Source organism: Ornithodoros turicata, unplaced genomic scaffold (genome assembly GCF_037126465.1).
Source record: "Ornithodoros turicata isolate Travis unplaced genomic scaffold, ASM3712646v1 Chromosome33, whole genome shotgun sequence".
Classification (NCBI taxonomy): domain Eukaryota; kingdom Metazoa; phylum Arthropoda; class Arachnida; order Ixodida; family Argasidae; genus Ornithodoros; species Ornithodoros turicata.
Window position 1 is genome coordinate 376565 of NW_026999359.1, and position 72089 is coordinate 448653.

Genomic DNA, 72089 nt, shown 5'->3' on the forward strand with positions numbered 1-72089 from the left:
GGCCTACAGACTACAGAAGTGGCCACAGACTTTTGGCGTATACTGTCAGACATTTTGTTTCGGGTTTGGGGGGGGGGGGGTTAAGATTGTCAAAGTAACTTGAAGAAAGTTCAAAGTTCCTTTTGTTCGATTCTGGTCTACAAACAGCGCAGGCTGAGTCCTCCCCCCATGACTTGAGATGGGGGGAGGGAATAGGACCGCGTTAAAACGCGGTCCTATTTCGCGTGCGTAGTGTCGGAGTTGGGCTGACCGCACCACACGATGGAGACCTCCTGCGATGCGCCCCTCCTTTGGGCAAGGTTGTTTGGCTTTCGCCTTACCTCACTATTCGTCGGCAAACTTTTGACTTCCTGCTATACAAAGAAACCACCCCTGGGAGTACGTTGCTGTGTAGGTGTCCTTCAAGTTCAAGAGGATTAAGTATCCAACGAAAAATACATGAAAGCTGTATTCTAACGACTAAATGGTCAGCAAATGTAAAAATTCTCTCTCGCAAGCTGCATACACGGTGACGTGCATACTGTACAAAGAAATTTCGAGTTAGGAGCTGCTTTTTCAGGGAGCTCCCACAAGTTCCTACGGGGCTTTCTATACTTCATTTTACAATAGGTTTAAGTTATGCAAAGGGCTTTCAGCTCAAAACGCGTGTTCTGTGCTGACCACAAGAGGAGGCATAAAAATATTAGATATATTTTTAGAAGTATTATAAATATTAGGCATATTATTATAAGTAGATTTTTCTGAACCAGCGACAATGGAGAAAGGTGGGCGACCTGAATATCGGGGCTCTTAAAGGGTTCTGTCTGGCTGTCAATCAAGCATCGCTGGTGTGTGAAAACGACTATCTTTGTCATCACTGTTTCAAGTTCTGTGATGCTTCCATCGTTCGAACTCTATCTCAACAATCTTCCTCTTCGTAGTGTCCGAGTCAGGCGACAACATCAGGCGATCAACATCCGTTGATCAACCGCGTCTAATCCAGCTTGATGCAACTGATGACGTAAACTGTAGTCTTGTTGCCGCAAATATTGATGTTACGCCTTTGAAGACCATTGGTGCAGTGAAGCAAAAACTACGAAAATCGTACGTCAGAAGAAACAAGACGGAGATCCAACAGGAGATGTCACAGAGAGTTAAAGCAGCCTATGACGTTGAGACATCTGAGCAGGTCGAGTGCAACGTCTGCTCCCAGTGGGTGGAGGGCTTCCGTAGAGCCCTTCAGAAATGCACTTCGTATCAAGATCCGTGCCGACTGTACACGCTGCTTTCTAGTTCCCTCAGCAAGGAAGATATTCAGCGCTTGGTCCCAGAATCCACGAAGCATATGATTGGAAAAGCGCGCAAGCTGAAGGATAAGGCAGGAATCTGGGCTGTTCCGGACACTTACGAGCGAAAAAAAAGGCTAGAAAGGAAGATGTGGACGTTGCCTTGAAATACTACACAGACGACGACTATACATGCTCTGTGCAAAGCCCGAACATGAAGGACGTGCTCACGGTGGTGATCAACGACGAAAAGGTCCAAGTTGTCAGGCGTTACACGACGTGAACAGTGCGCGAAGCGTACCAATTTTTCAAAGGTGATCACCCAGGTACAGGTGTGGGCCTCACGAAATTTTACAGCCTACGTCCGAAGTAGGTGAAAATAGATACTCGACAGGACGTTTGTTCTTCCATTTACTGCGCAAACTTCCGAGTTATATATGTGTGTACCGTACAAAATTGTGGTCGTTCTACAATAACAGCCCAGGAAATCAAGTCATATATGATGTGCGAAGTGAATACTGCATCTTGTTTTCTTAGGCTTTGTCAGTGTTGTCCAGGAGAAGATGGTTTATCTCTTGATAAAGTCGGCATTGACATGGACGATGACGTGAAAGTTACCTTGTGGGAATCCCTAACTCTAGTCAAAAAAGAAGTCCCGGCTGTACATTTACCCTCAGAGATAAGGAAGTGGGCGGGTTCCCACATTTGCCATAATTACGTCAGAAACGTTCAGAGCAAAGCCATAAGGGAGAAAAAGACTAATCCACCTACCAAGGGGCACATAATGCACTTTGACTTTGCTGAAAACTGGACAGTAGCTCTGCCTGGTGAAATACATGCATACCACTGGGGAAAAAACAGATTTCCATATGCGTGGTTACAGCTGGCACGGAAAATTATAGTTTTGGTGTGATGAGCGAAGACTTCTGTCACGATTCAGTACACTCGCTGTTGGCTTCCATCACTATGGAAGAGTGGCTTGACGAGAACTTTCCTCTTGCAGCTAATATGATTTATGTGATGTGAGGTTCCCAAAACGTACCATATTTTACAAATGAGGCAAATTTTCGATTTTTTATTTTTATTTTTATTTTGATTTAGGATCTTCACAACTTAGGATTCAATGCTACCCACCCCAGACAATACGTGAAAAAAAAAGAAAAAAAGAAAAAAAAAGAAAAGTGATAAGCTGAGTATGTCAAATAGTTAGAAGATGCGTGGCGTCAAGCTGCGTAGGAAGCTCACATCTGAATGATAATTCATTAAAAATACCCACCAATTATTTTTCAACTACATTCAGCACCCATATGTCTCCTAGGGCCAAGGCTTTAATATGTGTTTGAAACAATAAAAAAAATTGAAGAGGTTGACCGGACCACCCTGCCTGCTCCGGCGTGGAATCACCCTATATATTATTAGTTTATGACCTGTCTGCTATGGATTTCATTTCGTATATGTCTCATATTCTGTGTACCTCGATGCCTCATCCTGTGATATAACGCTCATTAGATGTTTTTCCATTATAAACGTAATTTAATCCAATTACTAGCTCATATAGCTAGTCTACAAGTTATATTTTGTTGTGTTGAAGTGTTGTGAACATGCACAAATGTCATTTCATAATTCTCTAAAATATTGCAGGTGTTTGTAATCTGTTGGTTTATGGCTAGTATGCTGTTCTCATTTTTTTAATGTTTGGTCATGTGCACCTTAAGACACACCATTTTCATGCCATAGGTGCAATATTCTATAAACACATGCATGTATCTATTATTCTGGGCTCTTTCCTGCAATAAAGTTGAATTATTTGGCGATTTTTTGTTGCATTACGGTTTAAATGCGTGCTACTAACGCTGTGGGGAATACATCCATGTATTCAGATGTTCTGATTTAAATTAGATAGCGGCGTACGCGGGCTATAGTGAGACGATGAACCCGGTTCAAGTGATGCACTCGTGCTTCTTATTTTTCTTGTGACTGTCGCGAGAACTCTTGTATATTGCTTGCCTTGCGCAAGAACGTGCCTTTTATATCTGTTATTCACGTGATGGATGGGTTTGTCTGTGTCATACGATTTTGCAGTGCAGTGGGCCTATTGTGGCGCACTGTCAATTGCCAAATCTTTTGGATGAGCAACAAGCTATGCCTATACCATGGATATCTTTTAAGCGATAGCATATAAAAGTGAACGGGCTTCCGTCCGTATACATGCTTCGTGCACCTATGTGGTACTGCTGACGAGTCTCGGATGATACCAATTGTTTTTTCATGCCCTGTAAGATTCGTATCATCGAGATCCTGTAGTAGCAGCTGTTCTTTTTTTCCTATGAAACAATTTCGCATGGTATGCCGTCTTTGCACAGGGAATTGCACCCCCAGAATGCCTCACAGTACGCATCATATAGGGGAACCTTAGGCGCCGCGTGATGTCAGCGTCCGTTGGGCAGGCAATAGCTGCAACGCAAAATTGACAGGCTATCCGATTTTCCGTCTACTGCTCTGGAAACTTCTTTCTGATGCTTTTGGCAATCGGAAACCACATACCCTTTTCCAGAACAACCGCCGGAAAACCGCATTGCGGGTCATTTCAGAATTGCAGCCGTTGCCTGTATAAGGACCGTGAGGTCACGTGACGTCTACGGTGCTCAGGTTTGACGCATACTATGCGGTATCTTTAGGTGCAGTAAGCGGTATCACAAGGGTAGCCAAGCAGCCCATGGAATAACCGGCATCGAACACCGCTTAAAATAGGGGTAAAAAATTTGACGATTTTTTTACGCATACTATCCGTCATACTTTTATGCGTAAGGCGTTGACCCTTAGAATATGGGTCAAAAATTTTACGATTTTTGACCCTTACTCTCCGGTTTCTTTCTGAGAGTGTAGGATCATAAGATATGATAACATGCTTGCCAAAATACCTAAAGCGCGTCCATTTCCTGCATCTACGCGCTGAGGGCCTGATTTCTGGGCTACCTGGTCAACCTGGGACACAAGGTTCGCATATGTGGCAAAGCAAGACACGGACTGAAAGGAGACGGACAGGACGGAAACTGGAAGCCGAGAATCATTTATATCTCGTACCGTGGACAGTGAATGCAGGAAAGTGACATTTTCACAGAAAATCAGTGAAACAGTTTCATTTGTCACTGCCATTGTGAAATGCTGCTTCTGATTTCGCAGTCTTGTAAAAAGGTGTATTTAAATTACCACTTTTGATTAGACAATGTTGTTCATTTCCTTCTGCGACATCGACAGAGCGCCGACACCCCGCGGTACCGCTAGCCCCACTCCGATGCTACGTGCGCAGAGTACGGCCATGCTTTAACGCGCTAATCGCCAGTGCACACCTTTTGAAGCTGATTTTTTTTATATCAGCTGAAAGAAGATTGTGCCATGTCCTGGCACAAAATAAATGAAATCAAAAGGGGCCTTTTTGAGAAACTGACGCGCAAAATCCTTGGTTTCTCGCAATATGCTTAAACGTTTGTCGATTTCAGTAGATGCCGGTAGAGGGTACAACTGCGGTAGATATATCAAATAAAAGAGCATTAAAAGCTGAGTAAACTGATACCAAGTACGGTAATGAGGGACATCTGCAGCCAGGGAAATCACGCGTCGAAGTTGGAAGAAAACTGCGCTCTAGAGCATGTTCACCATTTTTTATATGACAGAGCGTTGCACCTGCGCGCGAAAATTTGCGCACGGGCTGTTGGTTAGTGGGCATGGTTAAGCGTAAAAAAAAACTGCAGAACAGTCCCTTTTAAAACTCAGGAGATATACGCGTGCAAAAACGGCAAAAACGAAATACTCGAATTCAGGTCCACATTTTGTCGATTTTTTTTTTCACAAAAACTACTCGGTAGAAATAATTCATTTTGCCGCTTTTCATCATCATGTGCGCTCAGCTTCTAAATATAAAAAATAATGGAAATCCAGGAGGTCGATGGGACCTCCCTGCCTGAACTGACGTGAAATCGGCCAGTTTTAAGATATTCATCGTGCGCATCTAGACACTGCTTCCATCGCTGTGGCAACACCTTGATGCCTTTGGCGTAGACGTGGGCTGCTGTCGTAGCCACTGCAGGGCAACTTCGCCTGTGGGCTTGAAGGAGGGCTTCATCTGTGCGGAGCGCATTTCCTCCAAGGTGCTCTTTATGGTACTCAAACAAATCGTAATCGCATAGGGCTCCGTCTGGGCTGTAGGAGGCATGGGGCAAAATTTCCCAGCGCATTTTGGCTAGGGCAGCTACCGTCAAATTCTCCGTGTCAGGCTTTGCATTGTTATGACTACGAATGACCGTTCAGCACAACATCCCAGGTCGGTTCTTGCGAATTGCGCTTAATTAATCGCAAACCCTTGCTGCACGAAGTGCATATGAATTCTACCCCGCATGTTGCAGAATGCAGTTCGAATTGACTTCCCAGCAGACCGCTGCATCTTGCTTTTCTTTTGCGGAGGCGAGTGTGATGTCCCAATTTTATGCTCACTCGTTTTGTTTATGTGTTGAAATGATTCATCCAGCTTTCATGACATCTAATGATTCACAGAAAAAATTGTCGCCGGCACTGAAGTCGATTCAGCAGCTGCGCATGCTGCCGTGCACGATACCTTCTGGTAAGAAGTGAGGTGATAGGCAGTCCACCTGACATGGACTTCGCACAGCAGTAACTACACATGAATGATTGTACACACACTCAAAACTAACATTACGCTGGGCTGCAGTGTCCAGAACTATTACTGGACAGTTCGCGGGGATGGCTTGCACAACGCCTGCAGTGATCACACGCATTCGCTGACCCGCAGTCGGATGAAGTCCATATCATTCATTTGTCACCGTATCCCGTCCTTCACGAAAAATGTCTGCACCACTCGTACAGTCCTCTCGCTTCACATGTTTTGTTCCCATAATCTGCCTGAGATCTTTGCAAAACCACGGCTGGTGTGAAGTTCTCATTCCAAAGGAATTTCATTATTCATTGCTGCTCTACAGCTGCAGACACACTACTCACCGGCATGACAGCTGCCACTAATCCGTCCTCGTTCGTCGTCCTTCGACATACAGTAGTTTTATTCAATTACATTTACTCACTGATTTTTCACGAGCAAACGTCTTTTTCAACATTGAAGGCTCTTCTACAGTCTAGAATGCGTTAGAAGATATCGAACCTGCCACCTACTTCAAAGTTACGCCCCAGAGTGCTCGATAGGTACCTTTTACATGCTACATTAGCGCACAACACAACATTCCATCGCGAAGGTACAGTTCTACTGATACAGAAGCTGCTGTTCAACCTTACGGCCGATGGAAATTACGTTGTTGCCGAAACTGTTCGAAATATTTCCGCGTCGCTGGTTTATCGATATCAGATGTCTACACAGTGTCTGGCGCGACAAAATATTCCTGGAAACAAAATTAACGGCCACACTGTCAAGAGATTATGCATGCCAGTTAGCCCTTCAACTAAGGTACTCATTTTAAAATGCCTTGAGGAGCGAAGAGGAGTCGAAGAAGAAACGAGTCCATACATTGAAATATATTTGAAATTACGTTACGTCATCCCTTACCTGGCCCGCAAAGCGTAAATTCTTCCTCAGCGTAGAATTTGTGTTCGGCATCTGTTTGACACTTTGCTTGTCGAAGGAAATATCTCGCTTTGCCACATGAAGCTTGACAAGCGTCATCATGGTCAAGAAATCCCTGTGGTGGAAATTTCTCTCCAGGACATCACAGAGCGTCTGAATGAAGACTGATCCGTAATCTTTGTCTCTGTACGCGGGCACACCTGCAACATAGCAGACAACATGTCGAACATCAAATCATTCCGTAGGGAGAGCAAAATTTTTACGATCGGCGGAGTGTGAAAGGAGCACGAAAGCAACACTTTTGTGTGGGTAGAAGTTAGTATGTTCCCTAGAAACAAGTCGAGCGATCCTCCCCACGACAACAGGATTGGTCTGCTTTTCAAGGTCTCCCTTTACTGCAACGTAAATATCATAAATGGTACTTGATGTAATGCAATCCACTCCATGAGTGCTTACACGCTAATAAACCTTAGTGTCAGTGCGTTTACCTCTTCGTGGCATCCGTAAACAACATCGCAGGACGCAAAACGATGAATGCTTTATAGGGGAAAAAGTTAAAGCTCGGCATAATCGTACATGCATGCGTATATTTCCGTTACATAAAAATTCGCGTGGCTATGTATGTATGTGGGGAGCTTAATGGCGAGTTAAAGGAGCATGAAAGTGGCACTTGACATGACTCGAAACCCTGCTTCATCTGTCGAGCTGCCTACCAGGAGTCACCATGAAAGATATTTTCGCCGTGCGGTGTATTGTCATTGCGCAATAAAATTTAGAAAACATTGTGGGAGGAAGCAGCCGCGGGCGAGAGACACGAGCCCCGCGTGACCTAGAAACTGCTCAGTGCCTTTTTTTCGTTGTTTTTCCTCTCAGCTCACGAGCCGCTGATACATGATTCACATGTGCTGTTGGGCGTCTCTGGTCACGTGCCTGAGTCCGTCATACGTCACGGCGTCTTCTCGTTCACCGATGCGCTCTTTGCATGTGGAGAGAGTTTTTAGAGGTGCGCGGAACAGAGCCATGCGCGCGCTCTGTACGTCACCTGCGCTCATCGTTCTTTCGCAGGAGCTCATTGTATTCGTTGCAGAAGAAGGCAATAGCGAAAAAAAAATTAAAAAAAGGACATGAGGTCACTTCCACGGCCCTTTAAGTTTAACGTGTGCGGTGTTATGGTATAGAAGAAGGAACGGGTGTCTACGACACCTGTAGTTCCATACAGCTGATAATGTTGCTCATGAGGTGGTGCGCTGAGAGGCGTTCTACAAAAGCTGTAGTCTCGCTGCGAGGTGTAAGAAACAGATGATTACCCTCAGTCTCCCTTAGTCTCTTTTATAGCTGATTCCGAGTAATAGATGAGCAGCTGATTGACATCGTATAATTTTTCCATACTTGAAATAAATACAGTTACGATACCTGGGCTTGAGGCGTAGAAGACAAAGAAATCAGCATATTTGGGAAGCGTTCTTTTGAAGCTCCACGCTGCAGTATGAGTTGGACCGTCATGTAGGAACCCAGTGTCCTTCTCATCACCGCGGCAAGCCTGGAAAGAAAGCCGAATTCCACATTAGTGAGACGGACCTCACATAAGTCAACCTCGATACGGTCAAGTTGTCAGTTTCCAATGTTTTTCACATTTCGGGGTATACTAAATGGTCCCTTAGTAGAAAGCCGATAAATAATGCAAAATGTAATCCACATGTAAAAATGCATGCGCTATATCGCTTAGTTTCTGTAAAATCAAGCGTTAAACACAGGAGTTAATTGGGCCACTACCACACCAAGCATCAAACGGAGGAACCTATGCACATATAGAAATGTCGCATGGGCACATGTACTGCGTGACGCCAAACGCTGAGCCAATACCAGTGCAAAGTGCCTTCTGGAAGTATCACGTTGTTATGCAACACATCGTCAATTATATGCATGGAACGAAATTTCCACGTTGGTATTACAACATGTAAAACAAGCTTTCTTTTCCAGGCATGTAAAACGCTGCCTTTATATATATGCCTTTGTATAACTTTGTATTTCTAGAAACCATGAGGCGTACGCCTTTTCGAGATATTTAACGTAGCTGCAGAAGTGTCGAAAAAACCTAGCGCCTTCAGCAAATCAACATTGATAACGGTATCATCTTGTGCAATGGTTGACCTCTAGCGTGCAATGTGGTGATGTTCTGTTATTAGTGTGTATTGTTGAACGGTGCCACACAGCAACCGCCGCCTATGCTGTTCCACCTAATGCCAAGCGCCGAACCGCGATATCAGGCATAGGTATTAAGAATTAGAAGGGCAAATACGCTTCGGCAGCAATGTATGGAAGCCCACATTTGTCAGATGCATTCCAAGGGAATACAGTACGCGTGGGATTCGGTTGTAGTAATTCGGATGGGTTTCAGTACCAGTAATCCCCGCCAACAGTCAGCTGTAAATTCGTTAGATAACCCCTCGTCATGCGCTGCGTCCAGAAATGATGAGGTTAGTATGTATTCGCCTCAATTTGTTCTCTCTTTTTTTCAGTATCCGAGTTTGCCTAATTGCCATGCATATGTGTGAATATGGTCGCATTATGCTACGACGAAATATATTTTCACAGTGTATCTGAGATTTTAGGAGTTGTATCTTAGCGATTCACTTTAATGCAAACCAGTTGCAAACCAGTCTATAAGCATCACATTCGCAAGTTTTGGAAGCAATTCATAGGCATGCTGCATGACAACCGAAACCTGGGAAGAGACGCATCTATTGGTCCTTGACGAAAGGATTTTGCCAGAGACATGTGACGCCCGACAGACAACGCGCCGCTGCTTGCTCTCAGACTATCATACTGACGGATGATATCAAGAGAATACGAAACGGGCGAAATCCATCGAGAGAAGACCTCCAACCGAAGCTTTCCTTGCTTACGGCTAAAGCGACAGTCCTGACAGAGATGGACCATGAATTTGCAGATACCGTAGAGGATGAGGAGATCGACCGCGAAGCACAGAGCTGGGACCAGTATCTGGAAATCATCACTCAGGCTAAGCTAAGTGCTAACCGTTATCGGTCTATGCCTGCCCCATCCTCCAATCCTAATGGCGATACAAGAGATTCCAGAACCCGATCGTCAGCTCCGCACGTTAACACTGCAAAGCTTCCTGAAATTCAAACTGAGCCCTTTATAGGAGAGTTATCTTGTTGGCAATCATTCTGGGACCAGTTTGAATCGGTGATACGTAACAACCGAACACTTTCCGTCACTGCGAAGTTATATCTCCGATCTCTCAGCAAGGGCAAAGCGGAACCAGCCATCAAAGGGTTGATCCTTACGGTTGACGACTATCAAACCGCAAACATCATCCTACAGCAACAGTTTGGCAACAGAGGGTGTCTCATATCTGGACACATGGGTAACGTTCTAGAATTGCCCACCATTCGTTCCTCTCATGATGTGGTAAAGCTGCGCAAGTTATATGAAAGCTTAACCGTAAGGATGAGTAATCTAAAACGTCTACAGGTTCCTGACAGTGCCTACTGTATTGTAGTCCTCACAGCATTACTGAAAAAGCTCCCGCCCGACCTCGAGCTTAAATGTCACTGTCAGGAACGTCGTAATGACGACAGCTCATCAGCACGGTCACCCTCACCACTTTTCGCCAAAGACCCGTCGCCCCAGCGGGGTTCGACTGGTTCGACTGATCTCATGTCACGTCTGGCTTTCCTACGGAAGGAGAGTGAATACCGGGAACTAATGATAGGTCGCAAGAAGGAAACTGTATCACAATACGGTTCTTCTCCGGCACCTTCTTCCCGACTTCCTTCGGCCTCTGCCTTGGCGACCCCCATGGATCCTCAAATTCTCAAGTGAGTACTTTGTGGATCCACACAGCATTCGGTTCAGGAATGCAAGACCCCACTCACCTCCGAAGAAAAGCTCTCAAAGTTGCGGCAGACCCTGTGTTCTTTTAAATACGCCAAACGACGACATATGACTAAGAAACGCACGTCTGCGGCAGGGTTACCATGTACACACTGCAAGGGCCGGCATCTCACGTCTTTTTGTTGCAAAAACGTGCAGACCGCGAGTACTTTCTCCGTCGACTCAATCGAGAACATCGGTTCTGGTGAAGTGATAACCCCGCCGCAAACAGGCCATTCAAGGACGCTATGCCAAAGTAACATTTCATTGTAGTCAACGTCTCTACTGTTCATGATACTTCAGACATCCCCCAGTAACCGCTGGCTCCTCGGTACAGATTCCGAAACGGGCCAGTGTGAAACACCGAAGGTATGGGTGATTCGATCAAGAAGCCAGTGCTCGGACCTGTAAAATGGTTCAACTTGAAGACCGGCTATGGACTCATTAACCGGAACGATACCCACGAGGATGCCTCCGTTCATCAGACAACGATCACTCGCAACAACCCACAAAGACCAATGCGCAGGTTAGGCGATGGGTAGGTGGTCAAGCTTGACGTCGTTCTTGCAGAGAAAGGTCGCGATGGGGCCAACGTGACTGTGCCCGATGTAGGAGCCGTTCCAGGAGATCCGTATGATGCGGGCCGCTGTCGTTCACATGGCTGGTTCCCCAGGGCCACCGCCATAGGAAACGTAAGACTCGATGAAAGATGAAAGTCGCTGAAAAGGTTAGCCAGCTGTAGGACTCAAACCCACATCTTCTGGATTACCAGTCCAGGGCTCTACCAATTGAGCTAAGCTAACACGCCTCCCCAGCGTCCCTTGTTTTGTCCCTTCTATGTTGTTCCAGCCTCAGAACATCAGTTTTCGCATGTTCAAACGTAAGACTCATACTCAGATCATTTAACCAATGGTTCTACCGTCGCCCTAGAGGTCTATACCCTGTAACACACTTCATGATGAACTTCGCAGTGCGTATGAGTACGAAGAGCATGACAACACTAGAGACTAGCAAGAGTAAGACCACAAGGAAGGTATTCTGACATGTATTTTAAACGTCATTGCAGACAATCAAGGAGCGAGCGTGACGACGTAGAGACCCGTAGGGATAACGAACCGCGGCTATGCCATAGGACGGTTACGCTGCTATTTACTCCATGTCCGCGTCTCATCAGATCCTAGTCATCGAGACAAATCATCGAGACAGTCGAGGTTAAAGAGGCTACACGCAAGACACAACTCGATAGGATTAGGAGTAATCCAGAAACGAAGTGGTAGCGTTACCACATTGTGAGGTTTCTTTCATTTTACCGTTTGCAGCACATAGTCAGCACAACCGATCTAGCACTAGGTGGTGGTGCTGCAACCCTCATCCGATTTTCACGCACCTCTCGGCAGACCACCTCTCGCTCGCGGGTTTCCGACGAGCACCCAGGTCACGACGGAGCTACGGGAAAGATAGAGTTCACAAGCTGAACAATCATTCATCGGCCCATCCAGCACTTACGAACACTTCATACTTCAATTTCTGCATAAGCAGCAGCTGTAATATCGTCAACATCACGTCACCATTTTGGGCATTACGTGCATCGATCCTACCATCTTCATTTCGCCAATGGGGAGTACAAGAAACAGGAGAAAAAGAGGGCGGAGGATCACGGGCAGCACCTGCGCGAGTTTTCTGTTTTGTTTTCCTACACCGCGCATTTCAGTTTTCTGTTTGCATCAAACGTTCCTGTCGTACAGATCGGGAAATCATCATTTTCCTACATATGTCTTCCACTTTTACATCAAAATGAGCATTCGTGACACACGCAACATAAAACATTCACTGCCGGGGAGCATTGGAAGATGAAAATACCGAAAGGAAGAGGACACCTTATTGCTTGCTCTGCAACACAGAGGTGATGTAACACCATATTTCTAGGCTTTCAAACTATACTGAGTCACTGCAACCACACCACCAGCAACGGGGTAGAGTATCGCCTCTGGCGATGAACCTCCCTACTCTAGAAAGTCAAAATAAATTTGTTGTTGGTCAGTCACTGCAGAAATGAAAGAATAGCTAAAATTTGTGTCTGTTTTGTGGTTTCCTTGTCCCGATAATGTTACAGTTTTACAGTGTTGTTCCGACACCGCATATATTGCCTCGCCGCCTTCATTCCAACATCACTTGTGGACAAGTAACCCCAAATGCAATCCCGCTATTAAGCAACAATTCTTGTACTTGGTATCCAAGAGCAGCTCTAATGTTTTAACTTGAAAGATCTTGACGTCACCGTTAATGCAATGACACATTTCTTTTGACTATTACATATGAAGGTTACAATGTATAACAACATCTTAATTGTAAGATAATGATGAGACCCATCACCAGGAGTGATACTCTACCCCATTAGTGATGTGGGGAATGAAATATCGAGCCCCTTCACAATAACGATCGAAGCCCGGTTGTGACCAGGCAGGTTAAAAAGAGCTTTGAGCATAGCGTTGGTGGGTTGAATTTGTCCAGGGACCAAGCAATAAAAGGAATTCTGATAAGGAGAAGCGACGAGAGTCCAGCGGACTCCAAAATACCAAGAGAGTCCAAGGGACCCGGAGAGAGCGGTTCGGAAATGTTTGTATTGCGGGCAATGAAGAAGAATATGCTCCAGATCCTCTAGAGCACCGCAGTGACAACTGAGAGCGTCAACTTGTCTCCAGCTGAGCTGTAAAAGCCACATCGAGTCGCATTCGATGAATTAATGCAGCATCTTGACGATGGGTGTTTCGTGGCATGCGGAGAGCGAGCGTTGGATCAACTCTGGTCGGCATAGAGGAGGGGGGGAAGAATGACGGTTGTCAACTAGCGGGGAGTCAGGGGTGTCATAAGGTATCGCAGGATAGAGCGACGGTTTCATCGCAGCAGTGCAATGCTGGTCCGCTTCCGATACGAGATAGCTGCTTCGGTGCCGCTGCCGCCTGCTCATTCCCCAGGACACCACGATGGGCGGGAACCCACTGGAGACCCAGCGTGTGCCCTGCTGCGTACATATTCGGTAAGTCATTCACACATCCGAGAGTAGGGATACGGGAGAGTAGGGGAGATGATCCTCGTATGCCAGCATTTTCAATACCTTGCATTGCAGATCTCCAGTCAGTGGAGACATCCCTATCCCGGAGGGTAAAATCAATAATGTCCTACAGAAAGAAAACGATGGCATAGAGTTCTGCAGCTGTTGATGAGGTTACATGTGAAAGACTCGCATCTGTACTACGCGTGCTGATGGTATGGCGAATGCCGAGCAGGAGTTGGCGTTTCTGGACGAGCCATCTGTATGTGCTGCTGTAGACATAGATAACTTCTAGTCCACCAGAGATAGAAACGAGCTCGAAGGAGTAGAGGGGAACCTGATATCTTCTTTCCAGTAGGTTGGGAAGGCATACGAAGGCCGGTAGTACTGGCAGAGACCAGGGCTGGGCATATATTACAATACTTTGCATTATGATATTATTACTGTAGTATTACTGTAATAACGTCAAGCGGCAATCCACTGGCTTGTGGGGGACGTTATCGCCGGTACGTGGATATGACACACGCTGTGGGACTTATCTTGCTTATCTTGTTTACCTGTGGTGGCAAAGTGCGCCACCGGTTCCTATCGGAGGTGTGGCCAACGGTGAACTGAATAAAAGCGGAGGGATCCATTTTGCCGGAGCTGTTTTGCCGTGGGGGCTCAGGCTGAGTGGTTGGTGTGGCATTCGGTGAGATGTAATAAAGCTTGCTGTCTTCTGGTAAGATGGGCTTTGTTGAGTGTCTCCCTCGTACACTGGACAGAGGGACTACGACTCCGAGTGTGGGATGGCGATCATTATTCCCACAAGTGGCGCCCAACCGGCTCGTATGTCTGGTTGCGAGGGAGACCCAGTGGGTTTCCAAAAAGTTGAAAACGGTATTTCTGGTGGTCTCCCTTGATTTTTGGATTGGCATGACGGGGTGGTTGCATAGCGGCAGCGCTGCGGAATTCCAGCCCGCTTCCTTTCCCCTTTTCGCAAATTGCTGCATGTTAATAACGGGTCGTACCTTTTGTCCTGTTCTTATTTTGAATGTTCTTTACGCTGATTGGATGGGCGCAGAGGGTTGGTGTTGGGTAGCAGTTATACCGCGGGTTTCCGGTGTACTTCCTTTTTTGCCCTCATCCGTTCTTTCCTTGCATGTTTTGCGTCCAATAGCCGGCCTTGAGAGCGTGGCCGTGGGTAGGTTTTCTTTTTTTGACGCTTTCATTTTCTACTAAATTGGGTTGCGGTGTTCTCTGTTTCCTAGTTCCCGCCACGGACCTGATCACCCGCTTCAACCCCCAATCTCCGTCCCCCCAGAGCAGGGGAGATACACTGCTGAGCGTGTACTTCATGTGGTGCAGTGCCGTTGACGCCCAGCAGGTGTACGGCTCAGCCTCGTGAAAAGTAGAGCTGAGTGCGCACTTGCAGTGCCGCGATCTGCTACCACCGTATGACAAAGCGCTTGTCAAGCGTGACGTCGCCAGGGGGAAAGTGCCTTGACGTGGGTTTGGCATCGCCGCTGCAAACGCAGGCGCCACTGCGACATTACGTGCATGTGCCTTTGCAAGCACTTTATAAGAATTGATCGCAGCCTTGCTTGATCAGCAGCCTGCCTTATCAGGCGGCAACGGAAATATCACACGAGATTACAATCAGGTGCGCCGTGCCGGTGCTTTCGTTTGATTTCGCAAGTTGCGTGCTTCCGCTGTATCATGCAGATTTGCACAAGTTCCAATTTCGAACCAGGTTGCATACGCTGTGTCTCACGCCCTTGCAGGCGTAGCCAGCCGCCGGCTCTAAAGCGAAACGCACCGCCTCCAAAATAATGTCGCCACCGGCGCGCGTACGCTATCGATCTCTGATTGGCTGCGCAATATATGTATAAATATTTGGATGCTCATTGGTCTAAAAAACTGGCGTCAATTTCCTTTGCGCTGATTGGGCGAGAGTCGCGACTGAGGAGCGAGCATCCGAACGCGCGAACCGCTCAACGGAAGCAGTCGAACGGAGGAGAATCACGTCTGTTGGGCCACGCGTGTTCTCTCGGACTGCAACCGTTGTGCACGCAGACGCTAGGGGTAGTTTGAGGGTTTTTAATGCTTTAGATTTAGATTGTGGCGAACTGCTAATGTGAGAACGGAATGGCACATCCACCTCATCATCACAACAGCGGGAAGACGAACATGTGATGGAATCCCTGCACCTCCAAAGGACGCTGAAATCGTCAGAGAGGAAGTCTGCACTCTTTCCGACGTACTGCAGGTAAACGGTAAGACAAGTTTGATTACTTTTTTGTGACTGAAGGAAGTAATGCAGGTTTATCACGTTAAGTGCATTACGTACAACATTTACGAGTCACTCGGTACGTTAGCGGCGTTTCATTGTGCAGTGCATTGCCGTAACTTGTACGTTTCTGATATGCCGTTAATCAAATTATGTGTGGTTATGCTAGTTGCCACTCATGCGCGTCGCAGCCGTTCATTCACTGTGATCTACGAACATTCGTGACAAATGCCTTGGTGTTCAAATACGAAATCAAGATCGATTGCCTATCATAGCAGTGATTTTCGTGCAGAGTTACGGATCATCAATATATTTTTTGTTTTGTTTTAGTTCTCCCGCAGCCATCGGCAACAACGACGCACATAGCCCAGCATTGGCTTTTGAACTGCCCTTCGATGTCGAAGCACCTAAAGCTCCAGTGAAGCCTGTTACAAGACGTAAAAAGATATGTACTGTAGCTTTTTCAAGGCAGTTTCCGAGGACAAATAAAGTTGATTTGTCATACACCATCGCTTTTTGATTGTCTGCTTTGGGACAGCATGATCGTTGCTCTACAGCAAGACAGCAAGCGCCGAAGACAAACGGACGAGGCTGGGGGGATAAGGGGGACGAGAGGAGAGACGAAAAACCCGAGGAGAGAAGGGGAAGGAGGTTGGGAAAGGAGGTCGGTCTGCGCATGCGCACTGGGCCCCAGCTTTTTTCCCGCGCTGGCCAGCGGAGACGCTGTGAGTGGCTCCTGGGGATCACGTGGTTTGGGCGCCCGCCATTTTCCCTGGACCATTGCGTAAACGGCAGCTTCCGGCGGATGGCGTAGCTAAGTGGCATTGACTATCTCGGTCCTTAGTACGTACTGCATCCGACTTAGTCTTTTCCGTGCGTTTCCCGTCTTCACGGTTTCTCACGATGCATTCGAGGTTTAGTCAGACCCTAGCCGCAAGGAGGTTCCTTCTGACCATTTGTACTGTTTCACTGTTTTTAAAAGGAATGACACCGAGGCACCAAGCAGTGGAGCGCAGCTCCTCCCACCGCCAACTTCGTGGAAGGCGTAATCAGTTTTGAGGCAGGCAACGCGGAGGGAGAAGAAAGGACTACCGCAGCCTGCGAAGGTTTGGAAACAACTGAAGGTTTATTGTCGCTCATCGCGCTCGCCTTAGCTGAGTGCTCGTCGTCATCTTTAGATAGCTGCGCTATAGAGTTCCCCCCTAGACACTGGTGCGTTTCCAGTAGAGAGCGCCAGGAGACAGCGTTTTGTCGAGGACGGTTAGGCGGACGGCCCTTGTGTCGTGTCGGCAGAACGGAGAGCTGCGCCGGATAGGTGATAGCTTCGACATATGCGGGTTTGAGCCGGTCAAGGGAAACAGTTGTACGATGGCCGTTGATGTCGACCGTGAGTGTCTTGTCGTCGCGGGAGAGGACCTGATACGGGCCTGTGTATACCGGTGTAACATGTGGCTTCACGTGGTCCGCACGGATGAACACGTGGGAAGACTTGTTCAGGTCGGGGTGCACGAATATCTTTCTGTGCAAAGGTTGTCGAGGCGGAGCCGGTTGGATGGTGTTTAAGTGATCCTGGAGTTGTCTGACGAAGTCATCACCTGCGGGAGGGCGCCTGGAAGGAGCTCCAAGAAATCGCCAGGTAACCGTAATGGAAAGCCGAAGACTAAATCAGCGGAGCTGCACTTAAGGTCCTGCTTGAGGGAGGACCTGAGGTCAAGGAGGACCCAAGGGAGGTGGTTGACCATGTTGGTGGGGTCGGGGCGCGCGCAGATGGCGGCTTTCAGTTGCCTGTGTAGCCGCTCAACCATCCCATTTGCCGCAGGGTGGTAAGCGGTGGTCTTCGAGATGTCGGACGGGTGCACAGGGACCTGGTGATAAGCCGTAACCAAATCCAGGGTGGTAAATACTGAGCATCCCGCAATATCAGCCGTGAACTCGTGAATATGGGGAAGCGGGTACCTGTCCGGTATTGTCTTGGTGTTAAGGGCTCTGTAATCCCCGCACGGCCTCCCAGTCTCCCTCCCAAGACCGGTCTCCTCCCAAGACGGCCTCCCAAGACCCAGTGACCTGGGTCTTTCTTCGGTATCATGTGCAATGGTGATGCCCAACTACTGGAGGACGGGCGGATGATGCCCAGGTCCAACATATGCTCAAACTCTCGTTTGGCTATGGCGAGACGATTACCGTGGAGCCGGCGGTAGCGAGAGGAGACGGGAGGGCCGGTGGTAGCGATGTGGTGTGTCACGTTGTGTTTGACTTGGGCTTTAAGGGTACAGGGCTTCGTAATGTCCGGGAACTCCTCCAGGAGCGCGACGTATGGGGAAGGAGGACGAAGCGTGCGGATACCGGTCGGAGCTTGCGGAGACGAGGTACCTGTCACCTGAAGCGTAGTGGTGCTGTCACATGATGGCGGTGATGGCGAACATTAACGGCAAGGTTGAGGAATACCAAGAAATCGGCGCCTAGTATGGGTTGCGTGACGTCGGTGATAACGAACACCCAGCGGAAAGTTCGCCTCAGTCCAAGGTCGAGAGTTAAAGAGCGTAGCCCATACGTCTTGATCGCTGTGCCGTTTGCGGCTTGAAGGTGAAGTGGGAACGGCGACGATCAGCAGCACACACTGGAATTACGCTGAACTCAGCGCCAGTGTCGACCAGAAGACGATAGCCCGCGATGCAGTCGCGTATAGTGAAGAGGCGGCTGGAAATGGGGCCGGGACCGCCTGCCGCCATCAGTGATCGGTCCGTTGGTTTTCCTGCAAAGCGCAGGGTGGTACTTAACGTTGAGCTCTGTGCCGAAAACGATGATGGTACCAGCAAAGCTGGTTAGCGGCCTGGGGTTCTTGAGAAGGAGTCGGAGCGGAGGCGGGATCGGTGAGCCGAACGGCTACGGCGTCGAGGACCGGCAGCCGTGAGAGATTGCTAGGCATCAGTGAGCTGTTGGAGCTGGAGCACAATGCGGTCCAAGCGCTCGGACTGTTCCGAGGTGGCTGCGGCCATGATGGACGGCCTAGGGGGCTCTGAGTAATCCGCAATCCGGTCAGCCAACGTGGCCAGTCGGTCGAGGGATAAATCTTCCGACCCTGCCAAAACCGCACGCATCGCTTGCGGCAGTCTTTGAAAGAACACGTCTCTAAAGATGGGTTGCTGTGCTTCGGTACCTGAATCGCCGATGAGTTGTTTCATGCGATGGCTTTCGGTCGCCCAAGTCTTCGTCAGACAGTGGCTGCTGGAGTTTAGCGCGTGCGGAAACATCCATTCTGTCCAAGATGGCGGTCTTCAGAACGTCGTATGCCTGATCGAGCTGAACTGCGGCCAGGACGTCGTCCAGTTCTGCCGCAACTTCCGGAGGAAGACCAGCCAGAACGTGAAAATACTTTGACTGTTGGGACTGGATATGTCGAAGCTGAAATTGGGCCCCGACCTGTCTGAACCAAGACCGCGGGTTCTGGCGTTAAAAAGGGGGCAACCGCAGCGTAGTGGTCGTCGAAATAGGCGGATCATCTGCGCTGGAGGAATGATTGTCTGAGGGTGATGCCATCGACTCAGGCAAAGGCCGCGTATGTTCGATGCTGGTCACCAAATGAGGCAGGGACCGCGGAGGGAGAAGAAAGGACTACCGCAGCCTGCGAAGGTTTGGAAACAACTGAAGGTTTATTGTCGCTCCTCGCGCTCGCTTTAGCTGAGAGCTCGTCGTCATCGTTAGAGAGCTGCGCTACAGTTTTCTGCTCCTCATGTCAACACGGCTGCCCGACGAGGATCGCATTCCGTGGCCACGTGGAGTCGTGGAAAGCCGCCGACCTGTGTCGTGGGCGTCCACATCCCGTTGGAGTTCCCAACCTAGAGCGTTGAGGGGAATGGACCCGAACCAGATCCCGTCGCCCTTCTGAGGCCTGACCCTCGAGGTTCGTCACTCCGCCGACCCTCTTCTGCCCATGACGGACGAGGAAAGGCGTATGCTATGCGCTTTGTGTGGCGATCCTGAGCTTCACCGTGCTGCCCACCGTCAGGAAAATCTTCACCATGCTCTCGCGAAGGCCCAGAGGTCCGCTTCGAGTTCAGTGGGGTCAAACGTTGCTGCTGCCTTGGCTCTGCTCCGACGTCATTGCCCCAACCTCCTGAGAGGACCTGTCCCACCTACACTCGACCGACCTGGTGAAGTTCCGGTTCCCGAAGACCCGGAAGATGTCATGCTGTATGCTCCTGCTGTGAGATCGAGGAGAGGGGAGTGTGGGAGACGTTATCGCCGGCACATGAATATGACACCCGCTGTGGGACTTATCTTGCTACCTTGTTTACCTGTGGTGGCAAGGTGTGCCACTATTGGAGGTGCGGCCTCCGGTGAACTTAATAAGAGCGGAGGGATTCATTTTGCAAGAGCTGTTTTGCCGTGGGCGCTCAAGATGACCGGTTGGTTTGGCAGTCGGTAAGATGTAATAAACCTTACTGTCTTCTGGTAAGCTGGTTTTGTTGTCTGTCTCCCTCGTACACTGGACAGAGGGACTACGACCCCGAGTGTGGGATGGCGATCATTATTCCCACAGGCTTCAGCCAGGACCTCGCCGTCTGTGACAGGGTATCAACAACATTATTAAATACCCTTCCGACCCTCTTTGCTCGAAGCATTCTTCGATGCCTTGGAATTCCAAGAATGGCAATGTATTGAGCTTACTAAGGTAGATATACGGGTTAGTTGGTAAGTCATACTTAAGGTTTTTACGTAGCAGAGAGACAAGGACAAAAAAAACGCAGCCTTCCTGTCTGGTTCTTCTGCCCTTGTCTGTCTGCTGCGTAAAAAGCTTAAACATTCAGTTTAACCAGTTAGTGATTGGTTTAAGCATTATTACTAAGACTGTGCCCCACCGTTGCAGACCTCATTCCGTGACTTCAAAATAATCGAGTATTAAAGCTGACCATGATATATCCCTCCATGTCTACTTTCTGCAGCTCACAAGCAACCCTAAGCATGAAACAGCCATCAGAATGCAAGTGCTCCACAATGCACAGGAGCAGTAGTGCATGCACAGGGTGGCCCAGTTAGAAATCTGGAGTCGGACCGGTTCAACGTGGATCATCATACAGGAACCACTTTGACTGTGGAACTATTTAGTGACTGGGAATAGTTGAAAGTGGAACCAGTTTCATGATGGTTCCACTTCAAGTGGAAAATGTGTTATTGATCCTGTGGTCCCCTCTGCTCAGTGCTCCCGGATCTGACCACATTGCAGTGGGACCGCTGAACGCATCACCGATAATAATGCGTAGAAATGCATATATTGATAAAGTAAAATTGTGTTTATTACGCTAAAAGCATACGCTTTCCAGAAAAAATAACCAATACATCTCTATGTACGTGCTACGTAGTATACATGTGATCACTAACGACTCAAGGTCTAGACTAGACATATATGACTATGTGCTGACTCACAGACCCCCGGGAGCGTGACGGGAGCATGACGGTTTGTTTGATCACCTCACATCTTGTATCTTCTCAGAGAAGGTGACATTCTTCTTCACCATGTAAGTACGAGTCGCGACATGTGCCACCTTTCTCTACTACACGTTTCGTTTGGAATCTGACTCTTTGCGTCTCGTTTCTCTTCAACTACCCCCTAAATTTCGAAACTGAAGCTGATTAACAGTAATCCACGCGGCACGATCAGCAATCATACCTGCTATCATCAAGACAAACACCATGTGCAGTCCGTTTGGCGCTTAATCGTCCGGTTCCTTCCCTACCCATTGTACGTCCTCTCAACGTCGAACACTCTTCCAGGATATCGACAATGTGTTTCACTGCGATTGTTGTCATTGGATTGTCTTACAAAGCATAACAAAACATTTGCAAAAACAAAGGTAACCAAGTATATCGCAGAGGAGATTCATGATATCTGCCACGGCAACCCAAGACAAGACCAACTTACTGCAACGCTGTCTCCTGTTCCAGCTGTCACTGCCTATCAGGGTTGCCAGGTCACATAGACAGAAATTGAGGAATTCGGCATCAGAAAATTCAGAAGAATTCAGTAGATGTGCTAAAAACGAGGTCTAAACGCTCCACGACGACCAAACTGGCCGATATGATGAATAAACACTAAGTATCACGGTATGAGAGAACTGAAGTTCTGAGGCTGTAACAACATAGAAAGGATTGGTAATCCAGAAGATGTGAGTTCGAGTACTACACCTGGCTAACCTTTTCAGTGACTTCCATCTTTCATCGTTTATCAGGATATGTAGGTATAGGCGATGGAATAAGTAAAATGTACTTTTTATACGGTGTACACAACAAAGAGGCACTTGTACACTGTCATTCGATCACGTACTCTCGCTCATATATACACGTTCAGTTTCTACTACGCCACAGTCAAGTTACAGCAGTTCTTGTCTCCTATCATTCGCTCCGTGTGCAGCATCCGGTGATTGCTTCTGTCGAAAGCTGTTTCGTTTTCATGAGGTTGACCTCAGAAAATATCCGTTCCACGCACGCGCTCGAATGCGGCAAGCAGGGGAGGTTAACAACGAAACTTCCTACCGATCGAAGCTCGTCGGAACTTGTCATGTTTGTTATGTTACCGGGTGTCCTGTGGAATACGCATACTTCTGCAATGTCTTCGCTATTAATTTGTTTACTTGGGCAGCCGCTCGCTTTTTTAAAGGTGACAGTTTGCAGATGCCATATAACGCGCAAACCCCTCACTATGTCAAAACGGCACGGATTTTCTCGGTCGTCGAGGCTACAAATAGGGGTGTGCGCCGCGCCGTAGTCGGCGGGCAAATTTTGCTCGCCGCCGCTGGTCCGCGCGCGCCGCTCTCGGTGAACGAAATTTTAATTTTTTCTTCTGCGGATTTTACAAGTCAACAGAGTGAAAACATGAGTTCCTGGGAATAATATTGTGACTGTCCTATCCACCGTCCAGTTATTATGGCCAACTGGAGCTTCAGCATCAACAGCAATGAAACAGCAATTGTATTGGCGCCGCCAGCAAAATATGATAGCAACTTCGAGGAGAGTATTGGCAGACACGGAGTAAAGGTTGGGAGAAAGAAGACAAACATGCTAGTGTGAAGTCTCCCTCACAAATGCCCATAGCACGTTCGCGATTTCGCGTGACACTTTAGGCTAGGTTGGGTTGGGTTAGCCAAACCAAATTTGAAGCTGAACTCACACAGGTTCCAACGGTGCCGGAAGAAAAGAAAAGAAAAAAAAACTCCTTACATCACAGAATGAACATCGCAATCATCATATTCGTACGAGGACGTTCCCACCATCTGAGTCAGTCACGCGCTACAGGGAGAAACTACAATGGCCGATTTCAGGTACACATCGCATTCAATAAGGTGTTACAAGAAAATGTAGTTTCTAATTCAGATAGCCTAATAAAAAATGTACGGGTTTAGGAAGCAGACAGTTCGTGGGCGGTAGGCCGGAATAACCACCTAAAACGACTGTATCAAGAAATAATGCTACACCAGGTTGATTTTTGCATTTCTGAATTGGTTTATACACGAGTCGGCTGTGGACCTAAGGGGAGGGGGCATGGCTTGATCCCCATAAATTTATGTCCATAAATAGCGCTTCAATTGGCTTTACGTAGAGCATGTGTACAGCATGTTGTCCACGGTCGGAGCCCTATACTACCGAGGAAAAATCCTTTATCCTCTACCGCACAGGATACACGTAAATGACAAATCGAAAGAGAATATGGGTTTCACCGAATAAAGTGAGCCATGAATCTCATGGCGACGATAAGCATAGCCCCAGCTGTCAGTCGGGGTGCATGGGATTCCGTGTCATGCGGCTTCTTTGATTCTTTCTTTCATTTTTTTTTATTGTTCATCCGCACGAAGCATACGATTTGTCGGATATCCTTCATAGCCTCCATCTTGACTGACAGCAGGGTAGACTTCTCGGAAGAGGTAAATGTGTAATTTGACTAAAGCCCAGAGTACAAAATGCACTTCTATGTGCGTTGAGATTAAGAGGCCATACCAATCAGGGAGCAACTGCGATTCACAATTTTCCCGATTCTAGATGGCGCCATGCTCGCCGTCCTTATCACGCCGTTCACGTCCGACTCTCGAAATAATCCGCATTGTGCATGGTTGACCTCGCGAGTTTAAAGGGACGGTCTCGTACAGCCAGGGCGATTCCGAAACTTAGCTAAAACTAGCTTCACGAGTACTGTACACATACAACCGTCTGTTTCATTTTTCATGTTTCAAGTTTCATTCGGAATAACCAAGTCGTTTCCGGGGAATTTGTCGAAACGTGCCGTAATAGCAGACGACGAAACGTGCGCTTCTCTCATGCATAAGTCACGTATGACGTCGGCCTGCGGGTACGTCGTCGTTGTCATGGTAATTGTAACTTGCAGAAACACCTTGGGCTGAGTCATCCCCTTTGCTCTCGAAATGGGGACACTCAGGCATATACCTCCGCGAGCGGAGAATGTAGTGCGAGCATTGACGGTGGGGTCTCGATAATGTGGCGCATAATCGGATACGTGGAAGCTAAGCCACGTGTTTTCTTTCCGCGAGTATTTAATGCGATTTTAAATAAACACGCACTCCTTCCCCACGTCGTTAGCGACACTTCATTTCGAAGCATGATCAGTGTGCAACGGGGAGTGCAATGCAAGCGCGCGTAATATATTTTTTGTCGGAGCTGTAATGCGACCGCACCGGCCGATGGCCGGCGCCTTCAGATTTGTGATTGTGGGTGGGGTTGTCCTGCGACTTTTAACTTGTCTCTGACGATTAACATAGTCGTTCTAAACCACCATGCTTGCCACTTCTTAGAATGTGCATTTTCACATGAGAACTGAAAGAAAATGTGCGAGACTTGCCGCGGTGCCATGAACTTCTGTAACTCTTCTGCTCACGCCGATGCACTAGCGTGCGCAAAAGCAGACGATTTCTGTGTCCTATCACGGACTTTCCCGCAGGGCGACGTGGCTCTTCTTACTGTTGACAACACGGATCGCGGCATGCTCTGCAATCTTGCAATGAATTTAATTCGGTTATTTGATAACTGTGGCGTGTCTTGTCGTGTAAATTCGCAGTATTGCATTTTCAACAAAGGGCAACCGAGTGGTACACTTTATGAGAGGGGCAGGGGATACGAGACCGTCCCTTTAAGGCGGTCCGCGCCCTCTGCGCTGTTGTCGAGAGGTAAAGTGTCGGACTTTGCCACGACAGGTCCGCAGTTCGATTCGAGACATTCATGTCTTATTGCTTGTCTCCTATTGCTATATGAGTTCTTTATTTTTATTTTGTTGTTATATATTTATGCTACAATTATTGTTTTCACAAGTCACTTGGGCCTGTCCTGACTGATTATGGAATTTTTAGTTGCTCTTTGTATTGTTTTACTAGTGCATACTTACAGTATGCCGACGTACAAGTGTTACCGAATAGTACGGATACCGGTATCTCGGAGGCTCTCAACTGGATCTACCAGCGGCTGTAAATTAGGCTATAAACATTGCCTACACACAGCGCTTACAATGCCAGTCTGGAAAATCTAGTGCTAGAAACAGTATTCCTTTTTTTTTTTTTTTTGCAGCACTCGCTTACATGCAATTTACCTTAATAATAACTATTATTCATGTAAAAATGACATTTTCATGTGTAATTTTCCGGTAAGTAAGCATTATCAAATATCTGAATTCATTTACAAGGCGTTGGTGCAAAAGACTTTGCAAAATTTCCGTCGTAGAACAGACATTATTATTACCCGGAACCTTCACTAACATATTTGAAAGCCACATCACTCCCCCCCCTCAGACGCGGAGCGGTGCATGCGGTTGAGGTCCGCGTCGATACCATGAAGAGGAGAATGAGGACGACTCGTGGATGGTGGACGATTGGAGCTACGGCTTGCGATTGTGGCTGTTGATGCAGCAGCGGGATGGCGGGAACAAGGGCGCTGGATCCGGGCGGGTTCCAGAGATGAGTTGTGAGTGCTGAGTGGTTGGGTGCTTGAGTGCGTTGTGTGGCGTTGAGTTGCTGCGTTGCTTGTTGCTGAGGGAGTGTGTTGAGTGATCGTTGTTGAGAGCTGCTTGTTGCTGATTGTGTTGAGTTGCTGAGTGGGCGACAGTACCGCGACCGGAACGACAGCGTGAAGGCCGGTTGCCGCCAGAGAAGTGCCGGGGAGGACCATAGCGAAGCAAGTGGAGGCCGTAGACTGAGCTTGCTGTGGTCTCCCTGCGGGTCCCCGGTGGAACAGTGGTCCCGGTGCGCCTTGCCTGCTAGAGGGTGGTTCGCTGCTGGTGTGCCGACGAAAAATTTAGGATGTTGAGTGGCCGAATTACGCCGAACATGGTGTTCGTTGTTCGGATCACCAAATGTAGAGGAGGTGGTGTCCCTGTACATGAGTCCTGACCGGCGATGATGGAATGTCCCAGCGGGCAGATGGACGTGGCCTCACACTAGGACGGTGCCAGTAGAACTGCCGTGCCAGCGCCGTAGCGCGTGGCAGCAGAGGCGCGTCGTCATCGTCTTCCACGGGCCGCCACATCTCCTTTGCCCCATGTTCTCCCTTCTTTTTCTTTCACCTAATACCCGCTCAGAAAAAATGATGTCACTCCACATCCCCAGTGACAGGGGACTCCGTTTCTTCTGGTGTGCCAGTTTGCAAAACAGTACAAAGGAGGTGAAGAGCGATAGAGGCTTGGGGCCCCTCCCTCGTCGCTGTTGTTGGTTGTCGTTGGTTTTCCTTGGTTTCGCTAACGTGAATTTGGCAATGAAAAAAATGGCTAGGAAGCAAGCGAGCTGGTGAAGATGATGCATAATGTAAAACTCCGATATTAGGGAACACGAAAGGACAGACACAACACTGAATTTGGGTTCCGGAAAAGACTGTTGCTCATTGCGTGGGCGGAAATAATTGTGCAGCGGCCGCTTAGCAAGGATTGTCGGAAGATGGAAAATCCAGGCAACTGGTATCGAAAAAATTGGCCGTATCCCCAAATAGCGTGATCGAAGTCTCCGTTGAAAAATAAACTACTGTAAATAAATGTTATCTGGCTATATCTGCGCGGAAACTGCCAAAGCCCACTTAGACTAACCTGAACATAAAAATGCGAACACCGAACTTTTACTAACCTAATAATTAACAAACGTGCTGTTCCGTCGCGTCCGTTTCATTTATCTATTATTTCTTAATTTTATTTATTTCTGACGTATTTCCGGAATAGCAAGCCGAAGTCCCGTTTGGCTGACCTTTAGCCAGTTTCTTTTTTTTTTTTTTCGTCTGATAAATGTATCCCCCCTCCCTCGTCGCTGTCGTTGGTTGTCGTTGGTTTTCCTTGCTTCGGGAACGTGAATTTGGGTTCCGGAAAAGACGGTTGCTCATTGCGTGGGCGGAAATAATTGTGCAACGGCCGCTTGATCGATTTTTCTTATTTGTTCACGTGGAGCGTTCATGAAAAATAATAATAATAAAGATATAAATAGCAATAAATCCATCAATAAAAGAAAGTAAGATAAACAACAAATAAAGCTGCAGTTCTAAGTGCCGTTCTCCTGAGAAACATTTATCTGTCTGTAATCCACTTGCTGGCTGCTTCAACATTACGAACATTACAGGGCAGTCCTGTTGAACGTTACTGGAATGTTTGTGAAGTCGGCCTTCCACTAACCGTAAATACGAGAGATTCTCGTTAGCTTTGTGATACAGTTGACTGAGTGAGCACAAACCCGAAACGGCTGTGCTGTTCGTGAATGACAAAGGTCTGCATATAACCAGTGGTCTCCCCTCTTTAGCTGAAAAAAAAAGCAAGAAACAAGTAAACAAACAAAAATGAGAGAACACTGATTGCCTCATGCTCCATATGCGCGAGTCAAAAGTTGCAAAATCGAGCAAATTAACGTTTCATGTGAAGCTAGTAAACTCATCTCACATCTCTATAAGCGAACCGAAAAAAGAAGAGGTTTAGGGGTCTGTGTGGTATCCTACACGGGCCGCGACAATGCTGGCTGACGATAATCCCTTTACGAGCAGCTAAGTAAGTTTTTGTTATGGACTCCAAGGCCATGCCCTAACTCTGCTGTTTATGAAAGTAAAGAGGAGAGCGGGAGCACTACGGTGCGCGTACGCTCCGCATGGTCGGCGGATGGATACGGTTAAAATGTTCCGCGTGGTTTTTCCTGTGCTACGTCTAGAGGCCGACACAGAATGACGCTGTTTACGGGGGTTTGAGACGGTATTTATCGGTACTCACATTTCATGTTTTTTTTTATAAAAACGGAAAGTGGTAGACATATAAATGTGATGTCTATCGATCCCTGAAATATCTGCAGAGAAAGTAAATGGAAAGCTTTTTTTTTAAATTACTATAGAAGTTTAATAAAAACCTGTTCAAAGAGGGAGGAGAAAAATTGTGTATTCTTGTGTATTTTTGTGACGTCGCTGTAAAATACATACGACATGTATGAGAAATCTAGTAGCATAATTATCTTAAGGCGGTGCATCACCACCAACGCTCTATGGGAATCCCCATACATTTTTCAACTACCGTAGCGCCGCGAAAATTTGGTTGATCTCCGTGCAACTGCTTTTAAATGGAAGAGGATGCGTAGATCTAGTGCGTGACCGAAGCAGATTTCAGAATCAGAAATTTTTATATTGTCGTCGAAAGGTGTGGGAAAAGCTTCGAGATTCGGCTCGCTTACAAAATAGAGCCGCCCAAAATCGAAAATCTGGCTCGATCAGGCACTAGAACAACATATGAAGAACCAATACCAACAAAAAGATTTCATCTATGTTAAGCCGTTGACTCGGCACACGAATTTTCGTCAGGTATGGTCATCCGTGGAGTAGGCCGCTTCAGAATGGGCAGCGCAGTGCTGCCATCTCTCATCGAGTGTGTCGTCACAAGCAACAACAGTTTGACCGCTGGAAATGATATACCGCTGCACCTGGCCGGAAGACGACGAGGCCGACGTTGACCATGACGCCGCCACAGAAATGTGGAAGGATCATGCTTGTAAAAAAAAAATAGTGGCGCTGGATCGGTTATACAGTGAATGGTTATCGGTTATAATCGGTTATCCTTTTACACTGGATGCCTGAAACCTGCCAGCGCTTTTAGCACTCACCCAGTAGGATATCAACGGGAAGGGGGTCTGCTGTTTCATGGGACAACTTTACAATAGTTATTTGAACCGCACTGGGTATCCCCTCGTCCCAAGACGTGGCTAGAAGCGCGGATCAAGTGCGGTCCCCTACACTCTAAGCATTTGGATGGAGGAAGCAGATGGAGCTGGTTGGGACAGATTTCTGACACGTCCATATGGTTTAGTGTACAATAAGGTACAGCGGACAATTTGATGGGCAAGTGTGCAGATATGCTTCGGCTGAGAAAAGTTATTCAGGACCGAAGTTGAATCAGAATGGAAGCTGAAATGGAATCGGAGCACTTGGGACCCAGGTCGAAGTACGGTACCGAGGCTGGACTTTCATACAAACGCATTTTTCTTGTGCACGCTATGTAGCCATTAGGTTTTGCCAGGGGATCTTTGCTGCGTTATGGATACATGAAAACACATGTGCAATTGTTTGTGCAATTTGAAGTCGCTTTGACAGCAGCGAAGTGCGTACTTCAGATGACTGAATATTTTGGGCTTTAGCTACATGCCAATATTTTAGGTTTTTAGTTACATGTCAGTATTGGGGGCTTTCGTTGCATGTCAATATTGTGCGCTTTAGTTACATGTCAATATTTTGGGTTTCAGTTACATGTCAATATTGTGGGATTTAGTTACATGTCAGTATTGTGGGCTTTATTTACATGTCAGTATTGCGGGACGAGAAAGAAAGCTAGAGTGGATTTCTGGTAAGTTCCTGCGCGGATAGGCAAGATGACACTCACAATGACAATTTGTTATGAAATGCTCTCACTCCGAGATCCACGAGCTGAAGGTCACTTCCAGACGAATGGGACATCAGAGACCCAGCTCACGGCATGCTGATCTGTACTTGGGCGAAGTCTGGGGCCGTGGTTAGTGACGACCAGGATGAGCACAACAGACCCGAATTGTATACTCGACCAAACTGGAAACCTCCATTCGCACTTTACGTTGCAAGCAGCTGTATGGTCCACGCACACACATTTTTCTCCTCTACCCTGCTTTTCTTCCCTTTTCTTCTTCTCTTTTGCCTTTCTCCTCCTCCTCCACTGATGTCCAAGGATATAGGAAACGCTATGCAGGCTCTTTGCAGTTTTATTTCATTTTAGGTTGATTGAGCAAGTAAGTGTAGCGTTTTGCACCACCACAACGTGGTCTGAAATTTGTAAGCCCAGGGTATAGCAGATGAAGAAAACAGGTTGCGGTTTCGTTTCGCAATTTCCGCGTAATGTCGGTAGGCTATAACATGTCGACACCAACTTGTTTCAACCGCGTCGTGTCCAGCCTACGTTTTTTGTGTTACGAGAGATTTCGTTCATTATATGCGCAAGCATTGCAGAAATCACACGAAACGAGTGGTGACTAACCCTTCGCCCGACAACAACACAGCACGGAACAGCAACAGATCAACGAAGAAGTTCAGGAGACAGCTGGACAGCCTGTGCGCATTCAAAAACCGCGCCACTAATTGTTCCGTCTCGCTGAGCGCGATATGCGTGTTTACAGTATTGGACTTGGCATGGGCGAGCACGAGCGGCCATATGTTTGCACAAGATTTCGCTCGACCCGTCGCGCGCCAAGAGAAAACAGAAATAACACAAAAAGAAGACGTTACATCAGCGGTGGCGCATTTCCAAACAAGCGCCAAAATGTTGTGCAGCGGTGACTGCGCGAACCATTTCGCTCACTGCGCCATCCCTCGACTGTAGACGACGAAGTGCCGGCTATGATGCGCCGCCTTAATTTCGTTTTCCTCTTGACGAAACCATCCGCGTCAAAATCTGCGCGGTGGTTACCAAGAAAAAGCATAAAAACTGTTCCATAGGAAATACATTGGGACGGAGAGCTGGTATACCCTTTTAACTGCGCCGCCAATGTGCGTCCAAGAAAGAGAGGTAAAAAATGGCTGAGTAACTGCCGACGCAAAAACGGGGGACGTGTCTCGAAGATTTCAGTATATCGCGTTGCATAAGGCTGGAATGAGTAAATGTTATTAAGATAGTCTAATAAACATGATATTTGAGAAACAGACATTTAGCGGACTATTCCAGAGTCCCACTTTTACCGATAGCGGTAGTGGTTCTTCTTTTAGCTCATTTCTCTCAGCTCTCCCTTCACGTTAGGGTTTCTGTATAGCGATAGGAAACTTTAACAACACATTTCTGCGAATTCCTATTAAATCGCGCTCGCTGGAAGCATTTATGTGCGACGCGTCCAGCATAAATACAAATATTGATATGAAAATGCGGCTTGGCGACCCAAGAAGTGTCTGAAATAAATTTGAGGACAGATGTTGAGTGCACCGCACTAGCTACCAAGTAGTTAATCTGCTATGGGGGCTGATTCACTCTTGTAACAGAGACGGCGCATGTAGCACCAGCTTGAACGACGGTTTGACGAAATAATGCACCTAGTTGTCACCGTTCTGAATTGTTGTTATACCTTTTGTGCAACTGATTTACCTGCACTTCGAGACAAATGAATAAATAGCCATTTCGTGCCTCGAGTAAAGCCTGTTATGTTTGGTATCAATGGAAAAAGAACCTCACATACAGCCGAACGCAGTCAGTAAAAATATTATTTGACTAAAGTGACAAAAAGGTGCTCTTTTATGAACATTGAGATGGCCGGCATCGTGCCTCCAAGAAAGGCAGAAAATGCATCCTATCGCGTAACAACGATTACTGTCGACGCATAACAGAGACGCCTCTCGAAGGTTCCACTACATCGCGCGTTTCAAAAACTGCACGGATTTGACCAGCTTGGACCAGTATAGCTAGTCCAGGACCGGATTGAATTTATCTATTAAAAAGGATTCCTTCATTTAACAATCGCTATCGCTCTTGAATCCGGATTGTAATATGGCAATAGAGAGTTTCTAGATTGCATGCTCTGGAAGGGCCATGTGCCTAGACAGCGGAAGCTCCGCTTTTGTTTTGGTGTGGGACCTGTGGTTGTTGAAGCGAATTCTGAATCATGTGCAGGTTTGTGAAATGTATTGAGCTTGGCATATGGTGCAATGTGGAAGGTATATTACATTGTAAGTCCCGCAGTCAAAAGTGCCATTGAAATGAAATTTCAAGTTCGTGGTAGTGCTGGTAACGTCCCGTGCTGACAACATGGGGGGACAAATTTTGCAGCAGAGGTTTTTGCAATGCCTGCAGCCAAGGAATACTTTTTGTTCCCTCGTGACTTTTGAGTTCACCAGTACGTCCCGTAAGTTTCGCGGTCGTCTATAAACACTCTTGGGAGCCTCTGGGAAGACTTCCGAAGATGTTCGGATTGGTGCAGAATATTGAGATGCCAGCTACATTTTGATTGTAGGTTAAGGTTAAGCTCGGTGCCCAGTACTCATCGGTTTTTTAGGAAGCTGTAGGCTGGTTGGGACCTAAACGGCGAGCTTTTTCAATTGCGTGATTAACGACATCAGCAGGCTAGTTGCGATCGGTGAAGGCGTACCGTAGATCTCCTAGGTTTTGTTCGGGGTCGCTGTCCTCTGTGCAGATACGCGGGTATCTGTATGCTTCACTATAAGGTAGAGAGAGTTTGCAATGACTCAAATGCAATCTCAAAATATTCCTTTGGCGGTGCTCTGTGCTAACTTATTTCTTCTGTGTATTAATACGGCGCGTCTGAATCTTCAAGAACTTCGAGAATGTGTTTGCCAACGACACCTGTACTTCGTCGCATCAGAGTGTCCACAACCAATGAACCCTGGAATAGGAGCAAAATTGCAATGATCGGAACTTCTCTGCTCGAGCATCTACATACCAGGTTTGACAACACTCACCATGCTCCCTTGTTCCTAATAAGAGATCAAACTCGCATATTCGACACTATTCCTATTATAAATCAGCTTCCTTCTCACTTCACTACGTCACTACGATTTTTCTCTACGTTGGAACTCACTACCTTGAGGATTCGCATCCTATTGAATTTTTTCCAGAAGTACAAGATTGTGATCGATCATATCTATACTGCAAGACATGGACAGCAAAAGTAATCGCGACATTCGTGCCTCCCCGCTTCGTCAATCGTCATCCAAACAGCCCTGACTGGGTGCGCATTGCGCGGTTCAATATTTACACCCACCAGCTTAACACAATGCTCCTTCAGCTCGCTGTAAACGACGAAAGAGTTTGCTGCCTGGATCCATCATTTCTATGACCACGACCCCCTTCAAGTTCTCGCGGCCGACGGACTACACCCCAGCCCGCTCGGAACCGACATACTGTCAGGGCAACTTTCGCATATACCTTTCCTAAAAGCGCGATATTCTTCATATATATCCAGACATCCGGCATGCCGAACGGATTCGCGGACACTAAGACCCTGCTGGTACCAAAAACGACCAGGACTACACGAAATACAAGAGCGCAGACAAGACCACAGCCGCACTGGATATGCAACCGACACGGTAAAAGAACCCACAACTCTGTCACAACTAGACACCAGGCTGCCTCACACACCGTCTACGAAAGAAAAGGAATTCGGAGCTTTCCTGGCGTCCAGGAAGTTATCTGACAAAATCATGCGCTACGACAGCCATTTCAGTTTCATCTCCAGACATCTACAATCAATTCCAAAAGGAGCGCGACCCTCATCCAGGCTGCCTCTTGCTAACTGCAACGCAACTCATCTGTCCGAGTGGGAAGCTGTCTTACATGATGCGTCAGTTGAATCACGCCACTGAGAAGTAGACCAATTCACCGAGCTACGAAAAAAGCAACACGAAATGACTTCACTTCTGACGTCTACATAGAAAAGCGCTCTTGCTGATTTTCAGACAAAAAATCCAATTCCTTGCGGGCGGTGAAGCGAAGAAAAATGGAACGCGACATTCCGTCGGCACACCAGGGAGCTGTGCAGCCACCCCAGGACACGACGAAGGCCATAATTGAATAACCTTCGGCAGGCATTTCTTACAGTCCCCCCAAATGGTAAACCTCTCATCAGTAACCCTAACCGCCTTCTATCAAAAGCACTGTCCTAGTGTCCAAGTACAACAGAACTGAACGAATTCCAACTAGACACAGATCTTGAAAACTTTGCCCGTAAACTGCGCCTGAGACTATACAGACGGCTTCCCCTTTCAAAACAGGTTTCAGCTGGTCACCCCCGGAACACAGGGACCGTCATCTCGATGATTACATCCAGGCTGTGCAAAGGGATATCCTCAAAGTAACGTATATACAGGGTGTCCACGCTAAGTGTGAACAGATTTTTTAAAAAATATATCAATCACTTTTTCCGAGATGAAATCAATTGCAATATAGCATATGCTGAAGGGCACTCCCTAGGGGGGCATTAACAGACTTCTAAGGCAATGTCTTAATTAACTTTCGATAATTAACTTTTTAATTATAAAAGCTACGAAGTTGCTCCAATGAGAACATCTGATCTCTTCGGTCACAAGATACCAAAACCGTTTTCAGAACAAAAATCCGTTCGGTAGATTGTCCGCAAAGAATTCGTGAAGGAATGCCATTTTTTTCGTCATTTGGTTTATTGCGCATCTTCAAAGAAGCGGCTTTCCTTTACCCCCAGTGTGAGAGAGTGAAAGAGCACAGTGCCGCCTCATGCGTCGAAGATTAGCTTTAACTTGCGGAAACAAAACAAAAACAAAAATCTATCGGGTGACTCTATCGCGACTGCCATTTATCTTGGGCTGCATTTTCTGTTTTCTTTTAATCTTTTTCCAGGACGCAAGAGGCGATAGTGTGCTCTTTCATCCTCTCGTATTGGGGGCGAAGGAAAGACGCGTCTCTAGAGATGCGCAATCACGATTTTTTTGCGGACGATCTATCGAACGGATTTTTGTTCTGAAAACGGCTTTGGCATCAGGTGACCGAAGAGATCGGATGTTCTCACTGGAGCAACTTCGTAGCTTTTATAATTAAAAAGTTAATTATTGAAGGTTAATTAAGACATTGCCTTAGGAGTCCGTTAATGCCCCCCTAGGGAGTGCCCTTCAGCATATGCTATATTGCAATTGATTTCATCTCGGAAAAAGTGATTGATGTATTTTTAAAAAATCTGTTCACACTTAGCGTGGAGACCCTGTATATCTACAGGCCGAGGAGAGTACAAAAGAAAAAATCAAACGGCCACGACGTTTTACAGTTGTGGAAGGAAAAAGACGCGGACAACAGATTTTAGGGAAGTTAGAAACACTACTTCATTTAATGGGCAGAAATTAAAAGTTAAATGAAAAAAAAAGGTCGACTTTTCGACAGTGGCACTGTCACTGTCAGGACAAAAGATGCACATGCTGTTACAGATTGCTTAAATAGGTTTGGTGCGTGACGTCATAATCGGTACAAAGCACACCACAGGCTGTTGTCGTTGAGTCAGGTACGGGAATATTCAAGAAGGTCAAGTCCGGGTGGTGATGTCATTCTCCTTTGCTTCCTGTCGGTTTTCATTCTTGGGCAGGGTGAGTCCTCCTTCAGACTTTGTTAAAAAAAGAAAAAAAAACGAAAGCAAAAAGGGGAGAGAGAAATAATCGAAAAGGAAGAAGCTCACCTAGGCGGCCAGATTTCTTACCGTTAAAAGTGCTCGGAGATCTTGGTTAATGGTTGATTTGAATATGTAAATGAGATAAGATTCGCGTTGTTCCTTTCACCGATCTGAGCTAAAATTAATTTGACTGGAGAATGAAAAGTGACACATTATTTAGTGGATGACCTGGCTGTTTGAAATGGCGAGAGACCGAGAGGTTTGTCTTTTTGCAACGTCAGGTCGGTTGTTGTTCAATTTGATCCGAAATTATGTTTTGGTGTGAACTACGTATTGTGCTTGGCACATGTCGCACTGAATGACATAAATGACTACTACAACCTTACCTGCACGTGCGTTATCCCAAAAGTCCCATAATGCCGTTAATCTATCGTCTCACACGCTTACCGATTCGGAAGTCTCATTACTAGCCGTGACCTCTCATTCTGGCCCAATAACAGTAAAATAAACGAATGTCAACTTCATCTGGATCTAGATAATTTCGCCCGTCGTCATTTTCTGAAGGAATGCTTTCATGATGAGCCTAAGTCGGATCACCCCCCTTTCAAACTGCCATTCAACTTTACGCCAGAGGCCAACCGTGAAAGAACTCTGGACATGTACCTAAGAACGGTTCAAAAGAATACCCTTAACGCCTACAATGAATCACCTAAATGGAAATCGTAACCAAATCTAACGTCTGCTGAACAGCGCAGCCCCCCTGATCTTCAAAATGCGAGCAACTTAGTCATAAAAAAAGCTTATAAGGGTGGTGCAATTGTGGTAATGGACAAAAACTATTACGTTAACGAAGTTTTTCGACAACTGTATTGCACATCATTTTATGAACTCCGCGAGGCTGACCCTAAGGAGAAAATTACACCAGATGTTACCCGCAGTCTAAAGCTCTAAAAATAAGAAAATTGATAGATACCACCCTGTACGACTATCTACTCCCCAAAAACCTCATGGCAGGTTTTACATGCTCCCTAAAATCCACAAACCTGGAAATCCAGGGAGCCCCATGGGTGCATGCAAAGGTACAACTTCCGAGAATATCTCAAGCTTGGTACACCATCTTCTTAAAGAAATACCTCGACAACTAGCATCCTATATTAAGGGTACCAATCACTTTCTTGAAGTATTAAGTAAACGTTAACCTTCTTCTTCCAGTCTGCTAGTCACGCTAGATGTTTCCTCTCTGTATACTAAGATTCCCCACGAAGATGGCATTGCTGCAACTGAAAGGGCGTTTCCAAAATAATCTCATACCTCCTACGATCCCTGTGTCCTATCCACATTTATCAACCTTATTCTCAAAAATAACAATTTCGAATTCGACGGTAAGCACTACGTTCAAGTCAAAGGCACGGCTATGGATACAAAAAATGGCACAGAACTACACAAATATTTTTATGGGAGCTCTAGAGGAGGAATTTCTGTCCAAGCATGTAAAGAAGCCCACGTCTTGCAAGCGGTTCCTCGACGACATCTTCATGGTGTGGCCACACTAAGAAGATGACCTAATTACCGATTTTATCCTTACCTAATTTATCAACGCTTTTAACCAAACACATCACCCAAGTTCACCCATTCGCATCCCGCTTTAACTGTTAACCTTCTTAGATGCCCAGGTAAAGTTAACCAACTGGATCTTGTTGACAACCTGTTCCGTAAACCAGCGGACACTCAACAGTACCTAGCATGCAACAGTTGTCACCCGCGTCATAGTAAACTTGCCATCCCTTACACCCAGGCGTATCTGCTCCAGTGACGACGAGCTGAGTAGAAATCTAGCTGAACTCTAGCAAAGATTCATCAATCGCCAATTTCCACTTAATTTGGTTGACGACGCACTAAACAGAGCCCACAAATCAGATCGCAAAGCCCTGTTCCAAAACCACAAACGCATGTTAGATAACAGTTCCGTAAACCTCATTTTAGCATTTAGCAGCAACGTTCCAAGCGTTAACAGTATACTAAACCGTCACCGTAAACCGTCAACGTCATAGTATCATTCTCCAATCGGAGCGCATGGGACAAACTTTCCTTCAGCCGCCGCGGGTAACGTACAGGCGCGCGCGCAACCTGCACGGTAATCTAGTTAGCCAAAGTTAGCCAGCCAGCACATCCAGGAACCAGCTGCCACCTGTGCGACGGTCGCAGGTGTCAAATATGCAAATTAATGCAAAGCATCCGAGTCCTTAAAGCACTAATTCCAAATTTTCTTTTTCTTTTTTCCTTTCCACAACGCACTACACACACAATAGACACACACACGCACACACACACACACACACACACACACATATATATATATATATATATATATATATACACAGGGTGTTTCACCTAAGGTGATTAAAAAAATCTATCTGGCAACGTACTCACCGGAGGATCGTCGGACTTTCGGCAATTACCTTCTGGAAACTCTTGCCACCATTGAGGAAAGCTTTGGACAATTTTCAATTACGGGATATTTATTTTTTCAATTGAATTTTGCCGAGGGAACCTCACTTTTTTTTACAGAAACATGAAGTCCTCCACCGATAACCGCAGACCCAACCAAAACTACGCACAGTGCCGCAACGGCAATAGTCTAAAAAATTAGTCAAACTTCGGCTTTAGCCTCACCTGCTCAGTTGTCGCAAAGAAAAGCGCAAGGTACCTGCAGGGAGAGCAGGAAGTCTTCCCGCCTCTTGTTTTACCTTTCTTTCCCCCGATCTGACCTCGATGCTGGGGAAACCGACTTATCAAAAAGAAAACAAAACATCTTGTCTTAACAAAAATGTCTTATCACAAAGAAGGCAAGACAAATAAAGGCCAGGGGACACACTCGTCTACACGCAGTTTTCGCGCACGCTTCTCTTCGAAAATCAAGCAGGTGGGGCGAAAGCCTAATTTTTACTGATTCTTTTAGACTATTTCCATTGCGATACTGTGCATAGTTTTGGTTGTTCATAGTTTGGTATCCGAGGAGGACTTCATATTTCTGTGATAAAAGGTGAGACATTGAGAGCAATTCAGACAATTCAGACATGAAGTGAGACAATTGAAAGAAAGAAATTTCTCGCAGTTTAAAATTGTCTAAAGCCTTCCTCAATTGTGGTAAAAGTTTCCTGACGATAATTACCGAATGTCTCACAATCCTCCGGCGCGTACGTAACCAGTTAGCATTTTAGTACCTTAGGTGAAACACCCTGTATATATGTATATCACCGAGCGGATGTTACCAAGAAACCGAATCTTCCAGTTTCACGCCATTTCAAAGAACCAGAACATTCAATCAACCAAGCCTCAATTTTATTCTCCAGTCAAACTTTATCTCCGACCGCTCACGGGAACAACGGGAATCCTACCTAGTTTTCAAATTCAGATCGGCCATTTACGAGGACCGTGGCATGCTGCCAGCAATAAGAAGTTTAACTACCTAGACCCTGTTGCCTTTTCAGCGGCATCAAAATCCCCACTGGCCGAGAAAGACGGAGACCTCACTCCTGGACGTGACACAAAAGCACTCCGGAATTTTCCCAATTGACAACAGCCAAGTGGCGGGAATTTCGCCCAACCGACCATGACGTTATTCTCAATCCCCTTATCAGCCTCGTGACCACGTTTAGCTATTTCGTCCCGAAGAATGCGGAGCTTCCGCGGTAACGTAGACATACTCCCTAACTTTTATAATTTTTAAGTTTTAATAAACCCTTTTTTGTTACTTCCCCTACTTTCGTCTTATGTCTCCCATTTATTTCAACGTTCACTATATAGGTCGCCCAGAAAGTAATGCACGAGAGTTTGTTTCTCAGCCTACAGTAATGATACAAATGCGAAACTTTAAATACACATTATTTGAACCTTCAGGGGTGCGTGTGTAAATTTTGCGTTTCTTCAGACAGATGGCGCAGCTGCAGCAGTTTTTCGAAATGGCGTCTGTAAGTGATGTACTTTACAAGCAGCGTGTCGTCATTGAATTTCTCACTCCTGAGAAGGAAACTGTTGGCAACATTCACAAACTTTTGTGTACAGTGTACGGAGAATCTGCAGTCGACACAAGTACGGTTAGTCGCTGGGCACAGAGGGTGAGGCCATTAGAAGGCGGTTCGGCAGAGCTTCAATATTTGCAGCGTTCAGGGCGGCCATCCACAGCTGTCACACCTGACAAGACGCAGCTTGTTGACGCACTCATTCGCGAGGACCGGCGGATCACGACTCGCAAGTTGGCGCTGAAGCTCTCAATCGGCAAAATCTCAACGCTCGGCCTCACACAAGTTCGAGGACTTCGGAACACATCACTAAACAGGGTTGGACAGTTTTACCCATTCCACCCTACAGCCCTGACCTAGCTCCCTCAGATTTCCACTTGTTTGGGCCATTAAAGGATGTCATTCGTGGAAGACGTTTTGAGGATGACGAACAAGTGATTCGTACAGTGCGGAAATGGCCGATCGTGTCACTTCCCTGAGCCGGGCTGAAGAGCTCCAAGTAGAGCGAAACAGCTGTCCTCGGCTGGGAGTGCACGATCAAATTCGACATATGCTTAAAGTGCAGCTACATAGCTTCCGCTATTTTCCATTTGTATATGTACGTTCTGGCTTGCACTGCGGCCTCCACTGGTGGTGCCGTCACCGTGGAACACTGATGCCTCGCTGAGGGGCACTATCAGCACCGACCCCCGATCGTGTCACTTCCCCGAGTCTGGCTGAAGAGCTCCAAGTAGAGCGAAACAGCTGTCCTCGGCTGGGAGTGCTCGATCAAATTACAAACATATGCTCAACGTGCAGTTACAGAGCTTCGGCTATTTTCCATTTGTATATGTACTTGCTGGCTTGCACTGCGGCCTCCACTGGTGGCGCCGTCACCGTGGAACATTGATGCTTCGCTGAGGCACACCATGAGCGCCGACCCAAGATCATGTCACTTCCTGAGCCGGGCTGAAGATCTCCAAGTAGAGCGAAACAGCTGTCCTCGGCTGGGAGTGCACAATCAAATTACAAACATATGCTCAACGTGCAGTTACAGAGCTTCGGCTATTTTCCATTTGTATATGTACTTGCTGGCTTGCACTGCGGCCTCCACTGGTGGCGCCGTCACCGTGGAACACTGATGCCTCGCTGAAGGGCACTATCAGCACCGACCCCCGATCGTGTCACTTCCCCGAGTCTGGCTGAAGAGCTCCAAGTAGAGCAAAACAGCTGTCCTCGGCTGGGAGTGCTCGATCAAATTACAAACATATGCTCAACGTGCAGTTACAGAGCTTCCGCTATTTTCCATTTGTATATGTACTTTCTGGCTTGCACTGCGGCCTCCACTGGTGGTGCCGTCACCGTGGAACACTGATGCCTCGCTGAAGGGCACTATCAGCACCGACCCCCGATCGTGTCACTTCCCCGAGTCTGGCTGAAGAGCTCCAAGTAGAGCGAAACAGCTGTCCTCGGCTGGGAGTGCTCGATCAAATTACAAACATATGCTCAACGTGCAGTTACAGAGCTTCCGCTATTTTCCATTTGTATATGTACTTTCTGGCTTGCACTGCGGCCTCCACTGGTGGTGCCGTCACCGTGGAACACTGATGCCTCGCTGAGGGGCACTATCAGCACCGACCCCCGATCGTGTCACTTCTCTGAGCCGGGCTGAAGAGCTCCAAGTAGAGCGAAACAGCTGTCCTCGCCTGGGAGTGCACGATCAAATTCGACATATGCTTAAAGTGCAGCAACAGAGCTTCCGCTATTTTCCATTTGTATATGTACTTTCTGGCTTGCACTGCGGCCTCCACTGGTGGTGCCGTCACCGTGGAACACTGATGCCTCGCTGAGGGGCACTATCAGCACCGACCCCCGATCGTGTCACTTCTCTGAGCCGGGCTGAAGAGCTCCAAGTAGAGCGAAACAGCTGTCCTCGCCTGGGAGTGCACGATCAAATTCGACATATGCTTAAAGTGCAGCTACAGAGCTTCCGCTATTTTCCATTTGTATATGTACTTTCTGGCTTGCACTGCGGCCTCCACTGGTGGTGCCGTCACCGTGGAACACTGATGCCTCGCTGAGGGGCACTATCAGCACCGACCCCCGATCGTGTCACTTCCCCGAGTGTGGCTGAAGAGCTCCAAGTAGAGCGAAACAGCTGTCCTCGGCTGGGAGTGCTCGATCAAATTACAAACATATGCTCAACGTGCAGTTACAGAGCTTCGGCTATTTTCCATTTGTATATGTACTTGCTGGCTTGCACTGCGGCTTCCACTGGTGGCGCCGTCACCGTGGAACATTGATGCTTCGCTGAGGCACACCATGAGCGCCGACCCAAGATCATGTCACTTCCCTGAGCCGGGCTGAAGAGCTCCAAGTAGAGCGAAACAGCTGTCCTCAGCTGGGAGTGCACGATCAAATTCGACATATGCCTAAAGTGCAGCTACAGAGCTTCCGCTATTTTCCATTTGTATATGTACTTTCTGGCTTGCACTGCGGCCTCCACTGGTGGTGCCGTCACCGTGGAACACTGATGCCTCGCTGAAGGGCACTATCAGCACCGACCCGCGATCGTGTCACTTCCCCGAGTCTGGCTGAAGAGCTCCAAGTAGAGCGAAACAGCTGTCCTCGGCTGGGAGTGCTCGATCAAATTACAAACATATGCTCAACGTGCAGTTACAGAGCTTCCGCTATTTTCCATTTGTATATGTACTTTCTGGCTTGCACTGAGCAGAAGAAGTTCACGGAGTCACAAACCCGTGAGACATGGCACATGACGGTCCATTCGAGAACCTGCTGTCTTCATATACTTCGGGGTTGACTGCGACCTGCTGACAGCGATTGGTTAGGCTGTCACATTGGCGACAAGCTTGAGGACCCAGAACTCGACACTATTGATTTGACTCGTTTGTTGCTTGATGGCAGATTGCATATCTGCGCGGGATGCCACCGTTCGGGAAACTTGAACAGTTTAACGAAGGCGCAGATTTGTCAGAGTACCGTGAACGAGTTCAGCAGTTTTCTTTTTTTTTTTCGGCAAACGATGGACCTGCCAATAAGAAAAGAGCAGTATTTTTAAGTTGCTGCGGCGCAAACACTTAGTCAAAACCGCGAAGTCTCCTAGATCCCGCTAAGCCAGCAGAGACAGCGTTGGAAACGATCTTCAGGGCGTTAGATGCGCACTTCGCACCGAAGCCCTCGGAAGTACTTGCTCGTTTTCAATCACTCGTTTTAAATCGCAATACAAGCACAAAGGCTGGTCAATGCAATTGAAACGGCGAAAATAAGTACCACAGAAAAATAAAAAATAAAGAATCTGACGCACTTGCGCTTCCAATCCAATTATACACCATAGTGGGACCTCCCACAGAAGTACCTAAGTTTTGACACGTCTTTCTACAGCTCAGGGCAAACGAACGGGGTTGGAGTTGCAAGAAAAAGAAAAATATGAAGATTCCAGGGGAAATGCATATCCTCAATGAAGGGTAAGTGTACGGCGGTCAAGTCAACTTGAGGAGGGTATGTCGTGCAATTCTGGGAATGACTGAAATATCTGAATCACTATTAAAATTACAGCACGCAAAAATCAGTTAATATGGCGAGTGTAATCCGCAGCGCTTCCAATGGAAAATGAGATCCTGTATTGCGATTATGCCCTTGCGCGAAGCTTCAAAACGGACAATTTGATGAGTTCCGCATCCCCAGGGAACAAAGGGTGTTCAAGAGGGTAGCGTGACATTTATGAGATCAAATCACGAACTGTCTTGGGAGGTGTTGATCAGATCAAACGAGATAATGACGAAAATAAAATAAAAGACTGCGTGTTTTATGTTAACATAGACTGAGAAAAGGCATCACTATTTCCCCTCACACTCACTTCTCTGGACAAAGTGGGCGTTAAAAAAAAAATGTCAATTGCGGATTTCATCAACTTTGGTCAGTCCTACATCACGTACCCTATATATGTGACAATAAGCACGCACTGTATTTTTAACACATTCATTATTTTGGTAACTAGGACCCATAACCTGTACGGCGATTAAGGCCTTGCACAATGCTGATAACGGAAAATTTTGCCAGTTAGGGAATAAAGGAAGTTTAAGCCACATGCCTGGAATTTATGGTAAATGGTTGATATGTATCTACACTAGAAAAAACACACACTTCCTTCCTTCCTTGGAGCAATAGGCAGGCAAGCGCAAATGTAAACCATTTCTCACGATGCATTGCGCGATGCGCGTGACTTGGGCGAATGAGGACCCCCGTGCGGAACACAAGGCCAATATCTGAAATCGCCTATTCGTTCATCTTAATTCTCTTTACCATTAGAGCGCGTCAAAGTTGGCCCGCATAATTGGTTCCGTCGTCACATTGATCTCGAAGGAAAATTTGATGAGTTGGGTCTTCATAGGGAAGAAAGGATGTTTAAGCCACAAGTCCGAAATTTATGTTAAATCATTGACAATCATTGTACATTACAAGAAACACGCGTGGCATTGTGCGAAACGAGGATTCCTGTAACGGCGAAGACTCAGTTGTCTCGCGACGTAAACCACTATTAACTGGAACGAAGAAGTCAGTCGGAGCGCAATGTAAAGCCATCGCTATTCTCATATTAAGTGCACAGGCGATCGCAGAGCATTACCGCAACGACCATGCCGCTACTAAATCAAACCGAACGGCCATGAAGTATGACATAGCACCAGTACGGCATTATTAAGGCCAAATTCTGACGTTCCCGTCCTGCCATTACCCTCATAACTCCCTCTACGAAAAAAAAAGAAAAATAAAAAGAAATCTAGGCGGCCTGCGTAACGAACCACGGTACCTTGAGTCTGTGACCAGCACCTCTACCACTGCTCGTGTATTCAGGAATGAAGATACGACGCTTCGCAAGACACACTGAGGTCGATCGCCAACACTTCTTTTCTCGTGGGAACAAAACTGGAGCATCCCGCAGGTGCGCGCAAACTTGCAAAGCGTAAAACACAACTTCACCTTTCATGTCTTACATGGGCATTTTCTGGAGAGCCAATTGTTTCGGCCAAGTACAAGAAAAATAGCACACCAGTGCATTCCGCCATGAAGCCAACACGACGAATATAAGTCCTCCAGAAACAAAACTGTGACGGTCTTGCGCTTCCATTCCACTTCTACACCATCGAAGGGCCTCTCACAGCAACACCCATGGTTGGTGATTTCTTTCTAAAGCTCAGAGTCAACAGATATTCAAACAAAACCAGATGGAATGCGTTGCTTCAATGGAGGACACGGAGTACGCCGGTCAAGCTGACTTTGAGAAGCCGAGTCCCGCAATTCTGGGAATGAACACGTATCGGTCTGACGGCGTCCTCTTGTGTTCGGTCTTTCTGTTGCGTCAGTCGGCAGAAGAGTTTGTAGAAATACGCTCGCTGGTTTATTCATGCGTCAATGTGATTATACGCGTGTTGTGATGTTCCTGGACACGACTATTATCCCACGAACAGTCTAACAACTCCGGAACCGGAATGCTTCGTGAGTTGGAACGGTTGGAGAGTGAAGAACGAGTTCGGGCGCCGTCGGATTTCAAGGGCTGATAACAGGCAGGACTGCATGCCACCTAAGCGCTTTCTGCTCTGCAAGCCCATGTGTCTGTCTGCAAGCATGTTATCTGTCAGACCTTGAGGATCTTAGGAACTCTGACACTGGGCTCTGAGCCGCGGCTGGGATCGTCCCGGACTGATCTACGGCCGTCTCGGAACGGTTTGCACCACTCAAACGCTTTGCTGTGGCTAAGTGTATCGTGGCCTTACTGAGCCTGAAGTATTCTGTTAATTTCAGATAACTTTACGCCTTCATTCACGAGAAACTTAATGACAATTCGTGGTTCGATGTGCGCGCTCACCTCGTTGTCGGCCATCTTGTCCAGCACGTGTGTCTGTTTTCACGGAGGAGAAGTAAGGAGACCGAACTCCGCTGAAAAACGACGTCCAAATTTATCGAGTCAATTGTTGGCCGCGGCGCGGCGCTCGCGTTCCCTCCGGTACTAGCTCCGCGAAATCGCCTGCACGGCAATGCGCCGTTTGTGCTCGAATACTCTACTAAAAAGCGTTCAAAACGAATGCTTCTTTGATAAGCATAAACAACGGTGTCTCCAGTAACGAGTTAATATTTTGTGGTCAGCTACAATTATTTTTTCTTTTCTTTTTTTTTCGGTTTCTGCTACCTCGTTTTTGTCTCATAGATGGAAGCTACCTGTCCGATAAAATGGAATCGGAAATAAGAAAAAAAAACTTTAATACGTAAGACAAACGTCTTACATTGCCAAAGGTGTAGTGTCGAATGCCTCCAACAGAATCCTCTGTCGCTTCTCCCCGGCCGTCTCGGGTATCGTGTCCTTCTCCCTGTGGTGCGCGCGTACTTTGACCGCTACGCTATCAGGCTAACATACCCCAAAGGAAGCAAACGTTGTTCCGAAAAGCCACATCTGAGTGGTATGGAGGAAAGAAAGTCAGGAGGGAAGAAAGAAAGTTAGAAGCTGTGTAATCGGAAGTTGCCGGATGCGATCTTTCCGGAATTGCGCGTAATGTGGGTCGTTGCCTAAGCTGGGACTGATAAACTTTTATCTCCGTACGTGTCAAGCAGTTAAGAGACCTTTGTGTGTGTGAGTGCAAGGAGGGGCGGGACGCTCTGATGATGGGACACGGTGCGGTTCCGAAGGTTCTGGCACTTAGTTTCTTATATCTTGTCAAACATGCCAATCGCTAGCTTTTTGGAACTGCAAAATAAAGTCGGGATCTAGTCTCTAATTTATGTTGACGAACACTGAAATCTTGAACAACACCTTACTTCTACATTATACACTATCGCTTTGGTGTTCAGTTTCAAGTTACTTCTGTACAAGCATGCTGCTCAAAGCGTTGCACCGAATATTTTACCACCACCACACACACACACACAAAAGGAGCAATAATGCAAAACCACCAATATATACGTGCCAGAAAAGCTAAAAAGCCCTAATTCCAGTAGATATGGGATTTATCCCCCCCCCCCTCCGGTACACCAAGGTGAAAATCGTCTTCGAGAAACAGAAAGTGCATGCACTGAATCCTGTACCGCGCGTGTGCAAAAACCTGCGACAGAAGTGCGTTCTGGTACCTTGGTATTAAATTCGTGTATGGTGGCATGCGCAATATGTAACTCTCTATCCCAGCGGATGCATCACAATTACGACAAAAGGCTCCTGTTTCCCAAAGCGTTGTGCATACGCGACAAAGCTCTCGTGCAACAGCTAGAATGCAAATGCGGATTAACCAGCCCAGTGACATCATTACCCTACACTGCGAGGTGTTCCCGGGAACTAATACTGATCAATGCAACCATTATCAATGTACATCTCGTGGTCGTGCGTTGGCGGTGATGTAAATACGCGTACCATCCTGTACGATGTCGGATAACAACCTTTGTGCTTCTTCGGGTGTCGTGTTTTATCGCAAATAAAAAACGAAAAAAGAGAATAGCTTCTTGACTGCGAGAGCACCGCGCTTACGGAGACATTCAAGCCGTCCAGCCAACGCGGAGCCCCCTTCACGGCGGCTTCCCCGCATTCTAAAATAAAAGATTCTCGCTTTGCACTATCAAAAACTGTAGGCGAAATATTCACGGAGAGATCGTTCCTTGATACACGATAAGCGTGTTTACTTATCAAAATATTTTTTTCTGCTTCCACTGGACACACAAGTACATCTGAAAGAGTGCATTGCAGCAACCTTATTTCAGAGGAGCAAGTACCTGACGGAGCGCGAGCGCCGCGCCGCGGCCACGATTATTTCATTTCATTTCATTTCATTTATTTCTGTTTGTGTCAGACACAAAACAAGGTGGTACGCCAAAAAGCAGCAGAAGCCGCTTGACTAGGGCGGTACCACCCTACAATTGGTGCAAACAACAGCGGAGTCAAACAAAAGAAAATAATACAGGCAAATATTTGAAAGGCATGATACAACATGCGCAGTAGAGATAACCGATACAAGGCTATCAATGAAATTCACTTAGAAAAAGGAAAAGGAATAATATTACACACATGCAGAACGACAAAATGCAAGTTTATCAATTCAGTTGACTTGAAAACATATTTCTCAGATTTCTTGAGGACATCTGTGAAACATCAATACTAGAATTCAAGAAGCTATTTAGAACAATGGTAAGTCTGTAAGTTAAGGATTGTTTGGCGTAATTTGTTCTTATTGGCGGTACCTGCCACAGATGTGCTTGGCGTGTCTGCCGACTGGTAGTTCTGTCAAGGTTGCACAGCGACAACCATCTGCTATTGTTCAAGCGAAGGGTCCTTAGGTACGACCTAACGAGAGTGTAATTAGAGAGGATGTCAATTTTCATAATCCTTAGCTTCTCAAATAGGGGCTCAGCGTGTGTGTAGACGGAGACACCTTCTATGATCCTAACGGCTCTCTTTTGTAATATGAGTATCTTTTTTAAGTTAACCAAACCAGTAGAACACCACACCAGGTTACAGTAACAGAGAACGGAGTGAATAAGTGACTGATATATCAAAAGTTTCACCTGTACAGGGAAAAGAAGTCGATTCCTAGACAAGATACCGCAAACTTTTGAAATTTTGCTACAAACTAAGGCAACCTGTTTAGTCCAGGATAGGTCAGCAGAGAAAACAACACCCAAGACTTTTACGGAATCCACAACATCTATTTGCTGATTTCCCAGTACTACATCTATCGTGCAGTGCATGGGTTTGTTTTTTGCTTTATATAATACCGCTTTTGATTTATCAGTATTTATTAGAATACGGTTGTTTACTGCCCACTCATTTATAGCACAGAGAGCAACATTTGCACTATCCACTACCGTAGCTAAATTCGTCCCTGAAAAATATATCGTTGTATCATCGGCGTAGATGTAGAAATCTCTGACCTCAGTGGCATTTACGATATCATTAATATATATATTAAATAGCAGCGGTCCTAGGATGCTGCCCTGTGGACACCTGACGCTACTTTACGGGCGGTAGAAGAGTGGTTGCCCATCGAAACATACTGAGTGCGATTTGACAAGTATGACGATAACAAAGAAAGAACGACACCGCGAATTCCATAGTATTGTAGTTTTAGCAACAATAAAGAATGGTCAATAAAATCAAAAGCTTTGGAAAAATCTAAATAAACCCCTAGCGTATACAACCCTTCTTCAAAGTTATGAATTAATAGCTCTTTTTGGGCAAGCAAGGCAAGTTCCGTAGAGCAGAACTTCCTGAAACCAAATTGATGATCATTGATAACAGAATGCTTCGTGAAAAACTTTTCGAGGCGACTATGCAACAATGCTTCGAGGCCTTTTGAAAAAACTGGTAAAATAGATATCGGCCTGTAGTTCTTGAATTGGTTTTTGTCTCCTCCCTTACTCAGGACTACGATTTTTGCCGATTGCATCTCAGTGGGAAAGATTCCGGTTGTAAACGCAAGATTGCATATGTGCACCAGGACGGACGCAACAATATCAATAACAGCTTTAACAGGTGCAATCTGTATGTTATTGCAGTCACGCGATTTACTTTGTTTGATATTCGCATAAACAGAGCACACTTCACTTTCCGATACGGGGAGGAGTAGTAAACTTACTGGGATGGAGTCTTTAACATAACTGCAAGCGTTATGAAGCTGTTCAGCTGTCAATTTCGCTCTAGATGTGAGATTTATCAAGTAGCTGTTGAGTTCATCACATAGTGCATCACCAGAAAGGACCACGTTCCCGTTAACGATCACGTCACAATTATCGTGGTGTGGCTTCATAATGCGGTTTATGACCTTCCACACTGCTGCCGAATTACCTGCGGATCTAATCATTAGACTCGAGGAATCGAGACCACGCTTTCTCAACGGCGGCTCGGCAGAGTTCGTTCTCCTTACTTCTCCTCCGTGGTCTGTTCTGCACAAACTTTGCATCACCACGTGGTGAACGCAGATGCCTGTCGCGTGTGAAAATGACAAAAAAGAAGTAGCGCGAGCCATTTGTACACTCAGAGACAGAAAGTCCCGGTTTGAGTTGAACACCCCTCGTATTTAATTCGTCTTGTGTGCACCTTATTAATAAGGTGTCATGATGACGTGTGTATACGTGGTTTTTGACGACATTCGAGTTGTTGCTTCTGTGGACGACGTGAAGAATTTGGCAGAGACGTGAAGAAACGATGGCAGAGATTTTCAATCGGAACACGAAATATACAGTTGATGATGATGATGATTAGGATTTTAATGGCGCAAAGGCAACTTTGGCCATAGAGCGCCACGACAATGGTATGAATCAAAGCTAGTTAAAAATAATCGATTTCATTTAAAGTCAAAATAGGAAAGGTAAAAAGTAGTGAAAGTATTTGCATGTTCACAGGTCGTTTAGGTAACCTATGTCTCTTAAAAAGTTTTAGACATGGTTAAAACTGATGAGGGGCTCGTCCCCCAGCAAAAGCGCTGGGTGAAGAGGAATTGTAAAACAGTGAGAAGTGTTGTTGACGATGGTGTTCGCGATGAGTGCAAACTATGAGTATATGCATAACGGACAAGGCTGTCCTGCAATGCTCGCACTGTGGTACCTGCTCGCCTCGGAGAAGATACCCGTGTGTTAAGAAGGTGTGTCCAGCTCTCAGACGGCCGAATAGAACTTCATTTAATCGATTTGCGAAGTGTTGTGCACACTGTCTTATCCGTGGTTTGATAGTGTGCAATTTGTTCAGAGCTTGCGTGTCCCAAGAGATTTGCCATTGTTTGTTGATAACATGTCTGTGGTCTCTCAGGAGATCACTGAGAGGAATCTCAAAATGCCGTAATGTCGGTATCCTGAGCAGCAGCGGCAGCACGATCCGCGCTCTCATTTCCCTTTATGCCTACATCGCTGGGCACCCAACAAATGCGTAAACTGTGGCCCTTTCCTTGTATGAGACTCGCAAGATACTGTGCTCGTCTTACCAGCAGGTTTTTGTGCATGTGGAGACCACATATGGCATGAACTGCACTAAGAGATATGTATACTGGATACAACCGACGATGATGTGTGCGTTTGCAAGATATGGTTGAGCGCAACAGTGATGCCATAAACCTCAGCACTAAAAATTGACAAAATATTGCTTAAACGGCGTGGCTTAGTGTATACGCCAGATGCCATGGCACATGATACTCCTGTATTTGTTTTCGAAGCATCAGTGTAAATTTCCACATGGTCGCCAAAGTTCTGCTTGAGGGCTTCAAATTCTTGTTGTATTTGCAAGGCTGGGCATTTCTGTTTGTAAATTTCAGAAGAGTTGTATCACGTTGTACAGGTGGATACCAAGGAGATACCAGCTTACTGCACAACAAGGGCGGTAGATTATAGCTCGTAAAATTGTAACGTTCTACATCCCGCTGGACACGAATACTAAATGGAGCCACAGCATTTGGCTTATTAATAAAGAGCCGTTGGAAACAAGTGCTGGTTACAGTGGAGTGTGCAGGACGCTGTGGATAGCTCCTTACTCTCAGCCCATAAGACACTGCAAGGTAAAAGCGTCGCCTTTCCAAGGACTACTCGTTTGACTCAACATATAAGCTTTGAACCGGTGTACCGGTGTGGTTCTAAAAGCCCCAAGTACCAGCCTCAAGCCAAGGTGGTGCACTGGGTCGAGAGCTTTCAGGACTAATAAGCGTGCTGATCCATATGCAACACATCCATAATCTAGTTTAGAACGAACAACAGAACTGTATATGCGGCGAAGAGTCTATCTGTCTGCACCCCAGGAACGGTGTGAAATGGTTTTAAGAATATTTAAAGATTTCAAGCATTTTGCTTTCAAGGTCTTGACGTGCGGCACGAAAGTGAGTTTTTTTATCAAAGATGACGCCAAGGAATTTGTGTTCCTTATGTACAGCAAGAGCGTGACCATCAATACTCAGTGTGGGGTCTGGGTACAGTCCCCTTCTCCTGGAAAACAGGACACAAACAGTTTTTTCTTAAGAGAATTTAAAACCATTTTGATCGGCCCATTTGAGTAGTTTGTTAATTGCGAGTTGCAGCTGCCTCTCACAAGTACTCAAATTTCTGGACGAATAAGAAATCTGTACATCGTCCACATACAAAGAGTATGAAATAGAAGTGGGAATAACGCTTGCTACTGAGTTCATTTTAACTATAAAAAGTGTTACGCTTAGTACTGAACCTTGTGGAACTCCCGTTTTCTTGAATAAAAGGTCGCGACAGCGTTGTTTTCAGTTGAACTCTGAAGGTCCTACCTTGTAAAAAGTTGGTTATGCAACTGAGAAGTCGGCCCCGTACTCCTAATAAATGAAGGTCTCGGACGATACCATACCGCCAAGCAGTATCATAGGCCTTTTCTAAGTCAAAGAAAACAGACGCACAATGATTTCCTCTAACAAAGGCCTCTCGAATAGTGGATTCCAACCGGATGAGGTGGTCTGCTGTCGACCGTGCATTTCGAAAACCACACTGGTTATTATTATGACAGTTATTAACCTCAAGATAGTACATCAGTAGGTTGTTAACTATCCTCTCGAAAGTTTTTCCCAGACAGCTTGTCAGTACAATAGGTCGGTAACTGGTTGGGTTTGAAGCATCCTTCCCAGGCTTCAGGAAGGGGATGACCGTTGTAACCTTCCATGTTGATGGCATTTGGCCCTTTTCCCAGACATTATTAAAAAACTTAGGCAAGCATTCTTTAGATTCACTTGACAGGTGAGTGAGCATAGAATATGCAATGCGGTCTGGCCCCGGGGCACTGACCTTTACTGAAGACAGTGCTCTCAGGAGCTGTACCATTGTAAAGGGCTTGTTATATATAAGGTTCTCACCACCTGTGACTGGAATGGCTTGTTTTTCAGCTTGTTGCTTTGTAGAGAGGAAATCCTTGTTGTAATGAGAAGAACTCGATATGTTATGAAAATGCTGACCGAGGAGGTCAGCCTGCTCGCCCAAGTTCTGACATGGGGCCCCATTTACTTGAAGTAAGGGGATAGAAAAGCCTGTATAATCTCCTTTAATTTTATTATTAATTAAATCTATTAATTAAAGTCTATCCCAAACGGTCGTTGATGGAGTGTTGTGTGTTCAGGAGGAGATAAAACTGCACCACGAAGAGCGCTTGGCCTGCTTTCTCGTCCATTTGGCTTTTGCCCGTGCTCTTTTAAATGCAATGAGGTTCTCTGGAGTGGGGTATCTGCGAAAGATACCCCAAGCTCTGTTCTGTTCTTTGCGTGTTTTCCCACAATCGTGTGTCCACCAAGGTTTAGGACGCTTGGGGAGACGGCCAGATGTCTGTGGCACAGATTTCAAAGCAGCATGTATTACTGCATTTGTTATAACAATATTCGCTTCTTCAATGCTAGTATCCTCAAAAGATAATGATACGAGGTTGGCTTCTTTCTGAAACAAGTTCCAGTCTGCCTGTGAAAGTTTCCATCGTGGAGCTCGTGACCTTAAAAAAATTTGTTGGACCACGAAATTTTATAATGATAGGAAAGTGGTCACCACCAGGAGGGTTTTGTTCAACTGCCACTCCAGACAATGGAAGAGGGAAGGACTGCACAGTGAAATGTCCAAGCAAGAAAAACTTTGTGTTGAGGAGTTGACGTATGTAGGCAGCCCAGTGTTCAAAACGCAAAGGGGCCTTGAAAGAAGAACTCTCTCCAACATTTTTCCTCGCGTATCCAGTCTTGCACTGCCCCATAAAGGATTGTGGGCCTTCAGGTCGCCCAGAATCATTAATGGCTGATGGAGTTGATTACACAAGTTTTCAAAATCTCTTTCTTCTGTTAATTCTGATGGGGAAATGTACAGTGAACATATAGTGAAAACCCTATCGAGGCACACTTGAACAGCAACTGCTTCCAACCCTGTAACAAGTGGGATTTGTTTTACAGACACAGATTGCAGAAGGACTATAGCCACACCTCCAGACGCACGTGTGGTATCTGTACGGTCCTTCCTAAAAATAGTATGTCTGCGGAAGGGATTGAAACTTTGTTCCTGAAGGTAGGTCTCCTGTAAACAGAAGCAAGCCGCAGTGTAAGCTGCGTTGCAGGCACTGAGGATGTCGCCAAGGCGAGCAACGAACGAAAGCGGACAGGAAGACCATCAAGGCGTGAGCCAGAATCGCAACAAACGCGGGATAATGTGAGTGTGTACAAATCTTGAACGGTATTTTATTGCCACCAAATTTCTGTCCTTCTGTTGCTTTTCGTTCCACAACGTGCCTGAGGCTGCTGCTCACCAGACGGGTCATCCCTCTGGTTTGACAAGCATTTATCGTTATTTGTTCTTGTTCGAAAGGCATACGCATATTTTTGGTCTGCGTTTTTAGTATGGCAACTTACCGTAATGGCATTTTATGGTTTTGTCACTGCGGGGAATAAATTACTTTCTTTAGGTGCAGACATGCTCACTCACTTTGGTAATGACTATTCGGTATTTCGTGTTGTTACATTCTATGACCTCTTTGGCTATCGTATCTGAACAGTATTTTATTTCTAGGTTCATACGTCCAGTGCTTCAAGAGCAGAGCGGAGCAAGGCGAAGAAATCAGAAAGAAAATGAGAGAGCCGCGATACTGAACGACAAATTAAAGTGTCTGAAAAACTATTTAGTACTCGGTGGCCTCAATACCAATAAAAAGTATTTGAACACGAAGTCATTCTAAGGGCGCTCTGTGTTGTCCATGCCACGTTGTTCATGCCACGTGTTGTTCATGCTCAGGACCTGTGTTTTCCACGCTGTGGAAAACTCAGGTCCTGAGGTAACCGCAGGGCCTCAAGCTTTGAGGTAACCCCAGAACCCCAAGCTATGAGATAACCCCAGAACCCAAAGCTCTGAGGTAACCCCAAGGCCTCAAGCTCCGAGGTAACCCCAGAACCTCAAGTTCTGAGGCAACCTCAAGACCTCAGATGTCCCATAATACCTCAAGACCTCAGACTCTGACTTAACCTCAGGAATGATTTTAAATTTTAAATATTATTTTAAATACTTTCCCAATTTCAGGAACTGTCACTTTTTCTGCTGTCACTCTGTGGGCTGTGCCTCCAAACTGATTTCATCGGACTATTGCGCTTAAAAAGTCGTTACGCGCTATGCTTCCAAGGAGCGTCAGTCATGTTCGGCTGTTTTCTTCCGATCTGATTTTCTTTTCAAGATCCATATCAATTATCGTGAATGTGAGTAAATTCGGCATACTCTTCATATTATTGGAGTAAAACAGTGACATTTACTTGGGCCATTTCCGAGTTAACTTCGCGAAAATTTACATCACATTCACATCAGGAGGCGGCAACAAACTAGTAAGAACAAATGTCGTCGACCCCATTACTCTAGGTTGAGTAGTTATTATTGTCATCATTATTGTTATAGCTCAATGGTACATTATCTGGGACACCCTGTATATACTGTTTACAGCGAAATTGTGTGGCCAGTTCAGGGGAACTTTTTTTGTCAGGGCCTGCCTGTTCTCGCTAGTTTTGCCAGACCTAGTATATTAGTGTAGCGTCCAGTAAGCGCCAGGAATTTGTCAGCAAGCATATTTTTCGCCCAGCCTGGGCCGAGCAATGGATTGCTGAACTATAATTGGTATTGCCACATCCGCGTCATTAAGGTGGCCAGGGCCCTCGTCGGGCCGCACGTCGAAGTTCACTGATTTAGCAGACGACGGAACCCGAAGACGAGCGACTGCAATGTCCTTAGCATGATCAAAGCGTCAAAAACTGCTAGATTCCTTGCTTTCATGTTCGGGAGTAGAAGGTCACGTGATCCAACGCGGGCTCCGACCTAGCAATTCCCTAGAACTACGCTGTACTACAGTGAATTGACCACCCCAATTCGCCATTAGTCTTACCAATAGCCAGACGGCTGCGTACCGCCCACAGTCGGTGTAGGTTCGTCTTATGTTATCTTGTGTGCGGCCGCTAGCTCAAGTTGTTGACCACGATGTGTTGGAAAGGGTATCGCCGTCGCTGTTCACACAATTAAGTTACACTGTTAAATTTGCTATCACCCAAAAGCAGGGATCGGAACCGGAACTGAAAAAAAAAAAAAAAAAACTGATACGGTTACCGGTTCGGGAATCGGTTCAGAGGTGAAATGCGTAATTGTACTATTGACTGACCTTTTTTTTTCAATTATTTATTTTTGTACGATGTCAAATGAGAGTAAAAGTTTGTGACTGTATCGCAAGCTTTTTTTTTTCTTTGCCGGAACAAATGAGGGCCCTGACCGGGTTCTGCCAAAAGGCTTCCGGCAGTTCACTTTTCAATTTCAGCAGACGACCACGGGAGTGCAATACAATAAAATACCAGAGCCCTGCTACTCTCTTCGGATGCCCTGACCATCATGTGCAACGAAGACACAGGGATTGAAACCGAAACTATTCAAAACCTCATGCGTTTCCCTGAGAACGCTTCGTCTTGTACAGTCAAGTGGTCGTGGCGAGGCAGGAGTAGACGCTTCCTGAAACGGTTATCCACCTTTCACACCTTTCTCATACAACCGTGTGCGGTGAGGGTAAGCTCGCTTTCATGTAGCAAAATTACTGCCGATGAACCGGTTAAGCCAGGACCGAAAGAAGTAACGGTTCAAATCCCTCTAAGTGTCCTGACCTCTGGCCGCTCTTCTTTATTTATTTATTTTTTTTTTTGTTTCTCCCAGAGCTCAACCTAAACCCAACCGATATACCTGAACTGGTTCAAGCTCACAATTTCGGTTCAGCGGAGGTAAACCCGAATCGAACCAATATGCCTGAACCCGATCTCGCACCGGACCCCCAAAAAATACCGGTTCCTATCCTTGCCCAGGAGTACGTTGCGCTTGAGCAATCCCTCTGCAACTACTACGGTAGGAGTTGCAACTGCAAATCAATGGGTTTGCTCTCCTGTCAGCCGCCACTGGGCGGCTTAACATCAGGCAAAAGCCATGCGTTCCGTTTCATGACAGTGAGGGTGAACTTGCATCCTCTGCTAATGCAATACATTTCGACAAATTTCTCGGAGATTACTTCGTATGTCTGAAGGAAGGTTTCACGGTTGTATGTCTACAGCACTCGTTAGTACTTTACAGGTCGTATAGCTTCGGCTATGAGAATCGCCTGATGTCCCTTTGATCGACGCTTTGACTTAAAGCAACAAACTATCTCATTGAAACGCACATGTATATGTGGAAGTAAGTTATGCGCTTAGAAACCGATGTAGTCAGCTTTAAAGGGGATGTTGCATCCATCGCGGTCGATCCCAAAACTGTAGTGTCGTTTTACTCCGCGTGCATAACCGATAATAACGCGGAAGATCCGACGCGAATTGGTGACGTTCTTCCTGTGATGTTTGATGTACCACATGGCAAAAGCAGACGATGGATATTGGGAGTATTATGGAATTCTCTCTTTGAAAACGTCACCCGGGCAAAGCCATTCAGAGAGCGGCTGGAGGGACCTTTGGCAGTCTTCGGGACCGACCGACCGACCGACAGGCGTGCGAGGCGGAATATTTGGCGTCGGCGTCTGCATTGTGATCGGCTTGTGCAATGTTGTTTCTGTCGGACGTTTTTGTACAGCCAGAAGCGTAACACCGTGCTTCACGCCGCATGGTCACATCAGAACTTACACTGGCAAGCGAAAGTCCGCGTATTTACCAGGTACTTTTTCACTAGTATATTGCGGTGAGAACAAAAAGCATACGACCTCAGAGATAATTCCCTGCGTTAGCACTCTCATTTGTGTGCCTTGCTTGCGTCATCATAGTTCTAGCTGCCGTATGATTGCGAATCTTTAAATATCGTTTAATATGTAAGCTGTTCTTCGAAGAAAAAAATTCCCAAGTTGACTGTGAACTCTGACGAACGTACACACGTACCCGGATGCGATGGTCCATTCAAGATTGAGAGTCCGATGTTGGGGAAGTCGGTGCATGACAAGTTCACACCGCCGCTGCCACAAACACAGACAAAAGGCGCACTCAAGACAGGACCAACTGCAACTCACGACTACTTTAATGTTCAATACACACACGCTCTTAAATACCACAGCAGGTACACGTTCCCCAACCCATCCGACCTACGTTTTGAGATAATACATTTCCTATTGAATGATGGTGACAGAGGGAGCGCTGACACATTTACCTCTTTTTGTGAATCAGAAAAGCTTCATATATCTCTCGATCCCGCTGCGATCCTTCGATAAAACTTGCATAGAAATTAGCCAAGCAGCACGCCAATATTGGACCCATATGGGCTGCCAAGATTGTAGTATATGTTCCAAGATTTGAAAGCGAGCCACATATTACAGGGGTTTAGATAATAATAATTGGGTGTTTTCGTCGCAAGACAACTGAGAGTTTTAGAGCATCGTATGCTATTGCCTTTGCGTACGTAAGTGAAATCGTTTATGGTTCCGCGCACGCACAAAACATAACGAGAGCATCGCGCAGTGCGCAGAACCACACCGCTGTATAGTGCGGAACATAATATGTGTCAAAAATAGTAATTTCAGATCATTCCTCACGAAAGTTCCGTCATGAGCGGCTCCGCCGCCGGATGTCCTGATGGAATATGGATCATTCCTTGAATATGTCGCTTTCGAGGGCAATGGCTTGCAGGGATGTCATTCTGTGTAGAATTTTCATTTACAAACAACAACTTTATTTCGAGTCAGCTTTAAAGGGACGTTTAAAAGGCAGTTTAATTTACATTAAAAAACTAAGAGTGCCGCAAAGACGTCGCTTTTACAATACGTACGACCAGACGGGCATCTTTTGGGTTATAGTATACACATGGCTGATTACCTAAAATTTATTAATTGCTCTTTAATTCGGGACTTTCGGGCAAGAGCGAGACAAGAGAACGCGAGGCAATCCTCGTTCATCTCCGTTTTAACTTTTGAGAATAAAAAGAAACAGTACATGCTGTAAAATATCGACTGCTTGATTTCAGTATGCAAATCAGCTGAAACCGAATAATCGCACCTGAGGAGGGCATCGCCCTCGTCGATAAAGGCTTATCTGGGTCTCAATGCGCTTTTGCTCGAATTTCCCTAATTCAAAAGTTCATTAATCAATTTAGGTAATAGTCATCTTGTAGTTGCACACTTTCTCCAACCGGATGTCAGCTTAGGTGTAGGACTCAACCGCAGAAGCATCTCTCGTCTATGCTGCTCTTTTGTAAAAAGTATCACAAGGCTAGAAAAACACACTATATTTATTTTAATTACAGAAAAGATGAAATTGCTGATTTGAGGTTCTTCGCCAGGTCTACGTTCCTCGTCCCCCCTTACAGCAAATTTCTGATATCATCGCCAAGCTCAACCTCCAATGACGGCGCTGTTCGCAAGTGATTCATCGCAGGCAAGAAGTGCAAAGGATGTGAAAACTCGTATCGTTATGTCGGGAAACCCCTAGCGAAACCCAGCAGCAGCTGCGGCAACGAAACAAGAGAGAGAAATAAAGGAGAGAGAGAAAAAAACGAGCTTGTACTGTTGCTGCTTGTCAGAGTTGTCTTCCCTGAATTTCGAGAACAGTTATCATCTCGAGATCATCAGCAGGTCATTTGCATCCTACTTTTATGTTCAGCAAGTGTCACTGCTGAAGTAGAATGAGCAGCGATGCTATTGTGGTCAACGTGCGGATCAATTTTGTCAACACGTGAGCCAATTGTCACTAGAAATCACCCTCTCGCTTATAGGGAAGGAACAAAGCAGAATGCTCTGATAAACAAATTACCGTTAGTCGTGCAAATTCCCTAAAGTATTTCCGAGCTCTATGGTCGAAACTCTTACCTGAACGAAAAACAATTTAGGTTTAGCAGCCAGTCCTTTACAGGTCTCTGGGTCGAACATAGAATACACTTTGGACAGTTGAATTACTTTGCCGTCTGAGCAGGTTATGACATCATCATCCCCATGGCTCAACAGGAACAAGGAGAGGCAGTATGAACTTGAGTGATCCTCGTCAGCCACTGCACAAATAACGAAACGAATAAAGAAGTGAAGAAAAAGAAAGCAAAATGAGAAAATGAAAGGAAAAAAAAACTTACAGTTTTTAAGCGTTTTGAGCACCGCCTCCTCTTCGAGGTCATCATGCACAACAACATCAAATCCAAGCTGTCCTCCAAAGAGCGTTCGTATCCTCTCTTTGTCTTTTTCGGTTCCAATCCGTTCAAGATGTCCAGCAACCTTCTGCAAAAAAGCAACCTTGGCATGCTTGTTGGAAGGTGGACTGGAGAGAATAGCGTCAAGTGAGATGCAAGAAAATGCCGAAGCCTGATACATCTGAATACCTTGCCGGCTGTGTCCTGGTTTGTTGATCAGGTATAGTCGCATTCTACATGTATAATTATCTAATCAGTTACCAATACATTCACATTGACAGTGTTGGATATTGTCGTTGCAGGTTACAAAGCCCAAACACGTGCATGTGTGGACTGTCGCGTTACCCCTGTAGCAGAACTAGTGCCATCGGAGGTGGCAGCTTAGTTTGAACGGGAGCGCGCTGAGCGCGGTTAAACAAGTTGTTCTCCACCAGTCACGGAGAACGGTTGTCAGTCCTTTCCTACGCCACATTTGGTGACAAGGACCTGGACATATGCAAACCTTCGGTTGGTTTCATGGAGCCTCCCCCGCCGCAAAGTGTTCCCGTCGCTGGCGCACCTTTCTGGCGACAGAACCCTCAGTCGTGGTTCCGGCAAGTGGAGGCACAATTTGCGCTTTGGCACATACAGGCCTAACAGTCGAAGTACTTCCAGGTCCTTGCAGGCCTTCATCCGGAAATTGCGGCCGATCTGGATGATGTCCTCGCCTCTGTCTCGCTGAGTGAGGCCTATGACGTTCTTAAGAGCGCCATATTAGATCGCCTGGAAGTTTCTGAACGTGCCGGGTTTTAGGAGCTATTTTCTGAAGAAGACCTTGGTGACCGTAAGCTTTCACAGCTGCTGCACCGAATGAAGTAGCTGCTCGGGGATTCCGTCAGTCATAGCCAGCAGCCGCTCTTGCGGCAATTATTTCTTCAGCGTTTGCCGCATGCGCATGGTTCTGGCAGGATCCGGAGACCTGGCCCTCAACAAGTTGGCTGCTTTGACAGATCGGATCGCAGACTATTCTGCGCTTCGGTATCCGTTGGTGGTGGTAGCGGCAACGCCAGCTGACCCTTCACGCTTGGATCGCAGAGACCAGAAGATTCACGAGCTAACGGATGCGTTCCACTCACTCTCGGCGAGTCGCCGCTCGCCGCTCCACTTCTCGACCTCCACCGGCCCGTCGCCACCACCCTTTCGCCTCCGCCGTCAAAAGATACTCCTTCACGTGCCACCCTTTGTTAGTACCACCACCGTTTCCGACATCGAGCCCAGCGCTGCATTTCGCCCTGTGCCTGGTAGGGAAACTCGCGGGCCGGTCCCTGATGCTGGCAGGCGATCCCGGCCCACCTTCCAGTCTCCTTTTCGTTGTATGTGACCGCGTTGCTGGCGCCCACCGGCTTTACCCTTCAAGCCGCCGACGGTAGCACAATCAAAACATACGGCCTATGCTCCTTGATGTCGGATCTTGGCCTAAGGAGGACATTTCGGTGGGTCTTCGCTCTTGCGTATGTCACGCAGCCTATAATAGTCGCCGACTTCTTGGCTGCCTTCAACCTGTCCGTTAACGTCCGCCATCGACGCCTTCTCGACAACACCACAACGCTTGAAGTGAATGGCCTGTCTCATCCGGACGTCTCAACGCGTATCCGCGCGCTGCTTCCAGCTTCCCCGTATGACGCTCTCGTGGACGAGTTTTCAGACATCACCAAGCCCTGCAGCTTGAAGGCACGGGTCAAGCAAGACGTGACCCATCATATTACCACCACGGGCCCTCCATTCTCCTCCCGCTTCCGCCGCCTCTCCGGTGACCTATCGCCAAACGCGAGTTTAGGTATCATTTGGCAGTCCTCCAGCAGCTGGGCCTCCCTGCTCCATATGATGCAGAAGAAGGACCCAGGAGATTGGAGGCCATGCGGCGACTATAGAGCCCTCAATGCCAGGACTATTCCAGATACCCTCTACCTCACGTTCACGATATTACTATCAGTCTTGTAGGCTGCACCATCTTCACTACCCTGGACTTGGTGAAAGCCTATCACCAAATTCCGGTGAACCCGCCTGACATACCTAAGAGGGCCACCAAAGCACCTTTCGGACTCTTTGAATTTGTCAAGATGCCTTCCGGGTTGTGCAATGCTGCACAAAGCTCCCAACGCTTCATCAACAACATCCTGCGAGGCTTGCCTTTCGTCTACGCATATACTGGCAACATCCTCATTGCAAGCGCCAAGCAGGAGGAGCATGTTGTGCATCTCTGGGGGTATTCGCCTGCCTCCAAGACCACTGCCTTGTCACTGACGTTAAAAAGTGCAGTTTCGGGCGAGCAAGGCGAAGTTCCTTGGGCCACTATATCGATCAGCACGGCATTCGTCCTCTTGACACCAAGATGCAGGCCATCCGCGAATTTCCCTGCCCGCAATCGGCACGGCAGTTGCAAAAGTTCCTTGGCCTGCTGAATTTTAACCGGAGGTTCATCCCCGGGTGCGCACGCATTGTCCATTCGCTCACGGGTCCCCTCCGGGCGCCCAAGTTGGCGACCTCCAAGTTGTCCTGGACGACGGAAGTTGAGGCCACATTTGTAGAAGCGAAAGTCGCCCTTGCCAATGCAACACTGCTTTTCCATACGGTTCCTTCTGCCCCAACCTGCCTCATGGTTGATGCCTCTACCACGGCTACTGGCGCCATTCTACAGCAGTTCGTTGATGGCATGTGGCAGCCGCTTGGTTTTTTCTCCCGCCGCCTGAAGACCGCCGAGACCCACTACAGCACGTTTGGGCGCGAACTTCTCGATGTATACGCGGCAGGGAGGCACTTCCGCGGCCGCCTGGAAGGGCGTGACTTCCACTTTCTGACCGACAACAAGCCGTTGTCGTATGCATTCTCTGGCAACCACTCCGGCTACTGTGAGCGTGAGATCCGTCAGCTTGCTTTTATCTCAGAGTTTTGCACCGACATTTGCGTATCCCCGGCGTTCAGAACTCGGCAGCTGACGCTCTTTCACGCATCAATGCACTTCCCTACTTGCCATCCCCGGTGAGCCTCACTGAGCTCCTGAACGCCCAGGCTGATGACACAGAGCTCAAGGATTACCTCGCTGGTGAATCCTCCCTTGTCCTTTGGAAGGTATTGTGGAGACCCTCTTTTCTGTGACATGTCAACTGCGCATCCTCTCCCCTTCGTCCCGAGACGCTACGCCACCAGATCTTCAGCGAGTACCACAAACTCGCAGCACACCGGCGTGCGCGCTACACAGAAGACCATTGCAAACCGCCATGTCTGGCCAAATATCAACAAGGACATCCAAAGCTGGACCCGCTCCTTCCTTGCTTGCCAGCGGACGAAAGTTGAACGCCACATTCAGACGACTCTCAAAGCGTTCCCCACGCCCGACGGCCGGTTCGCCACGTTCATTTGAGACTAGTTCGCTCACTTCCCTCTTCGCTCGGCCAACGGTATCTCTTCTCCTGCCTGGATCGCTTTACGCGCTGGGCAGATGTTGTGCCCATCCCTGACGCGATGGCGGATACGGTCGGCCGCGGGTTTCTACTCGGTTGGGTTGCCCATTTCAGTTGCCCTGAGATTGTGACCACCGACAGGGGACGCCACTTCATATCCCACTGCTTCACGTCTCTTCTGAAAGCTATTGGAGCTAAGCATATGATGACGATGGCCTACCACCCCGCTGCGCACGGGATGGTGGAGCGGCTGTACCACCAGCTAAATGCCGCACTTCTGTTCCCAGCCTGAGCAGCACTAGTGCCATCAGATGATGGCAGCTGAGTTTGAAAGTGAGCGCGTTGAGCGAGAATAAACCAGTTATTCTCCACCAGTCACGGAGTATGGTTGTTAACCTTCAATTAAACTGTTTCTCTCCGCTCTATTGCTATTGTTATTTTGATGACTACGAGTATTAGGAAACATGCGGATTGGTCAGGAAGGGATTACTCACTTGCACTGAATTCCTCAGCGCCTCACTGAATGACCCCAATTACTGCGGGAGGCTCCTTTCTGCTGTGGAATGAGCGAGACGTGTGACCATTCAGGCTGGAACAACATCGAGAACTGGCTCGATCGCCGTTTATTCATGCACAGGCCGGGTAGCGGCCTTCGTCATCTTCGCCACAGCAGCCCTCACCTCAGAAGCGACAGGGTCGCTCCAAGACACGTGCTTGGGTTGGTGGGAGCAGGTGGTGAGTGTGCAGCTGTCAGAAATTAAGGGGAGAGACAACGGTAGGGTGGGCGGTTCGATGAAGGCAAGCTTCAGCCTGTCGATAGAAATAGTTTCCCGTTGCTCGTTGCAGTCGAGAACGAAATATTTGAGAAGGTGCTGTAAGATGTGGTATGGTCCAGTGTATGCTGGCTGTAGGGACTTCCTTAGGGCGTCCGTCCGTACGAAGTCTTGGCTGGCGGACGAAAGATATGGCGAGACTGACATTGGGCGAGTCTGATTGGCTCTGGTTGGTGTCGGTTTGATAAGAGAGAAGTGCCGGCAAAGCTCGTCAATGAAGTCGACGGAAACTGAACGGGTCGGGGCATCGTAAGCGGGAGCATCGAAGAACTCAGCAGGAAGTCGAAGACTGGTGCCATAGACCAGCTCGGCGGACGTGCAGCCGAGGTCTGCTTTCCACAAGGTGGGAAGCCCTAGCAAGATTAATGGAAGGAAATTATGCCAATGGGAGGGATCTTTGTAGGCCATAACTGCAGACTTCAGGTGCCTATGCAACCGATCGACCATTCCGTAGGCGCTGGGATGGTACGCTGCTGTGCAACAACGACTTGTACCGAGGAGCTCTGACAGAGTTGTAAAGACCGGAGACTCGAACTGCCTGCCCCTGTCTGTTGTTATCTGAGAAGGAACGCCGAAGCGCGCTATCCAAGTAACAGGAAGGCGCGCGCGACAGTCTCAGCGGTGCAATCTTGCATAGGAACGACTTCAGGCCATCCAGTAAACCGGTCAATGCAGGTTAACAGGAAGCGGTTCTTGCCTGAGGGAGGTAACGGGCCGACGATATCGTGATGGATTTGGTCGAAACGGCAGTTGGGTACTGGAAAAACTGATAGAGGCGAAACGGTGTGTCTGTGCACCTTGGCTTGTTGGCAAGGAATGCAAGATTTGGTCCAGTTGCAGATATCAGTGTTCATCGACAGCCAGACATAGCGCACAGCGATGAGGTTTTGCGTCGCTTTGATTCCTCGATGTGACAACTGATGAAAGGCCGAGAAAATGGCATGTCTCAGACATCCTGGCACAAACGGATGTTCCGTGCCTGTGGAAGTGTCACAGTAGATGCGGGCTGGAATGCCGGGGAAGTCAATTTCCTTGAGCGTGAGTGATGAAGCGCAGGTGGATAGAATACGTTGTAGATCTGGTTTGGAGCGCTGCTGGCGAGCAATATCTGCAAGATCGACAGTAGTTTGCTCGATCTTGGAGATCCGACTGAAAGTGTCAGCAGGTACATTGTCAGCCCTGCTGACGTGCTCGAACTCTGCATTGAACTCTGTCAGATACGCGAGATGCTGCAGTTTTCGGAGCGAGTAGCGACAGCTTCCGGAACTGTAGGCGGAGACGAGAGGCTTGTAATCTGTCAAAATTATGAAGGTGTGTCCTCAGGGCAGTATCTGAAGTGTTTGACAGCCATGAAGGCGGCGAGAAGCTCTCAACCGAAGGTGGTGTATTTTTCCTCAGTCGGGGAGAACTTCTTGGAATAAAAGGCTATAGGTCGTCAGTGGCCTGATACATGTTGTTGCAGTACAGTGCCGCAGCGCGATTCGTGGCGTCAACCATCAAGGAGGTGGCGTCCCGTTGACCTAATGGGCTAAGGTTGTCGCTGTCGCCAAGGCCTGTTTTGGTCGCTGCAATAGTGTCGATGCATCAAGGCTCGCTATTGGGCTTAGCCGTTTCAAGCAGGTCTTCTAGTGGTCGTAGAATGGCCGCGCATCATGGGACAAAACGCTTATAAAAGTTAATCATACCCAGGAAACGGCGCAGCTGGGTCGCTGATGTGGGCAAGGGGAAATTCTCTATTTTGTCAACCTTGCTCGCAAGGGGAGTGATGCCTTGGGGATCATCACGGTAGCCGAGAAACTCCAAGGCATTACCTCCAAACTCGACACTTATCAGCGTTGATGAGCAAACCATGGTCAGCTAACCGCTGGAACAAGGCGTGGAGATCGTTTAAGTGATCTGGCCACCTGACTGGGAAGTACTGGCCATGAGCAGGTCGCCCAGGTAGGCAAATACAAAAGGTAGCCCTCTTCTGATGCTGTCAATAAATCACTGGAATGATTGTGCCGCCTTTCATAGCCCAAAAGGAATGCAGAGGAACTCAAATAGCCCAAATGGGGTGATGATTGCTGTTTTGGCGATGTCCTCTTCTGCCATGGGTATCTGGTGAAAGGCCTTCATTAAATCGATTTTGGAGAAGATGGAAGCGCCAGACAATCCTGCGGTAAAGTCAGAGATGTTGGGAAGCGGGTAACGGTTGGGAATAGTGGCCAGGTTTAACGCACGGTAGTCGCCGCAGGCCTCCAGTCACCTCTTTTTTTAGAAGCCATGTGAAGTGTGGAGGCCCATGTACTCGACGATGGCGGGACTATGCCCACTGCGAGCATATGGTCGAATTCTTGTCTTGCAATGGTTAATTTTTCCGGACTAAGGCGGCGTGCTTTGGCGAAGACTGGTAGGTCCTGAGTAATGATTCGGTGGACGACGGGATGTTTCACAGGCTGGGTCGAGTCACTCGGAGTGGTTAATGATGGAAATTGACCAAGTAGGTTTCCGTAACTGCTGTCTGGAGGGCACAGAGTTGTGATACCGGCTAAGCGCATGTGTGTGATAACGTCATTAACCGCCATACGTGTAACATGGTCGAGATGCGGATGTTGTGCGACGTCTACCAAGATCTTGTTGTGGCTGAGAAAATCGCTGCCTGGTATGCAGTGCTTGGTGTCTGCGACCAGTAACACCCAGTGTAAAACTCTTCGTAACCCGAAATCCAAAGGCAACGACGGTAGTACACAGGAATGTGGGAACCATTTACCGCCATTAAGTACATGTGCGGGCTGTACCTTCTGTTTTGCCGTGTGGCGTGTAGTGCGCTAACTTCTGCTCCGGTGTCCGCTAGAAAGTTTTCCTTGCCGCAGCAGTTTTTCATGAAGAAAAGATGACGTGGGTTCATAGAGTGGGGATCCCGGGTCGCCTCTAGTAATCTCCTTCGGCGTTTCCCTGCCAGAATCACCCTGCCAGTTGCAGGGTGATTCGCAGCAGCGAGCTCGACGGCAGAAACGCTCATGAAACCAGCAGAGCTGGCAACGCCTGGAAGGTGGCGGAGTCGGGGAATGGCAATGGTCAGCGTTGGTACGGGCAACGGGAAGATTACCTGTTCGTGTTCTACCAAGGCTGTATGTATTTGTCCCTTCTATGTTGTTCCAGCCTCAGAACATCAGTTCTTTCATGTTAAAAAAAAGGTGTTTTTTTGCAGATAAAAGAAAATGCACATGTTTTCATCGTGCGCGAAGATCGTGAAACATACCTCGTTAAGGGTTCCCTACATCGTCTATGACGTCCTTCTGTGATGTTAGGTGAGGGCAGAGATGTCAACGTCGCTGACACTAATTTGACGCTCACTTGCGATTTACAGTGGATGGCAAACGTGAAATAGTTAGGTCTGTAGGGCGCGCCGCGACTACTTTTGTGCTTCATCAGGGCTTCGAGCGCATCATGTGGATATTCAGGCTTTAATATCGTTATTGCAATGTGCTCCCTAAAGTCAACAGCTAAAAAGTTGATTAGAATATCACTGTTAGGGTAAGGTGGGTCAAGATAAGGCATGCGGCAAGATGCCACATTTTTTGCTCGACGTCGCCTGTCTCAGAGAAGTGTTGCTCCTTGTGCTTGAAACTTTACTAATAGGCGGCTCTAAGTGCCTGCTATATCGGACGTGCGACGGGAAGAGGGTGGGTCGTGGGCAAGGGTGCGATCTAGCAGGTCTGCTAAACGACGTATGTCATCCCGCAAGGGATAGAGGTCGGAATTGTCTTGGGACTGCGCAAGCGACGGCTGGCAGTGCATAGCATTGCTTGATACAGATGCCAAGTTGGTAGAAAAGCTGGAATCCGCGTGCAGTGGCATGGCTTTGTCCGCGCGGGATGCCAGGGCTGCTAGATTCGTGGTGCCACTGCGACAAAGAGGGCAGGCTGGACGGTAGGAGGTAACTTCGGGAAGAATAGCTCGCGGAGGAGCTTCTTATCAAATGAGGTATTTCCGAGGACTGCCTGCATGTGCCGGAGAAGGTCAGAAGGTTTGCAGCCTCCAAAGCCTCGCTTGAAATTATCTCTTGCAGGCACTGTGAGTCAGAGGGTTGGGATCTGCCGATCACGGCGGCCTTGAGTACGTCGTATGGTTCAAGGGCTGCAGGGGTGCTTAGGATGTCTACGATTTGGAGTAGGACGTCCTCAGGCAGCACTGATAAAACATGGTGGAACTTGATGATCTGCGATGTAATGTGGCCCAGCATGAAATGTGACTCAGCTTGCTGGAAGCATATCTCTGGCCTCAAACGAAAAAAAGGGTGTAGTTGAACTGTGAAATGTGCAACTGATGTTGTCTGCAGGTGCGGAGCAGAGGTTGGGGGGTTGTGGATCAGATGACCCTTGCACCACGTCCAGGTCACCACTGTGGAATGAGCGAGGCGTGTGACCATTCAGGCTGGATCAACTTCGAGAACTGGCTCGATCGTCTTTTATTCACCCACCGGCCGGGTAGTGTCCTTCGTTTTCTTCGCCGCACTGCTAATTAATGGTGTTCAGGGCTCATGCGTGTTTCCTGATACTGGTGGTCAGTACTTACTACTCAGCCCACAATTTTCGTGGGGCAAACGGGGCAGACAAGTTCATGCGGTTTCCCAATGGTCCCCTCTCCCATCGTCCGCATCCAGCGCTATCTGTTGAAAGATAACCTTGCCCAGCGCACCCAAGATCGGCCGCGCACTAGCACATGCATATAAACAAGGTACAACAACAAGGTATTTTTGTATTAAAGCAGCAGAAGAGAGTGCACAAGAACACTTGTATCATACATGGTGTTTCTTTTTATTCCGAATGGCTAGTGGAGCAGCGTGAATTAGTTGTTCGCAGGGCACATCTGCCAGGTGCTTCCAATATTAATGTAGTAGGTGATGAATAGTTTATGATAATTAGCTATGTTTAATTATTTCTGTAAAAGGGCATATTGCAACCACACATTGAAATACCGTAATTAAATAGTCATTGCTGCTTTCGCTAAGGATCGAATCAGTTTGCCCCCAAGGACAATTTCGGTTTGGAAATTGGATTAGGAGGAAAATGTATAAATGTGGCAGTTCTAAATTTCAGTTTCAATTTCAATGGCTGAAAATTTCAAGGAAATAAGTGTGGAAAACAAAGAGTTACGTATGGAAGTGGGCACACTGGGACACACTGCAGGGAAGTGCAAGCGGTTAAGAGAGCAGGATCGCCAGATCGTACAGCTTCAGCAGTACTCACGTAATGCAAATATTGAGATAAAGGGCCTTGCGTTTGCATCAGATGAAAACCTCCCAAATATAATTAGACGTATTGGTGAACTGATTGGTGAATAGATAGAGGTTGATGATATTGCTGCTTGCCACAGACTTGGACAAAAATCTTCAGACGCTCAGCCTGCGAACATTGTTGTACACTTTCAGCGAAGGGCAAAGCGTGACGCAGTATTAGCCAAAGCAAAAAGGCAACGCATTACTTGCACGAGTTTAAATATGCCGGTTAATGGTCCTATTTATATAAACTTTAAAATCCATTAACAGTAATGAATTAGCAATTAAAGTATGTGATAGCATCTGTGGTGAAGCTGCTACATGCGTGAAGTATATTGCAGAAATAATTAAGTGATATGGGAGGCTAGTGGAGGAACTTCATATTGTAGAAAAGCTTGAGCTTCGCAAAAAGAGCGGACGACGCAGGCTCCCTTCTGCGTGGTCCGTTCAATATGGAGATACCCCCACTGATTAATTTACGTCTGGCGGCGATGACCAGCTTCGTCCCTTCATTCGATAACATCACACCTATTCGCAACCTGGCAGACCTGCTACATATGTGCCTGTAGCAAGCGTAGTCATCTCCGCATTTTCCTTTTCATAGTTGTGTGAGACAAAATACCGCATCAATTGTTTTTAGATTAATAAATCGACAAGAATTGTCTCTTTAATGAAAAGCCCGTATATGGCGAGGTCGAACAATGGACATGATCTAACCAGCTTCATAGCAAATCCCATATGTAATATATTGCAAAAAGTACAGCCTCAAACATAATTAAAAAAAACAGTAGCTTGCATGACCGTGTAATAAAATTGTCAGACATTAATGAGTGAGATGTGTATGAAAAAGGGAGTCCCAGGTTAGAAGTTGTTGATGTCTTGTCTTATTCTCTCAATTGTACTAGATGTTTATCCCAGTCCACCTCTACATTCCCGAAAACCTTAGAGCATCGCACAGGATTTTCTGATACGAAGCCACTTTTTGCGAAAACATGTGAAAAGATAGGGCAGCGGCCTGCATGTTAAGGCATCACACCCACCATTGAATCCCAACATTCCCGCAAGCATAACATCCTAGCAAATCTCTGTATTTGTTTAAACACAGTTGGTACGGCACATTGTTTTTACATGTTCCTTGGAAAATATAAATAAACAAATTCACTACTCTGCTGCTGTCCTGTCAGCTTTACAGAGCAGCTTCGAATTTCACTAAAAGCCACGTGTGAAACCTAGATCAAACTAGTGTTGAAGGTCCATATAGGTCTTAGATATATACTATAATTATTACTAGATCATATGTCAGGCTTAGGTCCTGGTTGGTAGCAACGCAATTGATTCTTATTAAAAATTGGTGCAGGAGGTGGCCAACTGTTACATGGAGGTTCAGTTTATTACTTTAGAGACATACACATAAGGTACGTGTGTACCGGCAGATAGTTCGAAGGAGACTGCCCTTAGCGTTTGCACTTAAGTGCGTGAGAACGAAGTTCACTTGACAGCGTCCGGCCTCCGGACAGTGTTTCGGGCAGGTGTGCGTGCGTGTGCCGAATAACCGCTAACATGAGCTCACATGACCGGTTGATATGAGGCGTACGCAGCACTTTTCCCCGCCCATGAAAAGTGGTCAGTGGTGTGACCTGCGCCGCGGTCGGAGTGAATATCGATGTCCATCGGTTTCTGTCGACTCCGACGTGTCATCTGTGGCGTCATGGGCCGCGTTGGACGGGTCGGATGCGTGGGCTGTATAACTTTCGGTAACCGCGATATGTGCGCCGTAGCGTGTCCCCATCTTGTCAAGGTGGCGTGTGACTATACCCTCGGCCGTTTGTACTTTAGCCATGCGACTTCCAGGCATTCATACCGGTGGATCGCATTGTTTGCGCACGTAGACAGGTGCTCCAGGTTTCAAACGACTGTCCACATCTTACTGGGTTGTCTTTTGGTTTTTGAGCACATCAGCCTGGATGATATCCAATCGACTATGTGGCAGAAAGTTGAATAACATTTCCGCAGGAGCCTTTCCCCCATGAGCAGCTGATGGTGTCCTTCTGTGGCTATGTAGCCAGCGTTGGAGTCGGATTTCCAGAGCTCCGTCCGTCAGCTTTATAAAGGCTTCTTTTACGTTTCTGACAGCCCGTTCTGCAAGTCCGTTTGACTGCGGATGATAAGGAGCTGTTTGCATGTGGCGAGTCCCATTTCGCTTTATGAATTCTTGGAAGGCCGCACCTGCGAATGCGATGCCCTTGTCAGTTAGGATGCACGTTGGTAGTCCGAAGCGGGCCCATACGGGCCCTCGACGGTCAACGATCACCTCTGTAGTTGCAGATTTTGCTCGGATACCCACTGTCCAACCAGAATGACTATCCACAATGACTACTATCATTTTCCCTTTAATCGGGCCCGCATAGTCCATGTGCATGGGGGTCCACGGTTCGCCGGACGATGGCCATGCCAGTGGCTCTTGAGATGATGGTGATGATGCCGCCTGCTGGCACATTGGGCACGAACGTACTCGTTGTTCCACGTCCCCGTCGATTCCCGGCCAGCAAATCAGGATTCTGCTGAATACTTTTGATGCAAATTCCCTGGTGTATACCGTGAAGCTCGCGAGCAGAGCGTTTCTTGCTCGTTCTGGTATCACTATGCGCTGTCCGCGCAGTATCACGTCTTTTTCAACGGACATTTCATGACGTCTCGGCCAGTATGGTTCTAGATCAGGGTCGTCCAGTTTTATAGGTCAGTCGTTCACGATCCTAGCTTTCAGCTTCTGCATAATAGGGTCGTTGA

The 72089-nt window shown here is 47.1% G+C and overlaps 2 protein-coding genes across 2 annotated transcripts; both read right to left on the bottom strand.

Annotated features, from left to right (window-relative positions):
• Positions 1 to 5274: 5274 nt before the first annotated feature.
• LOC135373843 (caspase-3-like) lies at positions 5275 to 60438 on the bottom strand. The gene is made up of 6 exons (XM_064606899.1): positions 60326 to 60438; positions 59713 to 59894; positions 59456 to 59634; positions 8266 to 8392; positions 6835 to 7052; positions 5275 to 5388 (listed from the first exon to the last, which is right to left on the bottom strand). The coding sequence occupies exons 1-6, from the start codon at positions 60436 to 60438 to the stop codon at positions 5275 to 5277; spliced, it is 933 nt and encodes a 310-aa protein (XP_064462969.1).
• Positions 60439 to 71226: 10788 nt separating this feature from the next.
• LOC135373844 (uncharacterized protein K02A2.6-like) lies at positions 71227 to 71985 on the bottom strand. The gene has a single exon (XM_064606900.1). The coding sequence runs from the start codon at positions 71983 to 71985 to the stop codon at positions 71227 to 71229; it is 759 nt and encodes a 252-aa protein (XP_064462970.1).
• Positions 71986 to 72089: the final 104 nt, after the last annotated feature.

Bases quoted from the DNA above. Each gene is read 5' to 3' on its own strand.
- LOC135373843 (XM_064606899.1), bottom strand. From the start codon at position 60,438: ATGAAGGCCTGCAAGGACCTGGAAGTACTTCGACTGTTAGGCCTGTAT. The intron at 59,895-60,325 runs GTGCGCCAGCGA...TATTCTCTCCAG, and splicing joins AGGGTTCTGTCGCCAGAAAG to TCCACCTTCCAACAAGCATG. The intron at 7,053-8,265 runs GTATCGTAACTG...GCTATGTTGCAG, and splicing joins CTTCTACGCCTCAAGCCCAG to GTGTGCCCGCGTACAGAGAC.
- LOC135373844 (XM_064606900.1), bottom strand. From the start codon at position 71,985: ATGTCCGTTGAAAAAGACGTGATACTGCGCGGACAGCGCATAGTGATA.